This window comes from Scleropages formosus, chromosome 8 (genome assembly GCF_900964775.1).
Source record: "Scleropages formosus chromosome 8, fSclFor1.1, whole genome shotgun sequence".
Taxonomy (NCBI): Eukaryota; Metazoa; Chordata; class Actinopteri; order Osteoglossiformes; family Osteoglossidae; genus Scleropages; species Scleropages formosus.
In genome coordinates this window covers 5314939-5378706 of record NC_041813.1, presented here as the reverse complement: position 1 = coordinate 5378706, position 63768 = coordinate 5314939, and the positions used below count along the sequence as shown (strand labels likewise).

At 41.5% G+C, this 63768-nt stretch overlaps 1 protein-coding gene across 1 annotated transcript; it reads right to left on the bottom strand.

Moving 5' to 3' along the window:
• Positions 1-25230: 25230 nt before the first annotated feature.
• Positions 25231-29560, bottom strand: six2a (SIX homeobox 2a). The gene is made up of 2 exons (XM_029253938.1): positions 28642-29560; positions 25231-26657 (listed from the first exon to the last, which is right to left on the bottom strand). The coding sequence occupies exons 1-2, from the start codon at positions 29199-29201 to the stop codon at positions 26327-26329; spliced, it is 891 nt and encodes a 296-aa protein (XP_029109771.1). The 5' UTR covers positions 29202-29560; the 3' UTR covers positions 25231-26326.
• Between the last annotated feature and the right edge of the window lie 34208 nt (positions 29561-63768).

Here is a 63768-nt window from a genome sequence, read left to right as displayed (position 1 = left end):
TATCTGCTCTAAATTTAGTTAACAATCCACAAAGACGATATATAAAGTTAAAATAATTCTATTAGTTAAGCCTGGTTTATTTTGCTGTATACGTTTGATAGCCCGGTTTGCTAACATAAAACACATGTGCACAGCTGTGCTTGTTTTTGTGCAATATATATGTCTTTAAAGAAGGACACTGCACGGTAGCATTTATGTGTCACTGCAGCGAGCAGAACTTGTGCCAACTTCCAGCGAGCGCCCGACCGGGCATCAGGGCGCATGCGCGGCGCGGCGCGGCTTCGCGGCGTCTTTATCAAACTTTTGACTCAGAAACATTGCTTTCGCAGTACATTTACCAATATTTTTAACGATAACTGTACTGATGGCATATTGAAGAAATGAGAAATCAAACATAAAGACATTATGCGGCACGTAAACAACAACAGCAGAGGATGAGGAGGAGGCCTGCGGAAAACTCGGAGGTTAATTGTGGCTGAAATAAATCTGTATTTAAGCCCTTTTACCTCCTAGTTCCGTCTGTAGGAGGAAGATAGGCCCTATCAGGAGCCCAGAGCCCGGAGATCCCGCTGACCCGCCGTGGCTGATCCTTATCACAGCCTCCTCTCGGTCCCCGGACTTCATCTGGACACAGCAATCCGCACTTTGATTAAGATTAAATTAATCGGAAACCGAAAGGCTATCCCCTTTTATGGATAAAATGGACACCGCAAGAAGTTTAAACTAAACACATGGGTGTAAACGAATAGTAATTTTTAAGGTTTTGACGACGGGATTCTCTTGTAATTATGGTCTCCTTGTACATGGCTGCATGCATTGAAGAAAAACAGTGGACAACAAGCCGAAAACTAAATATAGCAACAGAGAGAAATAAAGGGGGATTTATTTAAAAGTTCTTAAAGTTTACCTGAAACATCATATAGTCATAAATTCAAACATCAGCCGTTATAAATAAGAAATTAGATAGCTCTTGGCTATCTAAATGTGTTTTATAGATAGTGTTTATAATGAAAGCAGCTGTGTTTAGCACTGATTTTAACTTGAACGCTATGCATGGAGGTACAAGGACCGTGCGGCTGCAATATATTCATCAAACAAAGAAAGTTTCTGCGGGCCGTGCGCTGTGTGCCACACTGGCGTTTGAAAAGGGACACAACGTAAACGTGAATGTGAGACAAGTGCAAGAACAATGGACCGACATGTTGTTTTTTTTTTTTTTTTTCTTTTTTCTTTTTCTTTATCTCTATGCGTGTCCTCCATGGTGCGTGTGTCCAAAAAAAAAAAAAAAAAAACGGCAGAATGGATTATTTGTCCTATTCCCATAACCTCACGCGCAGGCAGACGGGAGTTATGTGGCTGCGGCCTGCGCCGAGACAGCCTCGCGCTGGCCCTGTTTTTTCTCCTCTGATTTCATCGGTTAACTGAACACAACTTTCCTATTCGTGTGTATTCATGCAGCTCTCAAAGAGCGCCGGCTCCCCCTGACCTGGATTTCAGCGCGCGGCAGAGCGGCGGCGGCGGCGGCGCGCGGCCTCACTTCGCAGCCGCTCTGCGCGAGACCGGGGTCCTTCTCACTTTAGCTTTTAGTTACATTCACGCGCGGCCATTGAAAGGTAAGGTGTCGCACTTAAAAAGAAAAGAGAAAAAAGAAGTAGGCTTATTATTGTCTCGGGACGAGATGTTACAATCCTGTCGAATAATTAATAATACATTTTCTCACTAATAATAATTACTAGCTGTATTTAAATCGTAAAGTTTACTACATGCACCAGCAGTAGAAACAATATTTAAATTTATCAGGTGCAAAGTGCATATTAATTTAAATACTGCTCATTTATCCATAACACTAAATTTTACATCACTAAGTTAAAGTGAACTCCCGCAGCCATTGTATACGTTGTCATTGATGACGCATAGTATGGCAGCAGTTAAGAAAAATAAACACGCCGATTAACTGCATTATTAACAAACCAGTGGATTAATGATTCCATGATTTCAGCGTTGGGTTCAAGCAGCTAAACAGGGACGACTGGGAAATGGAATTATGTAAAATTATATAATAATTAGTATTAGCGTAGCCTTTCCGCCACTTTTACCCGTGTTTACCTACACGAGTTTCGGTTGTTTACACTATGATTCAGTATGAAGTAGAAGTGCGTTACCTGGAAATACTTTGAAACAACGAAGATCATTTATGAAACTTGAGCAGCTCCCTCGTGGTAATGATGACCTCTAATTTTAATGCCACTGTCCGCCGCTCTCATGTTGTTATTCTCTGCCATACCGGGTCTGTGATAAAACATTCTTTAAGACTGGTGGGATTTAAAACTGTAATTCTATTAAACAGTAATTGAGGGGTCACGGGAGGCTATGATACAGGATCAACGCTGCATAAGCCGCCCGTTTGAACTTCAATTTGGAACTGAAGGCAGATGGGATCATAGCGTTTCTCCAGTGCTGCCCCATTCGCAACTGGTCAGCAGAAGGAAAACGCTTTAATGCACATTGATGCACTTTTGAACAACAAACTGTACAAATATGCTCAAGGCAGAGACATCAGACTTCCTTCCCCGTATCCCAAACACCTGTGTGTTCAATGGCCATCTTTCAAAATGCGGACACACGTAGTGCGCGCAAAAGGCACGAAAAGCCCTGCTCAGCAAATATGTTAAATTATGTTTCCAAATATTAATCCAGGAGAAAAGTTGAGGAATTAAGCCAGCATCCATGTACTAACCCCGAGACATGTCGCCGGAGGAAGGAGGACGAAAGTTGTCTGGGTCGCTGTCATACTGTTTCCAGTGGTATGTTCAACATAAAAGGGTCATTTGCGAATTGAATGTGTAATATACGCTTTGCCTTTGTCTTATTTCTTGGCAATAATTTTTCAATGCTGCTGTCAGTATTTCAGGATTACAAGTGGTCCGCATCGCAAGGAGCACAGAGTAACCCCGAGTCTTAGTTCAAGTTGAAAAACTAGCGGATGTGAGGAATGAAGTGCACGAAATGTGCTCAGTTTGTGACATCATCAATGCAATTCACCTGTGCGTGGGAACTGCATGCGTGGCATGAAAGCCACCGGCTTCTTCTCCATTCGGAGACACTGATTTCCGGAGCCCATCACCTATATATAATATAGAAGCCACTTTCACACTCTGCAAACCCTCCAATATGTGGCTATAAGTAGGGAAAAATCACCATTTACATGCCACGAAATAACTATCATTATTTTTGTCTAGAAGAAATATTTAGACTGTAAAAATATTTAAGGAACTTCGTCTAAAATAACATGCCCGAACCAGTGTTTTTTTAAAACTTAATCACTTTCTTAATCACAGATTCCAAAACGACGGTTAGAGCATTTAATTTTCCTTAAATTTTCATACTGATAATCTGTTCATATGTACTGTTATCACTGGACACCCAGTAAACTGGTAGATTACCTAAATAATGTGTTTTTTTTATTATGTTATTAATGACGAATATGGAGCAAACTGTCTATAGCTGACACCTATAATCTGTATCGGGTTTACTGTACTTATATACATTTGTGGAAACAATATTTTACAATCAATTGTCAGTCAGCATAAACGTAAACCATAGGGAACAGAATCACTTCCAACAATGGAAAAGTCGTATTTTTGGAAACAGAGCAAATGTGCTGTAAGTGCGTGCTCAAGAAGTGTTTCCTTGCAGGAACATACTTTGTTCTTGCGTTTAAACTATTGCAACACATAACAGTTTGTGGAACAGTGAAAGTGCGCACTGTGTGCCTTTGCACACTACAAATGTGTAGCATGTCGAGCCCCAGACGTGAAAATTAGGTGACTTTTTGGTGACCCAGCGTCAAAAAAACCCAAGGACGAAAATCCTCACTCCCGCGTGGAAGTGTCAGTCAATCTGTGCTTTATTGTAAAATCATGACAGTCCTGGTCGGAAATAGCTAAGCAGCAAAACAGCTGTTCTTCTAACCAGGCTCTAAATGGCAGAGTTATTACTTTAAACTATTTTTTTTTGAATACTGAAATTAAAAAAACCACAAGTGGAACGCCAGAGTCGATATTATATTGGTTACCAAAATGTATAAGTACTACATGGCAACAGTTCGGAAAATGAAGAAATTGCCATAATCAAAGCAGGTCTAATGATGTATTCAGTTTGTACGCCGCATTTCTGGAGGAAATATTATATGCGAAAAGGTGGAAGGAAGCAGGCAAACGTGTTAAAGACACGTTGTTTGTTGTGTTGATGTTAGTGGAGGGTAAAAAACACACACCAAGTGACCCCTTTTACCTACAGCGGAGAGTGTCAATGCCAAAAAAGAGGAGGGAGACGGAGAGCCGGAGAATGTGTGTCTTAGAAAGAAAGGAGAGGGAGGGAGAGAGAGAGAGAGAGAGAGGATGCGGGTCCGGGTCGCAGAGCGGGGAGAGAGAAGAGACGAGCACCAAGTTCCAGTGTGTTTGAAACCTGTCCTGTCCCGCTTTCCCCGCCTCAATTAGCGGGCGCGCTCCCGCATGAGTCCCGCCGGAGTCCCGCAAGAGCCGCGCGGCGCGAGAGGGGTCGCCCCCCGCACCACCTACAGCGCCCCTGTCCGGCAATCAGCAAAGCATGTCGGGGCAGACTCATTCCGTAAATAATCTTTGACGTCCCAACAAAGACGCCATTCGAGGAGAGTTTCTTGGCAGGAAACCATTTAAACAGATGTCATGTTAGCTTTTCTGCCGCGTTTTGGTGACACATCTCCCGCATGAATCGCCGATTGTTCCGCACTCCATTGTCCGAGCTGGGGGTGGGGTTGGGGGGGGGGGAGCTGCGGCCCAAATGAGTCCCCTTTGCAAGCATTGAGAAGGAAAGGGCTTAGCTGGACCTGCCACGCAGCCCAAAGCCACTGAGCCGAGGCCCGATTTCTGGAGACGGACTGGCAGCGCACCGAAGGCACTGATTTACTTCTTCATTTCCCTCCAGCGCCGGAAAGTTGAGACGTGTCGTTTGCGTGACGCTCCAATAAACTGCTTTCCAGCCAAGAGACCATCATGTGCAACTGTTCGGGAGCACCAGTTTTTTTTTTTTTTTTTTCTTTTTTTTTTATTCCCTTTTGTTTTGTTTTCCCCATTACTGTCACATGAGGGATCGCAGGAATGGCTTTGTGAGTATATGTTGCATATGACAGGTGGGACACACTTGTCACCCTTTACCTCCCTAGACCACTGTTTTCACCCATTTCAGACACCAGCTGAACACAGCTTTCAGCGCGCGCGCGCGCACACACACACACACACACACACACACACACACACACACACACACACACACACACACACACACACACACACACAGCCACCCTTCTGGCGGACCTGTAACACCTTTGAGTGAAATAGTACAAAATCATATAAGTGACAATTTTCTGATGGTGTACTTGGCGCGCTTTATCATATGCACTATTTGCATTTCAGTTCATATAGCAACTATAATGGCGTAGGGGTGGTGATTAAAATTCCAAAATACAAAAAAAAAAAAAGGATCATGTTGACTCAGTTTTATTATATGTGTCGTGTACTCAATTCATTTAATTTTTTGACCAGGCTCTAAACATGCTTTCAGTGAAGTAGACCAGCTATAGTTATTTATTTATCCACCCATGCAAGCGAATCTATACCATTATGTGCAACTTCTCCACTCTTGGGGCGAGTTTCCCATCCACCTTCAACAATCCCGGCGGTGGTGGGGGGGGTATCCTTTACACACTACATACGACTACTAGCTTTCATGTCTAAGAACAAGAAAGAAGAAAAAGAAGAAAAAAAAACATTAAAAACAAGACAAAATAGCGCCAGCTATAGTATACATAAACTACATGTAGGTGATTTACTATGAAAATGGAAATTATGTAACAAATTAAAAAGCATCCGTTGAATAATTGTTATTCTCCCTGGACTGCTGTAAACAGTTGCAAAAGTTAAATTAATCTCCACTCTGTCTGCTCCAGTGACAAACCTCCGTTTTGAGTTTTGATAAAGGTTTTATTTTTTTTTTGTTTTTTTTTTTTAAAACCCATGAGCGATCTGGGCTGTACACACGACCTCTGAATGGGCAGGAGAGGACAGAAGCGGGCGGAACAGGACTGCACACGATTACTGGAAAAGGACGGAGGATCATTCGTTTGTTTGCTTCTGCTGCCATCTAGTGGCAACGTTTCCGAGGAACAGCACCGTAAAACGAACAGTCGCAGCTCAGGAGTCCGAGGACAAGTCTGAGAGAACTTGAAGTTCTGTTACATATCGGGACATGTGCTCCTACATTGCACCATGCACGACTGGAAAAGTTTATTCTAAATGGGTGAAATACCAGGAATGGCTGTGTTTCTATCTGGCAGCAGCAGAACGGAGAAAGGGTCTTAGTAATGGAAAGGGCATCATATTGTTCAGTGCAGGAAATGAATATTGTGTGGGTCTCTCTGTTTCAGGATACACCAGGTAGTGCTCTTCTTAGGGCTGTCGCCTGCAGTCTGAAATCCCACCCTACACCTTCGATCGGCACACTTACCCCGAATCAATACAATAAGAATGTTGCGCTGTATTTTAATGTTAATGGGCTTTATTGTTAATTTCATAGCGTTGTAAGTAGCCTCGGACAAAGAACAGTTAACGACAAGCGTGATAGGTTGCTCAAGTGAATCCTGGTTTGAAATGTGAATTTAGAAAGCAGTGTTCGTAATAAAGAGTTAGGACTCACTGTCTGGGCTGTTTCATTGCAATTCTCACGCTCCAGTTCACGTGCAGCACCACGGGACCGGTGCAGAACAAGTATGGATATAAATGTTTCAGCACATGAAAGTCCAATGATGTCGAAACACTGAACTGTATTTCCATTTGCACAAGATCAAGGAGTAAGACTGTACCAAGTGTAATGGAATACCGGTTCCCTTGTTAATTTTTCACCACTGATACCCCGAGTTGGAGGAAATCTAATGGTGTCCATTGGAGCGAGGCCTTTCAGAGTTAAATTCCAGGGTAAGAGCCGGAGCTCCACACAGCGCACTGTAAATGGACAGTAAAACACACTTATAGGTACAGAAAAACCATTAATCCATGTCTCGGAAGGCCTCTGGAGCACCATGCCAATTTTTTACATTTCCACTCACTGCTCAAATTTCCAAACAATTCCTGACCCCCCCTTTCACCCAAAAGAGCAGGACAGAAATAGACAGTGCTTCTCCAATAAGTGCAACTTCGGGTCTTTGCGGATTTCAGCCCAAACGAAGCGAACGGCAGTATGTAAGTGTTTTTGTGAGGGTTTTTGTTTTAACCAGCATTTGTTCAGAAAATTAAATAATTTGGTCAGGTTGAGTTCTATCCTTTAGGTTTTGTGCTAAGCAGCGGTTTTAAGTTACAATATATATGTTGCTCCTACACTCTTACGCTGCAAGACATCATATGGGACATTGACCAAAGGAGATGACTGTAGATTTGAAGAAGCATAGCTTATGAAAATGTATGGCAAAATCTTGACAAAGAGTTACTAAATCAGCCCTCAACTATAATAAAAAAAAATTTAACATTAAAATCGCAGGCATTTAATAAACACTTGAGACCAAAATATTCTGCTAGTATTTAGAAAACTAGATAAAATGTAATCACATTTTTCATATTGTTTCAGTTGTCACTATTAGTACTACATGCATGCCTATTTAATTTTTATGAGAAATATAAATGTTGATGTTAAGATATGGTTTTATATTCCTTTTCCATACACCCTCATTTCGAGTGTTTGTTACATTTTTTTTTGTCCAGTGGCTTATCAGTTGGACGAAGAGGCAACAAGTCCTTTCCTTCATATTATTATTGCTTTTTTTCATGTGAAGTTATTCAGCAGTTATTCTGTGAGCAATCGTTTGTTATCTCATGCAATAATGGTCTCCCTGCTGATTTTAGACTGCTGTACAAAAACCATACTTTAAAATGTGCTCTTTTTTTTAAATAAATAAAAAAAAAAAAGCCTCACATAAGACCAACCTGTTTCAAAACGAATGCTTCAGACAGACATTCTGCTTTCGTTTGGATATGACCGTATGAAATGAAGAAGCAGGTAACACATTTTTGACGCTTCGCACATACATTTGCTTGACTGTTAACCCTACTCAGCAAAATCATTTACTCTGGCTTTCCCTTTCAAATGCATTTTTAATTTCTGCCCTGTTCCACGGCGCTGTTCTCCAGCTTGCTCTTCAGCTGCACTCTCAGCATTCCAAGCGGAATTAACCAGTGAAACCAGTGAAAGCACTAATACGCAGCATGGCAATGTGTGTGCATTTCAGACACACTAATTATACCACTGTACATTTTATGGTATTCCCCAGGCATCAAACACAACAGCTTATACTGCATAGCAAAAAAAGTGTGAAATCAACACCTTCTTCCCACTACAACAAAGAAAGTAGGGTATTTAAGTTTCTCAGTGAAATTTTTGTAGAAACAGAGCAAATTTGCCTTTTAATGACGACAACGCGTTTCTTTCCGAGCATGTTTTACCCCAGAGAAGGACAATACTGCAAAAGAGGAAGAATGAACATAATGTGGGTCAAGAAGTTGATTCATTTTTCAAAATTAACATAGATATCAACTATAAACTTCTGAAGGTTCCTCATCCTAACAAGCACAGGACAGGAACGCTCTGAAAGAATATAAAACCTATGCATAACATGACTAAAAGGGAAGGATGTGATGCCAGTGTCACCATCATCACTGTCACTGTTTTACCAGTGTCTCTCCTCCTCTTCTGTGCCGTATCCCAAAGCATTGTTTGGATATTGATCCAGCTCAGATGATCAGGAGACAGGTTAACAAACCAAATGCTAGCAACTCTAACATATACTGTATAAGACTCATCTGTTCACTTTGACATATCCATCATAATTGAAATGATTCCTGTTTGCTGCATCTCTCTGGATTATCTTTTAGTACAAAAGTCTCAGGTCTGTTGTTGGTTCCTAACCCTCTCTTTGTTGAGCATTGTTTCCCCTCTGAAAAGACTGGCTGAGATACCAGGACTTGATGTTAACAGAAGCTGACGACATTGTCATGGGGAACAAGACTAGGATATATGAACCTGAGCATCAACTCATAAACTTAAGAGCAACTAATAATCTAGTGACTATGCTGTTTTAGATACATAGTTGTATAATTGCATTAGTAATAATCAGTAAGTAGCTGTATGTTTAAGTTTCTTTTATCAAGAATTCCCCGTTGAACCCCCCAGAGTTTTTCTCCCTTTACATTTATTTAGCAGATGCTTTTCTCCAAAGAACCTTCCAATGAACTCTATGCAGTGTTATGAGCCCACACACCTTATTCACCGCGGTGACTTACACTGCTAGATACACTACTTACAATGGGTCACGCATTCATACATCAGTGGAACACACCCTCTCTGTCACTCACACACTATGGGGGAACCTGAACACCATGTCTTTGGACTGTGGGAGGAAACCCATGCAGACATGGGAGAACATGCAAACTCCATTGCTTTTCAGTCAGGAATCCCTTCCTCTGTTTCCAGTTGGCTTACTTATAGCTTTAATACCTAATATAGTTCAAGTAATTTAATGTATAGCTAAACATGTCTCAGGTCCTTTGTTTCATGTTCTGTGTCATTGTGTTGGAGAAGTGCTCTATGAATTGAACTCAGCTGACTTAAAACTCATTTAGCAGACATCTTTATCCAAGGGAATACTACATACAATACCTCACTTACAAATATGATATCCATGTACACAACATGCAGTTTCTCTTTTAAAATAGTATTCAAAGTATGGCAGTCTAGTCCTTTGCTTGTTGGTACTCACTGTCTTTTCATAATTTGTGGATTAAAAGACAGTTTAAAACTGTTTGAGGACTTGGACCTTTAAACCCAGGTGCTGTGACCTGAATGTGTGGTTTTTAGAAACCACATCTTTTTTTTTAGGTTAATGTCAGCTGCTATAAACCCCCAAAAGGACTTGTGCTCTTAAGGAACAAAACCATTCCATCATCATATCTTGATATCTTATGATAATATCATTGACAAGTCTATAGGTACTTTTAACCAAATATGCTTTTCTGTGTTTATATAGAAAGGTTGTAGAGGTATATTCTTTGTTATAATTCAAATGCTTGAGGGCAATTCAAGCTAAAAGTTTATGCATGATATGAGGGTTTACTTTTAACTTGCTTCTCATTCAGCAAGATGCTTGTCCTGCTGCTTCAGAACTCATCACCTATAGAAACTGATAAATTGTACATTGCTTAAGACAAAGTGTTAAGCAGGAAAATTACATAAAAAAATCCTGGACTAACCCACACAGTTACACACACACACACACACATTTTCAGAACCGCTTGTCCCGTACGGGGTCACGGGGAACCGGAGCCTACCCGGCAACACAGGGCGTAAGGCCAGAGGGGGAAGGGGACACACCCAGGACGGGACGCCAGTCCGTCACAAGGCACCCCAAGCGGGACTCGAACCCCAGACCCACCGGAGAGCAGGACTGCGGTCCAACCCACCGCGCCACCGCGCCACCGCCCACACAGTTACATTCATAGTCATTTTCCCTTTTATTGAAACATTTATGGATATGAAGACATGTGTACATTTGTGTGTGTTCTTATATGAACACACAAAGAATCACATGATGTATAGGGAAATCTTAAAAGCTAGAATGGGTCACAAATTAGAAATCCATCTCAGTAATAATGCAGCTGGTAGCATAGCAATTAGAGCTGCTGTCTTTGGACCCAAAGGTTACAGGTTTAAGCCCCACCTCCACTTGGAGTACCATTGAACAAGGTACTTACCCTAAATTGCTCCAGTAAGATCTCCCAGCTGTATAAATATGTAAATACTTATAGGTAGTTCAACACTAAGCTGCTTTGGAGAAGAGTGTCTGCAAAATAAATGAACATTACATGTTTGGCCCTGTGCTTAACTGTTTGGCTGCACATCTTCTGTTCTGGAGCAGAACATTCTGTGGGACAGCAACTGAAGTGTTTGTTCATCATCGCAAACACACAAATGCATTTACCCGCCGGCAGCTCTGAAGCAAGAAAAGCTAGTTGAACGCGTGCATAACCTGGAGATCTTAATGTCAGCCAACTTTATGCCAGTGACTCCAAACAGGGGAATTGAATTCCAGTGTCCTCTCAGACAAACAAGATGTCAGTAATGACACATCAGCATGAAAACTGGGAAGAAAATGCACAATGTGATAAACATGGAGCTCCTACTTTAATGCTGTTTGTGGGACCCAGAGTTTTAAGTGGTAGGGATCAAGGAGAAGGGGACTAAAATGTGGTAAGCAGGCAATTCAGACATTAATATGCCAATCCACTGTCAGCTCTGAGCTGTTAAATCCTTTATGAACTCAAAATGCTACCATACAAAAGTGTTAAAACATTTCTTCAGGAGCACCAGACAGACAAGGAAGAGACCCAACTCAATTTTCCATGACACCCTTGCTGATGTGGTGTACCATGGTACAGCTGACGGGACAACTCAACCTACAACACAGAAAAATCACAGCCAGGACTGAAAGAAGCTGTCAGGGACATGTGCTAACAATGGAGTTTCCAAACATTTCACTGCAAACATGCCAACTGACTTGTAAAAAAGGATTCATTTAAATGCAGAGGCAAAACACTGGACATACTCCTGAAGTTGTTGGAATGAGACGGTTGAATTGTGTATGTGTAAGACATTTCTGTAAGTACAACTAATTTTAAATGCTCTCAGTACCACCACTCACCAGTAGAGGGAAATCATGAATTAAATGTCAACTAACATTGCCCATCCAGCCATCTACTGTCAAACTGCTTGTCCCAAGCAGGGTCCCAGCAAGCCAGAGCCTACCTGGCAACACAGGGCAGAATGCTGAAGGGGGGGACACACCCAGGATGAGATGAACACCCCAAGCAGGGCTTGAAACCAAGACCCACCACACAGCTGATGTAACATTGTCAATCAACATTAAAAACTAAAAATTTATTGATTTGTTCCATTTTCACCAAAATCTCATCTACTGCAGTGTCTCCATGTTTCAGAGTCTGTGCTGAAAACACAGGGCTTGAAGGTAGGAATACCAACAGGGAAAAAAAAAGTTGTGGAATCTGTATTAGCTTGAAGCAACATTAAATTCAGCTGCTTTAAAATTATTGATAAGAATGTTATGTTCATAACCTCCTGCTGTATTTTGCTCCAATTTATACATTTTGTTCTTCCTTCAGTGAAAGGAGGGACTACAAAAAGGAGTGTAAGTTTAGGTGTAGTGGAGGATCACTTAGGGAGAATGTATTAAGTGTTTGACCTGAAATGCACTTACATTTGCAACTGTGGACATAAAAAGTGATGACAATGCTCACATTCCATTTGTTGTGATATCTATAGATTGTACTAAATAAATTTTTGATCACTGACATAACCAGGTGGCCCTTGGCCCGCTGTAAAATGTCACACCCCTTCTCTTTTTGGGTACATTTTACAGCAAAAAAAAAAAAAAAAAAAAAAAAAAATGGCTTGAGAAAACAGAGGTGAAGATTGCTTTAGAATATTTTTTCTGAAAATACACAGAAGTAAAAAACCACCTTTGTCTTACTAAACTTAAATGTGAGTAATGAGTCCCAGCCTACATATAAAACTGGAAGGCAATGACAATTCTGAATTTTAATACTTAGAACCAATAACCACATCACTAGGTGGAATTTTGCTCACATTTCGCAGATTTCTGTTAACGAAGAATTGTTACGGTCATGGGCGACCGAGAGAAACAGGACGGCAGGACCCAAGTGCGGAGTCGTTCATTTCTGGGGGGGGGGGGGGGAGAGGAGAAAAAAAAAAAAAAAAAAAAAATCAGGCACGTTCTCGGAGTCGGGGACAGGCGGATGGTCGGTCGAGCGGCGTTGAAACGAAGATCCGCGTGGACGTGGTCGGGAGACGAAAGAACCAGAAGACGAGAAATGAGCCCACCGCTTAGATGCGCACCAGCCGCCACAAAGGACAGTGGTTGTCTCTGACTCTCTGAGAAGATGCCGCAGGCATGGAGCTGAGAAGGGTCTTTTGAAGGGTGAACAGTTAATCAGTTGCTGCTGGAGCACAGAGTCAGGTGCTGTCGGTTGAGTTGTGGGCGTGGACGTGACAGCGATAGAATTTAAAGAGTGTTTTCTAGGACAATGTAATGGCTCTGTTATAATTAGACCGACATAGTACAGTTGTCTTATGTACAAGGAACTGTAAGTAAATAAGTAAATGTTGCTTTTTAGTAAGCGAGCAAGACAAAATTAAAGTAGCAATAATAAATAATGAGAAAAAATCAGTTTGTCTGAATTGCAAATGATCGTGTATATTTTGTAGAAATAGGCTGTTGAGATTACATTTTTACTTACAACGGTATACATTTTAAGCATCAGTACTTTTCATTTTTTTGAAACGAGAAACAACATATTGCATAACATAGATTAAAAAAATTAAGGCTCGTTGTAATTACATTGTACAACCACTAGATGGCAGACAATAAACACACACACACACACACACACACACACACACACACACACACACACACACACACACATCATCTGAAACCGCTTCTCTCATGGGGTCGCGGGGAGCCAGAGCCTAACCCGGCAACACAGCGTGAAGGGCTGGAGGGGGAGGGGACATACCAAGGATGGGACGCCAGTCCATTGCAAGGCACCCCAAGCAGGACTCGAACTCCAGACCTACCCACCAGAGCAGGACCTGGTCCAACCCCCTGTGCCACCGCGCCCCTGGCGCAGACAATAAATCAAACCACAAAACAGTGTTAAATGTCTTTTGTCTCTGTTAATTATGTAGAATTTTGTGTCTTTTAGCTTCTCTAGACTATGCAATACATTGTTTATTCAATAATCACCTGACAGGATTACATCAAAATAATGGAGAAATCATAGAACTTTTTTTATTCACTTCTCTTTAACTTGATAGAAATGTGATGAGTATTATGAGCCACAGTACAGTTACACTAGCATATATATTTATTTTATGGGTAAGCTTAAAAGTCACAAATACTGTGGTTCCTGTCATTTGTAAACAATGTTTATTAAAATAGTGCTCAAAATTAATGAATAAGTATTTGGACACTACATTGCTGGAAACCACTGCTCTGCGTTTCAGATTTGGCTTTGGGATGACAGTTGCTGGGATGCTCTCCCAGTCTCTGATGTGAAATTGCCCATCTCTTATGGACCATGCAATGATGGCGCCTGACCAATCGTGCATATGATGGCACAGATGCTGTCGAGCGAGCTCTTGCTGTCATTTCTTTGGATACCCCCCCTTTATAAAGTGCATTGAACCCATGGCATGTCTTCCACGTCTATTGCTGCATGATTGTTCCTCTTACTGCTGGTGGTAAGATGCAATAGGTGCACTGCACAGAACTCAAGTCAAGCAGGAGAATGCTCATAAAGCAAGAAATACCTTGGCTAGTGTTTGGCAGGAGAAGAAAAAAGGCCTTCAGCTCAGCAGCCCCTGACATTTTCTGTGTAAGAGATCTATCAAGAGGGGGAAGAAAGAGCACAGGCAACGAGTGTAGCTAGGAGCCACCATGCAGGCTGAAAAGTCATGGAAAGTCAGGCATAAAAGAAGCGTTTGTGTGTGTGTGTGTGTGTGTGTGTACAGATGTGTGCTTTTTCTGCCTTTGCTGTTATAGATTTTTCAGGTTTTAAAAAAAAACACAAAAAAAATCTTTTTTTTTTTCTCTTATGTTTTGTCTATCTCCAAAATTAAGAGCTGGGATTAGCAAACTAAATTTCCTCAGTGACAAGTAAACATATATACATGCAGCATGTACATGTATGACTGTAAAGGAAAAAGTGTACGGTGTGATATAATCTCTTCTTCCATAACCCATTGTTCTACCCATTTCGACAAAAGGCTGGTACTTCTGCTAAAATCGGATGTAATCTCACCACAGTCCTTACATTGGGGTACCTAGAGCAGGTCTTGGTCTTGCCTCCTACTCCCTTTCCATGAAAATATTTTGTGTACAAACAGAAATCACTGAATATTCAGTGTACAGCATTTACTTGCCTTAAAAGTCTTTTGAAGTGTTTCACCACAGACTTGAAGGTGGAGAGTAATCCTTTCCATTTTCACCCTATATTAGACCAACCGGCTATTGATAAAGAATGTGCAAGAACACAATAACAAGCAAAAACAGCAACTGTGTGAAATCCATTTTGGAGAACACTTTGAAGCACATAACAATTTCAGAGTTGTAATAATCACAATCCATCCATCCATTCTGTAGCTGCTCGTCCTGGTCAGGGTTTTAGGAATTTGTATCTTATCCCAGAATCACTGTGTCAAGGCAGAGGGTGGTGTACCCTGGATGGGATGCCAGTCCATTGCACTGAAGCCCCACACACTCAGTAACTCACCTATATTCACACACTGCAAACAATTTTGCCTCCTCAATCCACCTGAACTGCATGTATTTGGGCTGTGATTTATGAAGTATGAACCTTTTCCTTCCACGAGAGGGCGCTGCTGTGGCACTTTTCAGCATGGAACACGGTGTCAAATCAGCCACATAGGGTTGGAAGTGGAAACTTCAAGATTCCAAGCCAAATACATTTGTTTTTAGGGTTACAGCGTGTTTTACTTGTTGCTTACACCACATTTAAAACAACCATTGATGAAGGACTACAGTGAAGGAATGCAGTGACATCATTGTAAGGCGATTGCAATAACACATTTCTTTTGATTCTGTCTCCCAGACCACTGGGCCGAAGTGTCATAAACTATGACAGTGGAGATGTGAGGGTGAATGAGTTTTGCTCTTGTTCTGACAGTGTCTAGTATGACATTTGCACTTCCTTGTACTGCTTAAAATAGAGGAATCTGCCCAGTCATCCCACGTCTCTTTTCGTCTGCTGGCTGTGATGGAGCAGCAGTCACACAGTGATAAGGAAATACTGAAACAGCAAAATACTGACTCACCAAGACACTGGGGCATTGAAGACAAGCTGAGAAAACTGATGCTTTATGACGCAAAGCAATTTACTGAAATATGAAAACTGGTTTTGGGACAAAAGACACTCAGTTGACAGTGTAAAGAAACCAGGTCATGCGTGATTGTCACTGACTCTCACTTGCAGCTTCAGTCCTTGGTGCTGTGCTTCCAAGTGCCATTTCCTCCACACTGTCTACTTTGTGACACTTTGATTGTCATGTCCCTTGCTGCGTCGACAGCAGTGATGGGCTGCGAGTGTATATCTACACACGTGCAGTTAATCTCACCACCAGGCTGTGTTGCTGGAAGAAAGAAGGAACTGAGGGTCCCCCAACATGCACAGGATTCTTCTGTTTTCACTCAGGTGGTTTCTCCTTATAAACTCTTGTATTGCCACAGAAAGATGGGAAAGCACTTTCTCCAGCACTGATTGGAAACTTTATTTTTCTTCTTCAATCTGGATACAGTTCATTTGCTAAGGATTTTTTAAAATTATATATGACAGATATAGAATAGAGCAGAATTGACTCACATTTTGTATACAGAGGACAAAGCTTGATGTTTCAAAGAAAGGCTTTGTGACTGCTGATTAACTGGAAAAATTGTGGTGGCTTTAGGCCAATCCATATTACTCAGGAAGGACTAAAATGACTTAATTCATTGTGAGTGGCTCAATGCTATATATAAAACACATGAATAAACATCTGCCATTTAAATCCCTTTGGATAATTTAAAGAATGGCAAGTAATATATTACATTTAATTGAAAAATCTACTATGTTTGCATGTAATGGGCTTGGCCCTAATGCCAGGCACTGAGTCAGAGGACCTTCCTCTCCCACAGGTTGTGAAGCTACACTAAAGCAAGTAAATTTGAAAAAGGTTGAGGCTGGCCTACCAGCACTGGGATATGCAACTACAAGGCAAGCAGATCAATGGCGGCAAGCAAAAATGAAGTTCTGATCCCCCAAAAAGGTGAGGTCAAAATACTTAGGAAGAAAACAAGAAAAACACAGATGTATGAAACCAAAAAAACAACCAGCCAGTATTATAAGGTCCCTAAATTGGGGAAATGTCACTGGTTCCTGTAATGTCCCTCAAAATTTGTGGGTGAGTAGACAAATCAATAATACATAATCTAAAGAGGCGTTAAATGGCCTTGTAATTAAAGTACATTTCTACTGACTGTCTATTTTGATGCTTAAAATTGTTTTTACGGCATGAAATGTATTACAACAATATCCATGTGAAATATTTAATCAGCCACTATTTAGGTTTATCCAAAAAAAAAAAAAAAATCACATGGTTGCCCATTTAAAGGCCATTGTGAACTATTCTTTGACAAACACTTGAATTTAGAATTTCTTGCTCTCTGACGAATCAAGATTTTCAGGAAATTGGTTATTGATTATTAAAGCACAAAAACAGACTTTGACTCAGAAACAAATTACTGCTCAAGCACAACTAAATGGACATCATTTTTACAGGTGCCTAAATAATATAATGTCACACCAGAGTAAATGAAGGCAAGCAAATTCAGTTGTTACAGTATTAGTTTTATTTGCATCAGTTTCACAGGACAAGTGGTTTATTATAAGAAATTCTTTTATGAGTATATTTTTATGAAGGTTTTTAAGCAGGCTGGTAGATGCAATGATGTGGTGACTTGCCCATAGTCACCACCATCATGAACAATGGGAACACTACCTGGAGCAGGGTGGCAGCGCTGGAGACGTGGTCAACAGTTCATAAGAAGGTCCTTGTGGCTTTGGTTAATTGGGGTCAAAAGGTACACCAAGGGTTAGAGCACAAGGAACTCATGAAATACCACATGGTCTATTGTACTCCAGCGAAATACCTTGGCAAAGTCACTCAGCCAGAATTCCAACAGCATCTAGCTAATCAAGGGATCTAGCTGGCAAAAAAAAAAAAAAATGTCGATATTTGTATAGCGCTCATTCGTTTTCTACTTGATCTTGCAGAAATTTTTCAGGCAAGTATCCAGAAAATATTTATGTAATTTATCAAATATATATTTCTAACAAATATTTCTGGAATTTCACTTCTATCCCACTTACAGTGGCACAGCCTTCAAAATACAGTTCAATAAAGTTTGCAACAAGAACTGTATTTCTAAGGGTAAAAAGGCAAAAATAATTTCTTTTATAATTTGCAGTTGTGCAACAGATATGAACTGAAAAAAAACGGACGAATAATTGAGATTAGTTTTACAAATACCAAAAGAACACTTGATAATTTAAAAATATCTCATCAAAACACAAGACTTACAAATACATTGTCTGTATATAACAGAAATGTGATCTGCAGAACAAAAAAAAAATCAAAAGTAACACTAAATTCTTTGAAATTTTAGATAAAAAAATTACACTGTTTTGAAATAACTGAGAATCATCCTCCCTCCCCCAAAAAAGTTCTTAAAATCTTCATATAAAGATGCTTTAAGATAACCCATGATTTAGCTTTTTGTTATAATTCCTGTCTCAAATCAGAGATTTTAATTAATACGTTTGACCTACACTTTTACACAGACACCCACACACACATATTAGTATTCACAGTAACGCGGTGAGAAATGCACCGTACATTTTGAGATGCGGAATCTGAAAAAGTAAATACCTGCAGTTAAGTAAAGACTGAAACATTAAAACAGTTGAGTTTAAAAAGCAAAGGCACAGCATTACTTTTAATGCTTATTTTATTTATTTATTTATTTATTCATTTATTGATGCATGCTTGCTTGCTTATTGTATCTATATATTTATTTTTGCATTCATTTCAAGGAGCCACATAATGCAGGTTCCAATATTTATTAATATTTCCGTGCGAGTCAGTCAGCTCTGTCGTTGGACTTTGTATGTACATTGAGCTGTGCGAGTGCTTCAAAAGCCTGTGTGAAAGACAATAATCATTTATTAGGACCTACAAGCCTAGATCTGACCTAACGTGTTTCACCGAGCCTGTGTCATTTCACTGGACAAATACAGAGGGAGATTTTTTAAATCTGGCAGTGTGAAACTGGTGCTACGTTTTCCATCCTCCCGCAGCGGTAACTGGTGACTGCAGGTCTACTTTACCAGATCTGCGATATTTAGTATTTTATGAAATGCAGTGACCCCCCTGAACGATAAATAACATAAGATACTTGCAAACCTTCACCTTAACATCTTTAACCCTTTAACCAATATAAAACACTTTTACTCTGTAAGCGGTATCAATTCCCTCTGCCTCCAGTGACTGAAAACTTCAATTTATGTGTGATCACACTGCAGGCCAAAACCTCAGTAGTAGGTAAAAGGTAAAACCTCTCCATTTTCGTAACCAGGGTTCGCCAGTAGGTCAGCGATATGTACCAGGGGTGTCTATCCCAAACAGAATTTACAAAAAAAATCACAGCGCACTTCAGAAAGTCCGATTTGTGTCGAGAGTGTGTGAACTGAATTTTTAACATTTAAAAGATATTGTTTTCTGGCCAGTCTTTGCTCAGCTTCATAATTCAAACTGCAGAAATAATTGAACATTGACCTACAGAACTGAACTGAGCTACATTAAACTGCAGAACTGAACTATGACCTACAGCTGCAGCAAAACGCAAGGGGTGTTTTGAAGAAACCGTGTCATACATGTTTCCTGAAGTCCTGGAGAAAATGAGTCTAAAGTGATGGTGATGGTGCGTACAACCGACCCGTGTAACCCGATGTCATTCCAAAAAAACAACCTTACCTGTCTTTGCTCCTGTCATTATTGCTCATATACGTAGCTGAGGCCTTTACTTTGCCTTTTAGCACCTTATAGTTCCCTGCATTATCACAAGAGCTCAATGTTTATTTTGACCAAACGTAGAAGTGTTTCTCAAGGTGTGGAGGTACAAGCAGGACGAAAGAAAAACTTCGGCAAGTGCTGAAACAGTGGAGAAAAAGTGACTCAGAACTGTTTACTATGTTTTAAACACTTGCAGTGGCTGTGTTCTGGAGCAACCGCCATCACATGGATTTAATGCTGGACATCATCATTTAACCCTTCAGGTTAAATGATGATGTCCAGCATTAAATCCATGTGAGACTCCATCTGAAAATTGCATTCCTTTCAAGGAGCCACATGTGGAGGTTACAAGTTAAGTTCACATACGGGCGCCTTTACCATGACTTTATCTAAAGATGTGCAAACACTCTTTTTCTCCTGAAAAAACCCAAACATTAATACTACCCTGTCAACACAAATGTACAGTGCGAGGAACTCCTCCGCGTGCCTTTTACAGCGGTCCTGTAACCGAACAAATGATTTCACGGTGATGCTCAGAAATGTTCCGAACAGCTCAGCCCGACGACACGTGATGGAGAATAAGTTGGGTGGGCCGTAGAATAACAGTCATTCCACTCAACAAAGTAATTAATAAACTAAATTAATAAGTTTATTGAAATCTCCTGACTCGAGGTCATCTGACCTGCAGTGACCTGTGTAAGTCACCTGTGTCCAGTATGTATCCTGTTGACTGAATGTGGACGTATATCATTAATAATAATAATAATAATAATAATAATAGTGCCCTTTTCGTGACCACTGAAATCATTCCTGAGTTGTGTTTTTAACATCCTATGATACACTGATCAGGTGTATCTTAAATACCTGTAAAAACTGTTCATTGTGATTAAAAATAAACATCCTAACTTGTAATTGTTTCCCGAACCGTTTTGCCCTTTAAAGTGTTACAGTTTTATTACCAGGGGCATCTTGAAATTGTGAAACTTCCATTAAGGAGCGACTTGGTATCATTTAAGGCCGATTAAGTGTCCGGAATCCTATGAATATTAGGTGCGCTGACAAATATCTTCAGATACTGTATGTTCACACTGACCGTGTTGTTTTCCTCTTCGGTATAATTATTTACTGCCCTGTTCGTCTTATTCAAATCCAACCTACACAATTTTACAATGTTAGAGTTCAGTCATACATGCATTACTCGATTAACACCCTTTTTGAGCTTTTTTTCTAACCTGTAGCTTGGCAAAAAAATAGAAAAATTAAATAAATATATAAAATGCTTATGATCCTTCCTCTGTTGACTCTTTTGCTGTTCTAATCATGAGAATTTAGTTGGAGATATATGTTATAAAACTGGCATGATGTGTTTTTGCAGCGCAATAAAAACAACAATAATAATTTGTGACACCTGTAATTTTGTAGCCACTCGTATTGAGCGCTACGAATAACAAACAATTATCCATTGGTGTCTTTATTACCTGCCTCTCTTTTTTCTAAAGGTACATTATGAGAATTATTATAAAAACTACAGCAAACACTGAGTCTGTGTCGTGGTAACAAAAGGTGGCAAATCAAACACACTTTAAAGTTCTGAGCCAGATATTCTATAATTTTATTAGTATTAATACTATTAATTGCGTAATAATAAACACATTTCATATATTTGTTTCAAATAGTTCTAATATTCCAAAGCAGATATGAAACATTTAGCTACGCCGATTGTTAGACGACGCGTATATAAAAATTTCTATAAAAATTAATCATTAGATTAGCTCTTATCTTTGCAAATGCATTATTCTTAGCGGATTTATCATTAGCTCTTATTTTGCGTTTTATTATCCGACCAATAAAATATGCACTAAATCAGTGGGACTTGCATTGATTGATCTCCGAATGTTACAGTGGGTTGGGTTACAAATGTAAAAATAATAAAAATAAGAAAGTGCAACCAGAATCCAGGCAAAGAATTTTCTGCATAAGTTATACCAGTCCAAGTTGTCAATTAAATGAAATAATAATTTTTAAAAAATCTATTAACCATTACTCAGCAACGCGATTATCAGTAACTTCTGTCGGAACAGTTTCCTGCTTCTTCAAGCTTCGCTTCCCTTTTTAAAACTGTGTTTTAAAACATTGTGTCATTTGTATGAACTTATAAATTGACGTGGAAATGGGACATTTATACGGGGTGGCAACAACTTGTTAGGTACTTTGGGACCAGAAATATTAGCATTAGTACTCAATGGTGTTAATAACAAATATTGGATGGGACTTTTTAGAGCTGCTTGGACAGTATCAGGAAGAGGAGTTTCAGGAAAGCCATCCCTTGTTTTACACCGAGATATAATTCTAATGATGAAGGTTTGTGTGATTTCTACTCTTCTACCTCCAGCCAAAAGTTATGGTGTCATTTTTCCCTCCATCAAAAAATTGCTCCACATTTAACTAATAGTTTTCGTAGAGCTCTTACCCATGTAGTCTGTTTTTGTGCCTTTTTTAAAAGTTTAAACTTTCCGTAAAGTACTTACTAATGCATATTCAGATATTAAAGTGTATCTGCCACCTTTATCCTTCATTACATTGATACTGTAGTTTTCTCATCCATTAGGGTCACAGTGACAGCCCCTAATTCCACTCGGTAACATTGTAAATATAAAAGTGTAAACGTGTAAAACATGGTCTAAAGACAAAAATCGGGTTAAGGAAAAAATACCCAAGAGAAGTGGCAGCATGCAGTAATATTATGGTGACCCCTAGAGATAAAATTCTTTGTTATTAATGGATCCAGAAAACAAATTCACCTGCGCTGATACCATTTAAAGGAAGTCAGATATAAGTTAATACTAATAGGAGTATTAAAAAAAATCAAAGTGGCACTCTTGACTCTTGAGCAGCTCAGCTAAATAAGGCGAGGCGATGGGAGCGAAGAAGTGAGAGAAAAAGCGAGAAGGAGAGAGAGAGAGAACGCGTGGGGAACGACCGAGGCGATCGGGGGCGCGCGGGAAGCGCGAGACCCGCCTTTGTTTAGTCTGTTTCCATTCATTGCCATTGTTTCACTTTGCGTCCTTTTCTAATAAACACGGTTTCCAAAGGTAAATTAGCATAACGCGCCGGGCTGCGAGAGCGTCTTACGGTCAAAGGTTCAAGTACAGACGCGCAGCACGCGCTTCGCGTGGACTTGGTCCGCCGGCGTCGTGCGCGCGCGTCCCACGCGTGTACACCGCCTGCAATCCGTGCTCGTGATACCTTGGAAATACGCGTTTCCACGACGGCACACGCTGTTGCAGCGCCTGCTCAGTCCCGCCACTCCATGTGACAGAGAACTGTTTTCGATGTGCATTTTTTTTTTTTTTTTTACAAATGCAAAAAGGCAGCCTTATTATTATTAATAAAAGTAAACGGCATTGAATATAAGCGCACAGAAAAATATCCCATTGATGACACCGATCATTTTTAAAATTCCAAAGGAAATGACCGCGGCTTCTAGGGCAACAAGAGCAACAAGTAGAGGAATTTCTCTTTACCAAACCATTGTTTGTGGCGCTTATATCGCCCGATACACTGACTGCTAGCAGTAAAATGTTATTGCAGCTTCGCAAGAAAGGAAGCATAGAGCGCGGACGGTCCTTGCCGGCAACAGGTTAAGGGAAGGACGGGGCGCAGGGGCGCGTCCACGGCGCTGCTTTTGGCCCTGCGCGCGTGTGGAGCCCCACTTGTGCTCTGAACACAGACAAAGCACCGTCAGTCAAACTCTGAAAGCTTTCATCCGATCTCAGATTTCACAGCCTTATCACCTCAGCCCTCATAGCTCCCAAAGTAGTATTTATGTGTTGGGCCTTTTCATTAAGGCTATTTGTAGGTTTGCTGCGCGTTAGAAGAAACAGCCGAAATCTGCCTGCCCACCAGGGACCCGAGAAGCACCCTGGCTCTTTTTATTTCAAATTTCTTCCCAGTTGATGCCCTCCTTTCCCAGTGCGCTATTTATTAAGTTCAGCGCATTTTGCACAGTTCGCGGTGTCATCAAACAAAGCGTGGAACTATTTTGCAACGTTTTAAATGACTCATCCAACTTCCAAATAAAAAAAATAAAAAATAAATAATTACAAAGAAGATCAACAAGGAAGTTCTTTCGCACATATTGCAGATCAACTCTCTGACAATTGAATTAAATTAATTACCCTTTGATTTTCTGTAATGTTACTTATTTATTTGGAAACGAGATTAAATGCCAGCGGGCCTTATATTAAAACTGCACCGCGAGGACTGTAGGGCAATAATTATTAATTGTAATTCTTTCACCAGAACAAATCCCGAGCCTCTGAATGGTGACTCCAGACGGTAACATACATCTTTAATGACTTCCGAGGGAACACGCACAATTTAACCCGGGTTATCTCCACTCCAGAGTAGCGCCTCGGTGAACAACCCGATCTGGCCTGACAGGGACCATTCACTAACAGCGCTTACATAATAGACAAAGCCTCTCTTTCTGTTGGGTCAAGAATGAGAAAATAGCAGCACCCCTTCGTAATATTACCGAATGTTTCGGTCGATTTGTCGCTGTATTTTAGAACTGCTTTTACCCTCATGATCCCTAGGGCAGAGAGACAGAAAGGCAGACAGTGCTATATAATATATGATTGTGCTTTTTCTTCACACACGGTGTGACACTTGGTAGCCATGAAAGATGGACTTTTTTGTAGAATTACAGAAATGAGCAGAAAAGAAATAAACTAGTCAAAAATGTATAAGCATCTTAATTTTCAAGCCAGTTCTCCGAGGACAAACCAGATAACTAGATTATGTGCAACAGGCTACCCTGGGCTGACCAAACCATGCCGTATTATGTATCCTGTTTTTGCTGTGACTGAAATGGTAGGGAAAAAGTAATTAAACACTTACGCAGCACATGGTGTTCCTCGTTTTGAAAACACCGACTTGTTAAACATTTTTATAAATACGGAAACTGTTCGATTCTCTCCAGTTTTCACACTTCATTTACGCCAAAATCCATTTAAGATCCACGTTTTGTCTAACTGCGAAACGACTTTGCGCTGAATTAAATTGTACAGAACTGTTAAAAGAACAGTATCGTGCAAGTAAACTTTCACTTTTAGTACACTAGCAGAGTACACTTTACCACTAACCCTGAGAACACTGTAAAACGTGAAGGTATAGTGAAAACGGCCTAAAAATTTTTAAGAAAAAAAGTAAAATATCGGTAGTTGACTATTTTTAAATGTTTGTTTGTTTTTTTTTTTTTCTGCGAGGTTAGGTTCGGAATGGAGGGAAGGGGGAAGAAACAGGCTAGATAGAGTGAACTCATTAATGGTTATAAAAGGTGCAGCTCTATTGGTGGAGTGAGTAGAGCACCCAGGCAGCAAACGGTTCCAAGAGCTCAGCTACTTCCTCCATTGAGCCTGCCAGTTTTTTTTTTTTTTTTTTTGTGTGATCATATTCATTTTCTTGCAAGTTTGTTACTACTAACCTTTATTTAGTTGACTCCTTTGTCCATGGCGATTTAAACAATCAGCTTTCCCATGATTTATCCATTTTACACGGCTGAATTTTGTTACTGTATCTATTTTGGGTAAGTTCCTCGATCAAGGCTTCTACATCGGTTTGGGATTCGAACCATAGACCTTTCAGCTGCAACGAAACAGCCCTAAACACCACACTACCTGCTAGCTCCTCATGCTGTTCTGATTATACATGGCTCTTTTTGGATACGAATGCATAGTTCTGCGCACAGTTCAGTGAGAATGAGATATAATTTTTGTCTCTGCAGCAGAGCGAACGTGATTTCATACAACTTCAGAGCAATCGAGCGCTTTACAAACAGAACGACTAAAGTCCTTTTCGAGAAAAACTTTATGATGACAGAGCAGAACTGCGCCGAAGTCGTACAAGATAAATGAAACACGCTCCCTTTTTATAGATTCAATGTTTAATTTTATTGTAAAGGGTATATGAAACTATGTTGGTATCGATTTTTTTTTTCATATTTTATTATTCGCAAGTTTACATGCAGTCGCTCTCCAAAATAAAATACAAATGAAAAGAAGACATTATAATCTTTTTTTGTTTCAGACTGCTGCTATTATAACAACATCTCCATCTCCATTATGACACCCCGTTAGAAATAAAAATGAATGCGGCCTTTCTGCAAACAGATGAAGAGGATTTTGGGGGGTATACACAGGATTCGGTGTACACGGATCTGTTGTAAGTCTGTCCTCTAAAATAATAATTACGATGATAATAAGAATTAAGACGTTTTATCTTTCGCGCGACACAACCCGTTGTTACATTCTAAGAAAATATCTTTTCACCTCCTACCATGCCGGCTTCTCGCCATCTCACCTCTCTCTCCCCGTGTGTCGCACACATCATGTCCTCTAGATTCTCTCCTTGACTTCGCTTTTTTACATCACTTCAAAGTGTCTGAAGTTTCTCATTAAATGTCTTTAAAAATAAAAAATAAAATTAAAAAAAAAAAAAAAATCAGAATAAGTCACTGTGCTTAAGAGCCCAGATCGACCAGGTTGGACGACATAGGGTTCAGTATGGTGTCGTGTAAGGAGTGGTGGTGGTGCACGGGGTCCGCGCTGGGCACGGGCACCGACACGGGCACCGGGATGGCGCTCGGGCCCGGCGGCGGCGGCGGCGCGAGGCCGTGCAGCGGCGGCAGCCCCGAGCTCGAGGTCAGCAACAAAGCCGGGCTCGACGAGCTGTGGTCCGGGGTCCCCGACGGCGTTTTGTCGTCGTCCGAGCTCCCCAAGATCGTTTTATTCCCATTGATGGAGGAAGTCAGCGGGTTGTGGCTGTTCGTGTTGGAGTTCTCGCTGTTCTCCCTACGGAACACACAGGTACGATGGTTCATCACAAGTGACGGGATTGACCGCGAGCACGAGCCAGAGCAACCCTCCTCCTCGCTCACGTGCCGGTGAAGCAAAACTTACAATTCCTGCCGAAATGGGTGCGTGCATCATCATGTACAAGCCAAGGGTTCGGGTGACCTGCTTTCCCGTTACATCTGCACCAGGCTCAAATAAGCCGAGTTTTACTGAAAGGTTGCGGGACATTTAATTCCCACCAACTCTGTGTCCACGGATAAAACACGGGGTTTATCTATTTACCGCAACACGTGCTTCGCAAATAGATATTATTACGCGCGCATGTATGATATGTGCTGTGCATATTTTTGTGTACACGATGCCACAACTTTTTACAACTTATTCGGGAGCTAGGAGGAGATTAATTGAAACATACATTGTATTTCACTCCTACACCAGGATTTATAATTTCTTTTCAACACACACAACCCTAACCCTATACTTCAGAAACAGAAGGAAAACATAGAGTTTGTAAAATTATACGCGACAGTTTATATCATATATAACACATATGTTAATCTTAGCGACATGATGCATTTCGGTGTTATTTTTATGTTTGGCAAGTTCTCTACAATATACGAGACAGCAAAAGCCTATTGACACACTGTGAATTGTGAGGCCTACTTAATTCCCAACACGCGCGTACAAGACAAGAAAAACACTTCTTTGGAAGAAAATGATCTGTGAGTAATAATTTGTGTTCTGCAAGTAAATAAGGCCCGCTTAATTTCAGCGTGCGTGTTTTTACTGTAACGTGTAAAAATAAAAATGTACCCGCAGTCAAAACTAATTCCACAGGGAAAAGAAAGTGTTTATTTAGGTCGTAAATCTTAAATCGAGGCGAGTAGAAGTGTCCTACCAAAACGGTCTCGCATGTTAAAACTACCGAACTGCATTAAATATATTATATAACTATCAAAAACGAAAATGCAGTTCCTTCACAGCGATTTGAAAATAAAGCTAGAAGTGAAGAGGTCAAGCAAGAACCAAAACACTTTATCGCATTACGCGCTCATTTAATTATGATAAGTGAAAAATAACATACAACGTGGGACGTGGGCCACACGAGCGCCAAATGTGCTTTTATAGAAATGTCTCTCGCTCTCTTTGGCAAACTTTTATGGCCTAAAGTGAGAATGACACTCCGCGTGTGCTTGTTAAAAAAGACAAACTCCCCAAACGTGGCCGAGATCAATTATAAAATGGGTGCGTGTATTTCCCTGAGTATAAACTTGTGTGACTCAGAGCCTTAAAGTAGAAAAGCAGTGATTTACCGCTGTCCTTTCAGCCGGAATTAGTGTCTGCCTGGTGAAAGGGGACACCTTCTAGCAGCACCAGGGCGACCACCTGACTGACCAGCACCGCGCAGCTACCAAAATACAACTCGCAACTTTTACTAAACGATCCCTCGAGTGATTTCCTCGCGACGGCCCCTGTCTGTCCGTCGGAAAGGCGCGTGAGAGGGTTATTATAGTCGGGCGCAGTTGTCCTGTTTAAAACGTCACTTTGATTCCGAACTTTTATACCTACATGTGTGTGTGTGAGTGAGCGAAACGAAAGGCAAGAAGAAGCATTTTACCGCCCGCTCCGCGAGAAAAAGCCGAACCCATGATCATGTGTGTAAATGTACCCCACAAACACCGCAGACTAAGTTCACGAACGCAACGCCGCATAGATGTTCGTTTCCTTTCGCCGCTTTCCTGCCATATCGGCTCCGTTAAAGCTGACACTTCGAGCGCAGCCCGCCGTTTACGCGACAAAAGTCGACGCCGTTCGTTCATTGTTTATGCGTTGCTGCCTTTTCTCTCGCGTCTCTTATTCCGGGTTCCTGGAGGATCACGATGGTGATGCGTGTCGCGTTTTTGCCGCCGCCGCCGCCGCCGCCGCCGTGTTTCCAGCGCAAGAAAAAGACGCGCTTCACGGCCGTTCGGGAAACTCGTACCTTTCTTTGGCTTCGGCCGCCCGGTCCCTCTGCCGCCTGTTTTTGAACCAGTTGCTGACCTGGGTGGTGGTCAGTCCCGTGGCCTCGGCCAGCTCCCTCTTCTCCCGCGGGGACGGGTACGGATTGTGGGTGTACCACTCCCTCAGGACGCTCCGGCTCTTCTCCTTGAAGCAGTAGCTCGTCTCCTCTCCGTCCCAGATGGAGCGCGGCAGGGGGAACTTTCTGCGGACGCGGTACTTGCCCACGGCCCCGAGGGGGCGACCCCGCAGCTTCTCCGCCTCGATGTAGTGCGCCTTGAGCCACAGCTGCTGCAGCTTCGGGTGGTTGTGCGGGGAGAACTGGTGGCTCTCCAGGATTTTGTACAGTTCTCTGAAGTTGCCCCGGTGGAAGGCCACCACGGCCTTGGCTTTGAGCACACTCTCGTTCTTGTGGAGGTGTTCGCAGGCGGGCAGCGACCAGAGGAAGCGGCCCAGGCGCTCGATGTTCCCTCCTTGCTGGAGCACCTCGCACACACACGCAACTTGCTCCTGCGTGAAACCAAACGTCGGAAGCATGGACATGATGATGATCGCTAGTTAAATCGGAACAAGTGATGATACTCTCCACTATCTCTGCTCTTAGACTAAGACATCAAAAGCCCGAATCCTGTAGGTCCTGCGCAGCAGCAGCAGCACAAAAGTGTCTCAAAATTAGAACGATAAAATCCAGCCTTGGTGTGAAAAAAAGGGGAAAAAAAAAACAGTTTTAGTCCGGCTCAGAAATCACGTATCGCGCACGGCAATCCCATAAAACGTCAAAGAAACAAAGTTTTTACTCCTTCCAGAGTCGATCTCCACCTTTTCTATGGAGTTTCCACATAACGTACTCTTAAAACCCGGAGTCGTTCGCGTGTTTTAATAATATTATTCTAAGCTGGCGAGAAGAGCGATTATGTGGACTGTGATTGGTCGGTTATCTGACCCGGGGATGGGGGGATAAGACAATAGTTTTAGTCAAATTATTTGCCATGGTTACGCTGTCATTCAAGGTAACCCGATCTGCTTTGAGGTGGCTCCCCGGCCCCGCTCACAGATTGTACCCCCCAACCCCGACCCGCCCACCCATTGAAATATTGCTTACATTTTTTCCTTCTATATTACATTTTTTTTCGCTGTTCTTTGACAGACACTTGCAGCAGCCAAACAGCGCGGAGCTGCATCGCACCGATCTTTCTATTCAGGGGAGGATGGCGCCAGAGCTCGCGCGCGTGTGCTCCCATCCGCGTGCGCTCCCGAGAGCGCGCCGCGCGCTCTCGGCACTCTCCGGTGTCAGCGTCCAAAAATATCAGTTAGCGATCCACACTCCGTCCGTGTCGTGGCACATTCACTGAGATAATACTGAGTGCTCAAAACCCAAATATATAGATTGCATTGATCAAAAAACGAAAATATTTCAATTAACCGAGGATGACAGAAGTTCTCCCGTACATCATCAGCCAAAAACGTTGGTAATTATTTTTATTTAGATTCATACCGTGTCTGTTTCTGTTACGTTGATATTAACTTAAGATTAGCTTTAACTAATGTGACAAATAACAAGAATAGTTGCTATGGGTGCTTATTATATTGATTAAAAAAATGCAGGCAAGGCTTTGCTGCTTAGAGGAGCCCGAATTGAACTGAACACAGAACGCGTTCTTATCAATGAATTAATGCGCCTTGAATGGAAGCGTTACCGCTCCCCCCCCCCCCCCCCCCCCCCCCAATACATTATTTAAAGCATATGACTTATGCACAGAAAAATACACAGTTAAACTGAAGGCAGAAGTCTCAAGCAAGCCCAAGGAAAGAGGTTAGAAAAGGGAACTCAAGAGTCCCGCACAAGTGCATTTTAAATTAAGAAATTGATACTGTGATGCCCACAGTGAAAGGAAAACGGCGCGGTGAAGTGCGGCCGCTGAGCCCCGAGCAGGACTATAGGAGAGGGGCTGCTTCACCGGTACTGTCACCTCTCTGAAGAACCCGCAATCGAACCAGCACCTGGTAAGACAAACCTGTTCACAAACGATGAACAGATTAGAGGCTGCGGAATATCTCTTAGGAGTTATTTTTAATCATTCAGTGGGGTCGGTGTCTGCAAATGTACACTATTGTGTTGAATAGAATACTGGTGCTGGCAAAGTATTTCTCGACTGATTCCTTTGGCACCGTTCTTTCCGAAAGCTTTTCATTACAACAGTTAATAAATAGCATTACTGCAAATATTGAGCAGCAAAACAATTCTGCACACCTCTAACACCGGTGGTTTAAAGTAAGAATAAAATCAGAAGAAATCTCACGAAAGCGCTATTTTGTGTGGTATTATTAGCCTCTCGAGGCAGTCGTGTTACATTGTAGTAATCATGCATTAGAAAGGGATGTAGTTGTGTGCTTCTACTTTAGAGCAGCTCCTCCATTGGTGTTTGGTCCTCATTGCATATTATCAGCGGTCCTGAAAGGTATATTGTGTTTACAGACACCGTAGTTTAGTATCTTACATATTTTAGCACTTCACAAATATGTAAAGAGCAGCTAGCGCAAATATTTCTCCCTCTTATAGCCATTATATACTGTATGTTAGAATATCATAATCACAGTAAATCAGTTACCTACATTTTAATGATAAAAGACATTCAAAAGCATAATCACCCAGAATATCTCTGACAGAATGCAGGAATATGAACAGAAATATTTTTACTATTTGGTTTGTTCTTGTGCCTCCACAAATTGACCAGTTTGACAGTAGAAACATTTCTACATATAAAATCAAAAGTAACATACAGTCTTATTCCGCTTTATTTATGACACACGGTAAATGGTACAAAGAACATTTGTGCAAATGCGATACAGTATTTTCTAGATTAAGTGCCAGTTAATGGTTAAATTCAGTCCAGCTATTTAAAATTTCTGTTTATTGATGAGTAATAATAAAATGATCTCAATCATTCTGGCACAGCGGGCTCAACTCAAGAGTACCTGAAGGGCCTGGAACATCATGAAACAGAGTTTTCTGTCTTCTTATAATACGGTATATAAGTAATAGTGCATTTAGACACATATGTATGAGTGCGCGCTTAATGAGCGCAATAAAGCTATTCAATCTATTCAATCACAGCCTATCAGACAGAGTTTCAATGCCTGGGTCCTCTTTCATCAATAAAACATATAATCCTGTAAGGGGACCCTAATCCGTTTCCATGTTTTGATATAACGAGGAGAGAAAAACGGGTGTTTACAATTTAATAAAAAAGACTTGGGTTTCGCCTTAAGCCAAGTTCAGAGAATGCTATTTGGTATTATCTTATCTCCTGAGAATCATCCAGGGACCAGAGCAGAGAAATTGATATTCATAGAAAACAACTGTTCGATTTAATCTCATAAAGGAATGCGAATATATGAAAAAAATTTACAATTCAGCGATATTAAATTAAGCTTAATGAATTATGGACTTCAAAACATCCAGGCGTTTATTAAATTTAGACGCATTATGATAATTTATTCAAGTTATTAATTATTATTTGGAGTTTATGATATTTGTCGCTGAATGTATACGCTTTCTCAATTTTCTGTGAGAGCAAAAGCAATAAGCAGGCATTTTTCAGCAGGAGCGCTTGAACACTGTTTGACAGACTGATCACTCGGGGCACCTTTTAAATTCGCTTATCTGCTTCAGCAATCATAAAGAAACAGAAAATCGAGTTCCTGCTGAACACACACGGAGCCTCTAAAATCCATACCATAAATATTGCTCAGTCAGTAACGATATTCTTGTACAGGGCACGAATTAATAGAGTCTTTATTAGATTTATCTTACATACACACGCATTCTCCCACGTTTATTTTCACATAGTGACGTTAGGGATGCGCTCATCCTCTAAATGCACTTTTTACATTACACCAGGGTGTTTTGTTGCCTGGAAATTTCTTTGCTTTATTCCAGCTGTCAAGTTGTGTAATCTTATTTTCCCTGTATTTAACTCGAAATTGATAGATGCGTTATCTCTTACATGACGGAAGTTGGATTTTTTTACATCATGGCATATTAAAGGAATATATTTGGTTTGACACTAGGCTATTAAACAGCATAATAAGGGTACTGATATAGCAATAAAACACAATCAATCAGTCAATCAATCAATCAATCAATCAATCAGGTACGAGGAAACGCTCCATGCCATCTTTTTATGCTTTACTTATAACGTCTGTGCGTTGATTAAAGTGTTATTGTAAAGCACGGCAGCCCAGCAAAGAACAAAATTAGAAGGGAAGGGCTTCCCAACACTGTGGGCCATCAAACTCCATCGAACTCCTTGCAGCGCGAGCTCCGCGGCAGAAGGCAGCGGGCAGTGACAGGGCGAATCAAGGTCCCCGATATGCCTTGACAATGTTTGTAAACCTCTTGTTTCCACGGATCATTTTGATCAGAGGTGCGCGGGCCCCGCGTGGCTCTCTTCGACGATGATTATTACGATGCTGATGAATGGGGATCGCCTTACGTCTAATAGCCGCCCCCCTGTTTTCACAACCTCCCGCCGCTCACCCGAGCTGCTCGCTGCCACGACCTCCACTAATTGGACTGATTACTGCAAGATGTCCATGGAGCTCGGAGAGGCAGCGTGCGGATGGGAGCTCTCCTCCGGCCAGGCCAGGGCTTCGTCCCATAGACCCATGATGCCCCTCATGATCGTGTGGGATGGAGTCAACACACTGGTGCAGCGATGACTGCTCGCGAGAACCTGAATGAGCTATGGCATTCAGTTCAATAATTGCTCATCTTTTACCATTCTGCTGTCATATAAACCACAACCTTACAACGCAAGGAAGTGAAAAGGTAGCCCGTCATATTCGATCTGTTTACATGGAAATAAGAGCTGACCGAATCAAAGCAATATATACATGCGAAAAATGTAGGTTTATTGGTGTCGGCTACTATAAGTGGCAAATTGTGGAAAATAAATATGAACATAATGAAATGTAAGGTGAAAGCGTGCGGCTCACTTGAGTCTGTAGGTAAGAAAGAAAGCTGAAAGGTAGAGCTGAATTATTTTTTGAAAAATGCAAAGGGTGTTATCCCAAGAACGAATACTTGCAATTATTATTTGACAATTCTTTGGGATTTTTTGGCGCCCGAGGAAAAACGTCGTGTCGTATAATCGGTTTATGAATTAGTTTATTAAAATTGACTTCATAAACCACCCCAATAGTACCGCGCTACAACGGGCCGTTGTCTGAAGCCACCAGTCGGTAGTTAATTTTATTCCCCGAATTTCCGCTGCTCATTGACTTGTTTTTGCAGTCCTGAATCATTTAGTCTAATTTAAAGGTGTGTGCTTCCTCACCATGTTTGATGTTTTGCGCTTATGATTCGGCGAGTCTTACCGTCCCGCGAGACCGAGTCGGCGCGTGACACGGCGCGACTCTGTCTCTCGTCAAAGCGGCGCGCGGGCGCCTCGCGGCAGCGGGCAGCGCACGTGGGGCAATTACAAAAATTGCGCGCATTTGCTGCAATTTCAGTGCTCTGCAGCGCGACACCAAATATACTATGGATTTATGTATATGGCAAAGAGTCCGTGAAAAAAAGCGCAGAAAGCGGCGGTAAAACTCGAACCTGTGACTGATGCCTGGAAATAAACTGAGCCATAAGGAGCAAGAAAGTCGCAACACACATCAAACACTGAAAGGCAAACCACTGTGTTTAAAACTACTAGTACGAAATGAACTTTGCAATCTAAAATATTTTACCAAACATGATTACTACAGTAATGTGTAGATCGTTTCAGCTGCGGCGCTTAAACTTGTCTTCAGCATAATAATAACATTTAAATGCAGAACCAACGTCAAAAATGATACGCAAAAGTTTCCCCCGCTTATCTCCTCAGACACGTACATACATGCGACTCTGCACACCAAGACACACTAGAGTAACACCCTTGTGCCACAATTTTACATCACAGAATAATTTGTTTATTCATTAGTTCCTGTAATGAAAATGTTATTTACGGAATATGTTAATTTCTTGTAAAAAGTTAACCACTGTACTCCACTGAAATATTAAGTTAAAAATTGCATGTGTACAGTTCATGATATACAATAATTTCAATATTGACTGTGACAGACTCGCCATTTTACGAAAGAAATTCATAAAACGTACATAAATATTTATAAATATATATCTATTGATATATATCTATAACAACAAAAAATGTAATATGGCGAACTGGAAATGAAGGAACTGGAACACAGATTTAAAATGTTACTCTGTTTCCCATAAAAGAACGTATTTTTCCTGTAACCCATTTCCTGGAAATTCAAACCGTCACCGCAAAACATTTTTTTAAAAAATTAAAACTTCTTTCACATTATTGCTTTACGCCAGCAAAAAGGAGACTGGATCATAAAGTATTACATTTTTCATGCCTTATAAATAACAGTAAATACCGAAGAGGCTAATTAAACAATTGTTTTAATTTAAATAGCATGAATTATAACCTTTTTTGTTCTGGGATGAATGCTGATACAACAGTAATATACATATACAAGTGAAAATATGGTATATTAATACACGCTCGTCACCAAAATGTGTCTTGAAAAGAAATCTGAGAAAACTGCAGAGACTTCGAGGTCGCATGCATGGACGTCTCGTATCAACATCTTGGCTTTTGGACACTGCCCCAAAACCAATTAAAATTAAATCACGAAAGCAATGTTGGTAAAGAACAAAAGTGAAAGCAAAACGTGTTATTTCGTGAGGTGGGGGGGGGGGTTACCCCATGCGCATCAGAGGAACTGCAGGGTTTCCACAGAACAAGGCGAAGTGTGACACCAACACGCGGATGGATCCTCCCTCTCCGGACCCAGCGCTGGCGCGCGCGCAGCGACGCTCCGCCGTGGACCGAGCGGCTCCCCGCTAACACGGATGGGCTGTCGCTCGGAGCAAAGCAAACACGAAAGGGTTCCAACACAATGCCCAGCGGGTGGGCACTTGACAAAGGTCGCCCCCGGGGGAGGCTGTAAATGAAGATTTATAAGCGCCGGGGCAAATTGCGCATTAAGGGGCCGTTTCGCGAGACTAAATTATGTCATGTGAATGTATGTATTTTCGCAGTCCGTCTGTTATTTGTCATCCCGCCCCGTCGTTTATTCAGTGAGTTAGCAAAATGTTTAACTCCATCAAATGGACGAGCAGGAACCATAATTACTACAAGTAAACACACCTTATTGCCGTTTGAGGAGCTGCGCTGTACATACAGAACTTTGTGTCCTCGGGACCCGAACTGGGTTTCAACGGAGCCCTTTGACAGCTGCGCTGCTGAACCTGTCAATCGTTGTTATTCATTTCTGTATTTAATCAAAGCAGTTTCGGTTAAGCACATGTTTGTGTTGCAGAAGATCCTTATGTATGTATACACACACACACACACACACACACACTCACACACTGTGCTTGGATTCATATCTACAGTTACATGTAGTCCTGAATACTTTGATTCTATTGGCCACAAATGAAATATTTTACAGAAACACCTTCACAAGGTGGAAGACAGCAGTTAGAGCTGCACATCTGAATGTCTGAGATGAAAAAGGACATGTTCGACTTCCATGTGAGTCGCAGAGTAACTGGTTTCATATTTCAATGCGCAAGACATGTTTGACTCCTCCAAAAGTTGAACTAAAGCATAATTATATTGCACTATATAACACTACCCACCACATAGACAGTTACAATGGCATATCTCAAAATGCCTAAACCAATAATAAAAATCATCTCAACATTATTTTTGTTCATTTATTTTGAATGGCAAAATACGCTCCTGGTCTAGGTGTAATATTTCGACTCAGTTGAGGTCCCTGGTGAAGCCTTCGTTAATAAAGCTTTTTGTTGATCAAAAAATTAATTATGCCTGTTTATAAAGGAGCATCATTAATTTCGCAGTTACAATTTATTTATCAGGTAGATGAATCTGTATGCAGTTATTTACTGGACGTGTACAGAATGATTCAACACACATCCGAAAATTTACCATATTTTGAAAACATGCTCCATGGGTTAAACAGTAACCGCAGAAAATGCCATGCCTCTTTGACACTGTAGTTTGCATGGCCATCTGGCCCATTTCACCTAGTCACATACGATTCAGCTATGTAATGCTTCATTCATTCATTCATTCATTCATTCATTCATTCATTCATCCCATCAGTATACATTGGCAAACAGACAGCTCGGGAATGTGGTCATAAAGGTGTCCTAAGGTATTCGATCTGACTCAGTGCTGTTCACTTCCGGTATGACAGTTCAGATTTTAGTCAGACTCCAATCCTTCCGTAAGACAGAACTGAACAGTGCAGTGTGAGCTGTGCGGTAATCATTATGACTGCTAACATCCTGAATATCTGCCTCGCTTGTGCCATGGACTGCACGTCAGAGCATTTTGTGAGGACTAGATTAAGTGAAAACTGAGCCAGGCCCCCACTTTCTCCCCAGAATGTCGAAACTTATATACTGTAGATAAGAAAAATGATTAGAAAGAATAACCCACATTTTGTTTGGGGTTTCAATGAGTTCTGCATGAATTTCTTGTTCACAGAACCGCTGAGAAACACGTCAGTTGCAAAAGACTTTGCTGCCAATAAATTGTGTCACGGAATAGCACGTACTACGTAGGTTGAGCTTGCATGATTGTTTGGGGGCCTCTGCCGCAGCCCGTGCGCTCTGCTTGCGGGACGTGGGTTTGGGTTGCGCAGGGCACACAGGTGTGGCTTCTTGTGGCCCTTCAAGTCAGAGCATTCTTGTGCTTGCAAGATAATGACCATCTGGAAACCTGTCAGCTGCCTGAACGTTTACTGCCAACGTGTCCCCTTCGAAAGTCTTGAAGTTCCAACAACCTATTATGCAACTTAGAAGGCTCATTTTAATCTCAGAGGGTATCTCTTTACTTATGTCAAATCATTTTGTATGGAAGCAGGGCACTGCTTAATGCATTTGTCTTACGAAACATCCTTCTATAGTTTTGGGATGATGTCAGATGAGGTTTTATTAAACTGACCCAAGAATGAGCAGTGTGCTAGCACGCAATTTGTGTCCCTTCCTGCAGCCAGATTTTTACGTTTAGGTCATGGCGTGTCACAACATGATCTGTAAATATTTACTTGATACAGGCAGATATTCCAGTTTGCTTTAAAAACAGACCAAAACTCTATGTAGCATATTCATAGTGACCTAAATGTCTTTTTTTAGGACAACTTGGCTGAATATCATGGAGGGGCTTACTTTATCATGATGTTATAACAGTTATTATAACAAAAATATATATGCGCCTTTATTGTAATACATACTTATTTTGTGCCTGCATAGATTTTTAAAAAGCCAGCTATGTTGATATGGTGTTTGAATTACAAATAAAGGACACACACACACATTTTCAGAACCACTTGTCCCTTATGGGGTCACAGGGAACCGGAGCCTACCCGGCAACACAGGGCATAAGGCCAGAGGGGGAAGGGGACACACCCAGGACAGGACACCAGTCTGCCGCAAGGCACCCCAAGCGGGACTTGAACCCCAGACCCACCGGAGAGCAGGACTGCGGTCCAACCCACTGCGCCACCGCATCCCCGTAAATAAAGGACAATTTTTCCTTAATATTCCCTGTTCAGACCACTGACAAGTTCATCATTTACAATACGGTCAACTTACGACATTCATGTTTTGAAAAATTGTTCTAATGGATACTTTGCAATTCCTAATGAGTTTATCAACATAAACAAAATAACAATGTATGCTCATAATTTCATGCATGATATAAACGAGACAGTGTAATATTGACATATCATAATGAAACCAAAAAAAAACACGCATTCTCAAGACACCATCAGATATGATCACTGGATAATTTAAACTCCATCTTTACTTATTCAGGAAACCTAATATTGTAACGCCTAATGTAATTTTAAAAAAATTAAAAGGGATAATAATATCAGGTGGTCCATCAAGTATTTAAAAACGTTGATATACTAATATGAGAGACATGAAACCACCGACTGTTAAGATTAAGTAAGAGACACTACCCTAGTAAATGAAGACATCAATTTCTCTGAATACCAGGATTGTGTTACGTGATTGTTTTTAATATGGCAAGCCAGCCTAATTAAGTGCTTGGGAAATTTTAACTTTTTTCCTCTAGGAGGCTACCAATTACAATCAATTTGGATGTGCAACCACATTAATTTACTTTGGGGAGAACGGGAGTGAGGCTTAGGCAGGAGAAATGGATATAAGCACTGAACATGTGTGGGTAAAACACTGCTATTATTGTCATTTAATAGGCACACATACATAAAAACACACACACAACTTAAACATTACGTTCTTTGTGGTTCTTAGCAGAGTGACTTTATCGTTATCCAAATTAGAGATTTCCATAACAGCGAAGATAATCTGTAATTTTTTCATTGTTAAATTACCCACTAGAATGCTACATTGTCAGTTACTGGCAAGCAAGGAAGGATTCATTTATTTTCTCTTCAGTGACATGTCTCCCACACAGTAAAATAAAAGCAGTAATGTTCTGGATCTTCCACAACTCACCACAACTCTCTTTTAAATCATGATATTTAGACTCGAGTAATACATTGTCTGATCTGGCAGATATTTCATAGACTGTGTCTTTGCAGACTTACAACAGATGTTAGGTTGTCTTTTAATCAGATTTAGTAGCACCAAGTTCACACGCATATGAGTATCAGAAATATTCCTTTGGCAAGGGATTACTGTGATCTCTACAAATTCCCATTATATCCAGAAATTAGACTTCCCACATACCTACTGACTGATGCACTGGTAATAACCGACTATGTGTCTATTCCACAGTGGCAGTATTATAAAACTGAATATGACTGTCTATTGAATTTTCTTACCTACACCCCCAAAACAACTTTAATAATAACAGTTCCAAGTGCACCCAATTTGGCTTCGTTTTGAAGTTCTTTCAAAACAAGCACCGTTGATTGTTGAGCCCATGAATTTAGTGAACGTGCATATGGGTCACCTTTTCTGATTGTGAACCGTTTTCTTTGTGGAAAAATACATCCGGTCTCTTATGCTCTTGCTGCAGTCAACCAAATATTGAGTAACAAGAGCTATTAAGAACTCAGCTTGAAATAATGCGTGTCTGTTTTGCACGGAACTTTGGCTTCTAAAAATTTCCAGAAGGTGAAAATGAATTCACTCCTTTTCCTTTTATAGTCTTTCTGTATTTCGCTTTCATTACTATGACTACTGTTACTATAAATAGCAGTGTTTGTCCCCGGAGTCAGTGAGATATGGGGAAGAAGGCCAGAGCAGCTGTGGGTTGTGGAGGGCTACATCTGGCTATCAGTTGGTACACAGTAGTCCCATACAGTAGTGGGGAATCAACACTCAGGCATTAAAAGAGACTTTGCACTGAGGGGTCAGGGGATATTACTGGCTTGATCAGTGGGGGCTGACAGCCACAGGCTTCAGCTGCAGACAGTGGAGGCGCAGCAAGGGGCCGCGCAACTTTTGATCAAGCGGCGACCTCTCCGAGGATAATGAGCACCGTCCTGCTTCCGAGCGCAGCAAACCCTGCAAAGAAACCGCATTTTCCACTTACAGTTTAAGGATGCTTCTGGTGTTACGGAGTTCCATTTATTAATTAGTTTGGGCAAAATGCTGCCAAACTGTAAATTAAAAAAACTGAAAAATACACACACACACATTTTCAGAACCGCTTATCCCATATGGGGTCACGGGGAACCGGAGCCTACCCGGCAACACAGGGCGTAAGGCCAGAGGGGGAGGGGACACACCCAGGACGGGACGCCAGTCTATCTCAAGGCACCCCAAGCGGGACTCGAACCCCAGACCCACTAGAGAGCAGGACTGTGGGCTAACCCACTGCGCCACTGCGCCACCCCAACTGAAAAATAAATCAGTCAAAATACTTTCAAAAACTGCATTTATGATGCATTTTGCAGATATTCCCTACAATCTCTTCAGTTTCCTATGCTGGGGGAAAGCCTGCCATTCAAGGCCCTATGTGGCACACCAGCCTATGACTACAAACGCCCAGATGTGCAGAAGTTCTGAAACAGCTCCCCCGGCCAGAGGTAAAATCGAAGGAGGACAGAGGAGCACGTGCTTCCACAACAGGACTCTCGGGTGAAGAGCAGTGGTCCCCCTCTTGTTTATTTTCTCTTCACAGTATAAAAAATTTCCACACAGGACAATAAAGAAGAAGTTTCTACAATCGACAAGCACAGCGTAAAGCCTTCGGCCGAGGCCTGTAGACTCACATCTATATGACATACTGAAAAAATAAAATTGCCTCTACAGCGCACTAAAAGCACATGTTGCTAGTAAAACAATTATTGAGACACTTTTCCAGCACTAAGATAATTTAAAACATGTATAATTTCAGGATATGGCAACATTTCCCATGTTTTTCTTAAAAATAATAACTTTATCCCGAGGTTTCTGAATACTTTTGGAAAACTTTATTGGCCTTTAACCTTGGGTTCTGCAACATGTTTTCCAAAGCCAGTACAGTACATGGGTAACAGAAATATTAAGTTCCCTGAATGGGTTTTTTAAGTAAAGCAACCGTACCAAACAATATTTTGCTTTTGCTGCAGTGCTTTACTCAGTATTATAAACTCATTATGCATTAAAAAGAAAAAATCATTGGAAGCACATACATATGTCCAGCCTGCCATTAAAACTTAGAAGGATAAGTTTACTCCCATATGAATCAACAGATGTATAGAAATTGAAAGTCTCCACATTATTTTTCTCTGGTCCAACTTGACTCTATGAATCAGGTTTTTTTTTTTTGTTGAGTAATTCTGATAAAGTTCTCAAATTCTAGAACTTGGCGGAGCTGAGATTTGCACTCACTGCGTCCACAAAATGTAGATCTGTTAGTCAGGTAAAAAAAATATATATTTTCTTTTCATATACACATATACACAATGCAAACACACAGAACAAACACTACACACGTATGAGTAGACGCATACATGTAAACTGTGATTTTTATACATACAAATGCTGCATACATAAAAATGAAGTCCCCTGCAAAGTAGACGAATGTTTTACTCTATAAAAAAGCCGCACCTCTATTGAGAAGTGAGGTGGGAGTGGGGTCAGAAACAATTCTTCAGCCCCACCGAAAGGGAAGTGACATGAAATACTCAGAGATGAAAATTAGCCCTCTTACGCAAACAAACTGTGCCGTCCTAACCTAGTCTCTCTAATGGCCAATAAAACCTGGATGCACATTTCACTTAAGACCTGAGAACAGGGACAAATGAGTGATACGCACAGTCCTGTAGCTGTGCTTAATTATCGTTCATTTCTGTACATTTCGTGGAGGCCATCAAGGTCTTCGGTAGATGCGATGTACATAAATACCCTTTACATGGCTTTTATAAGCCATTTGCTCTTTGCAACCTAAAACCACCTGGACAGAATACAGACCCTCGTATAAAAACACAGCAAATTCCCCACTTCTACTTTGATGTTCCTCGTGACCTTTGCAACACGCGACTCTTCCATCTATAATTTTTCCTCTCCTTTTCCATTTTGTTCAGGCTATAATCTAAGCCACCCAATAAAGTGACTTACTACAACGAGTGCAAATGGAAAAACTGAACATTTTGTCAAGATGCACAGATTTCTCCTATTCTAACTTGAGAAATACTTGGTTTTTATTAGGGTGGAGGCAGGGGCTGGAGGGTGCAGTCTCTCTAATGGTTTCTTTGGGAACCATATGTCCTTCATGTCAGCTAAAATTCTACAGTTACAGTTTAGGTTAGTGTGAAAGACAGACAAGTTGTATAATAGGAGGCCTTGGGGCTTTTTAAAAAGATCTCACAGTATTACGTTACCATCAATAAATTCAACTCTGCGATAGTGCTGACATAAATTAGGGGCCCAAGTTTTCCTGCAACTGCACATCCAAAAGGTGTCATTGTGCTAGGGTGCAGTCTGAGTTCTGCATATACTCACCAGCTGTTAATTAGAAAGCCAGTTTTTGTAAAAACAGGCATTAATCTTTGGTTCAGTAATAGTTCAAATGTTCTTGAACTTTATATTCCCAGATGGATTAGAAAGGTAGGATAACATTTAGGTTTTGTGCTGTGGAAAAAAAAAAAAAAAAAAGTGCTTATTAATGCTTTTCTCTTCGGGGCTGAAAGTATCGAACTTAAGTGGCACACATAACAACTGGAGTGCCGTTTCCATTCGCTTTCCGAGCCCGAGGGCTTGTAAATGGTTACAGATACTGCAAACCCAATTTAAATTTAATATTAAATCTCAGCATATAAGGATGGAAAAGGTTGTCTCTGTCTTTTCTCCCTTTTCAAGCTGTGAGTTACATTCAAAGTAATTTAATACAGTGGGACTCTACTGGGGCTACAAAACAGAGGAAGTCCAAGAAAAATATTTCAAAATCCATGCATTGTGTACTTGTGTGAAGTAATAATTAAAGAAAGCATCTACTGCACTATAAATGTGTCGATGAAGACTCAAATCACATTGCAGCACCACTGCACTGGAAAAAATACATTTTTTTTTTCTTTATCACTACTGTCAGTAACAGTAAATGCCACAATCATAAATCATAGTTTGATCATAACATTGACATAATCAATGGCGTCAGTTTTTTGAATATAGAAGCAACCGGTAAATCACCAGTACTGACTGTGCCTGAAGATAAACCAAATGGGCACTTATTTTCACTTTTGAGATGGGAATAAAAAGGGTTATAACTTTCCTGATAGTTATCCATTGTTTTGTAAGTGTTCATCCTGTAAAATTCATTCACCAGTAGATGAAAAGAAACAAGAACTTTGGAATTCAGATTTTTTTGAATTACAGGACAAATAGTCTCACAGGAGAGGAAAGAAACATATGGGAAAGTCACTAAAGGATAGGAAAGTCCAGTGTGTCCACCCTTACCTCCTCATGGGAAAAATATAAAAATGATTACACACATTCTTTAGGTTTATAGACAGATTGCGGTTCATCGTTTGCTTGTCATCAAAAGTAATTTAGTCACTTGTTGCTCCCACGTCTGGATTTGAGGGTCAACAATTTGGCAAAAAGATAGCAGCGCAAAAGGCACCTCCTCACTCCTTTAAAAAAGTCTCAAAAGTGACCATCGCCTACAGGGCAGCAGCTCTAGCATGTTTGTGGAAAGGGCATCTGCTATAGACGAAACGTTAAGCTATCAATATGTCACCCGGCAGCACAACTATCACAAGCTTGATCTTGTTATCGGTAGCAAGTTCTGGTTTTAATTTATTCTTACAAGGAAACAGATTTTCAGATTTTTCAAATTCTCTAAAAATCCATTTAAGTTCCTAAAACAATTAATATTACAGATTTGATTGTGATTATTGTGTAACAAAATTGTAAATGACATTTAATTATAATGTATAAGCTAAACGTTTTTAATATTTTGTATTACTTTCAGTATTGTCCTTTTTAACATGACAAGGTTTTCAGTGTTTATATATATATATATATATATTATATATAGTAATATCTTGCCAGATGGATAACAGAACTGCTGTTTGCACTTTTTCCCCGTTGTGTATTATACTCCAGCAGAAATTATGTTCACTCTGCTGGAGTTAAGTTGAGCTCAAATCATCCTCACAAATCAATTTTTATAGTTTCATAATATTTTATTATGTGTGTTAAGCAGGGAGATTGTTATAGATTATAGAGTTCAAATTGTCCATGTGGCGGGAAAAAAGGCTTTGAGAGTTTAATGTGGTAGATAAAACTTACCATTGAAAGCTTATCTTGCTCATCTCAGCATGTTTGCAGATGTTAACTTTTTCTTCATGCAGTCTTGTATGTAATTTGATGAATTCGGGCAGCTTCATGTGGGCTCAGAAGACTGACTCACTAGGCAAAGGCTTTTACTGTAGTACAGAGTCAATGGTAATTTAATTGGAAGCATTTACCTGTGTTTCACCTTTCTTGTTTATACTTGCGCTTCAAACAGCATTTATGACATGGCAGGTTTGAGTTTACTTCAGTCATTTGTCAACATGGACGTGTTGCTGCCTGTTCCTCATAATGTTAGTGCAGAAATTGTGATGATGGTTGGAAAAGGATTAAGCTGTTCAACGGCTGAGGAACCAAGGGAAGAGAGTATCCAATAGGTCAAAACAACCTCCTTTTTTCCACCGTGGTCAGATGTGGGCGGTCAGTGTTGGTGTGCCGCTGGGCACGGTCCAACAGCCTTCCCTACAGAGCTGAGCCGCTGTCCTAGGCTGTTGGACCTAGAGGGCAGGGGAAGAAACAGACAGACGGGAAGTTGAAACGCTACCGTCGGATGGTAAACAAGGTCAAGGAGACAACAGCGGAAGAGCAAATGATACAGGATCTATTTTTTCCCACTCTTTCATGAGTTGCCACGAGGCAGTGAATCTTTGTAGCGTGCAATAAATGTGTGTAGAGGAGGGACTTTTCAGGTACAACAGTCCAAGCATAAACACGATCTCGTTTTGTCATTACGTAAGAGAATAGGTGCAAAATAAAAATATTACTTAAAGTGCAGAAAAGGGACAAGTTAGTATTAATGCTAGCAGTGGAAAAAAAAATGGTTTTGTATAAAAACAGGAAATTCTGTGCAATAGCAGGAACGAATCGGTATGAGGGCTACAGAGAGGCATTGTCTGTAAGACACATACACACACCTGAGCCAAAGTGTCCTCTGTCTCATCTTGATCCCAAGCCTTAGGGACCATCTTTTGAATTCAGTGCTCCAGGAAAAACCTGGCAGGAGTATTGTGACTCCTCGTGATGAATGAGTGAAACAAAACCTACGGGATAATGAAAGGAAACTATGCAACAGGGATGGCATTTTATAATTCTCCTTCAATATATTAGTATGGATCCTTTTGAGGACAGCAGTGACCTGAGAAAGAAGAGAAAAGGAGAAAGGGAAAATCATTCCCCATGAAACACAAAGGGCCTGTGCAAACATTTGGTCCGGTCATCTGGCAAATATATGACAGAAGGTAGAACTGAACTACTGAACTAAAGAACAATTTTTTAGCACTGTAAAAAAAAAAGAAAAAAAAAACCTGGATCCAGTTTGAGACGACAACGCTTAAACTAACCTCGTGCTACTTAACGGCCTTTGAGATTACATGTTCAGTTGTTTTATCTCTTGCGTGATGGTACATTTCTCCCTGTTGTACCTGCTACCAAGCTCTTTACCAGAGAGCCAAAACATTACTGCTGTAATAAATAGTGAAACGGGTGTTATTTCCTTGCCCTGGTTTCCCAGGAGACAGCTGACATTGAGCAGTCTCACTCTCCACTTGGCTTTCATCTGATTTCAAAATCAGAGGCACTTTCTGTGCGTTGCTTTGCTGCTTTACTTAAGATTTTGAATTATGCCTCAGCTCAATAGTCCTACAAGTGCAACGCCACCTCTGAGAGGCAGAAAAAAAAAATCCATATTGAATGACCATGAAGAGTTTGAATTGATCAAGCAGACTTACTCCTGGCTGAAGGTTTGACCACATTCTTTAAAACAAATGTCTCATTGTTTTTGATCAATTCTGTGCACTTAATTAAGAGGTAAATTATGGGATGCCCAGATGTTGAATGCCTGGAAGCCTAGTGCTGTGTTCAGTAGGTCAGGGGTCTGTCTGCAAAGGCCTTGACTCTGTTTTTTATCAACTTGTTCAGGAAATAAGCAGCACCCACCCCCATCCCCCAAACATATACATACAGACACAACCTAATTTAGGTAAATTGATCATGCATGTCAGTTATCTGCCCTACCTAGCCTGCCAGCTAAGTTCACCTTCAAAATGTCTTTGAAAAATTTCTCTTGCATGAAGCAGGATGGGAGGTCGAGAACTGTGGTGGCAGGCTGGATTTAAAAAGTGATCCTTCACGCACCCCTCCTGGGCTGTTGAGTCACATTACACCCGTATGTGGGTGTGTTAGTTGATGTGGGGTTACCCTCAGCTGGAGGGAGCCACTCCAGGATGCAGGGGTGACCTTGGTGATGGAGTCCAGGGACTACGAGAGAGCAAAGGGGCCATTGAGCAAACCAGAAACCTCTTTCAGAGCTATCTGCCATACATGTCTAAAGGGGGCAGGCATTTAGTATTGCCATGAAACCCCTGTATCAGTGGTAGTGTGGAGCTCAGAAGGCTGGTGGAGGACTCAGAATAGGACATGGACAGCAAATACAGCATAGACATTGGCTCGGAGAGCTCCGCGACACACCTGTGACATGGAAGGGGTGTCAAGCAGGCTAGATGTTTCTTAGTCTTTTCCACCTAGATCACTGTCCCTCAATGAAAATCTTGCCAGCACTTAAAGGAACCAAAGGTCCTGATCTTTGCTGGCAATGCTGAACCCTTGAACTAGTCAATTCGAAAGAAGGCACACCCTGCTATTGTCTGTTCCTGAAATGTAAGGTCATCTAAGGGAAGGGTTCCTGCAAGAAGAACATCTTGGCTTAGATGTGTTGACAGTTTAAATGCAATACTGAAAGTGCAATAATAAGAAGCGGTGATGACTTCCAAAAAAGTAAAACAGAAACCTGAAGGAGCTTTGTCAATAGCTGGTGTGACTGAACTTCTATTTTTTCACTGATGGAGGAAGACTTTTCGCTTATCATAATACTCATGAAAAGGTCTTAATTCCTAATGATTGAAAGATCAGAAAACGCAAAGCATAAGCGTTTTCATCCTTGTGTCGCTTTCCATGCTTGTTGGTGGCAGCTCTCTTTTCAGAATGGACTGCTTTCTCCACTCTGTTTGACACTGGATTCACAAGAAGAATGAGAAAAAAACCATACAGATGAAGCTGTAGCCGGAAAGCAGCTGAAAAATGAAAGAGGAGCAAGATCTGTGATGTTTTCAACAGGAAACAGAAAAATAAACACAAAGGAAAACCCATGATCCGTGTCAGTTATTAATTATAATCACCAATTTCTCAGAAGCATTCCGGTGTTTTCTCTTTTTTGTTCGTTTAGATCGAGGGAAGTTGGTAAACAGTCGCTGTAACAGTTCAGGCAAAATTCACCTTTTCGCCTATAAAATCAGGTGCTGTTTGCGACCGCAGTCACACGTACGCCACACGCTCTTCGCCAGGGGAAATAAAAGGCGTTGATGAACCGGTTCGTCCATTCATCAGAAAGCCATTGTATTTGATTACACAAATGAATTCAAACAATTCTCATACCACAGACCTAGTCTGAGACCTGAAGGGTGAAGTTACCTGATCAGTTTTGCTGAACGTGAAATGAAACAAAAATATTTTTAACAGCGAGAGAAAAGAACTCTGTTTGTCCTAAGGAGGGAACAGAATTCCAGGTCCAGCCTCTGCCCCGCACTTTAGCCTGCCGCTGTGTGGCTACTGGACAGTTATTAAACTGAACATTAACAAGGACGGGTAACAGCAAAAGCCTTGTAACTCAGAGGAGCAAGGTGTCGAGATCATTAATTTTAACAAGGAAAGTCGATATAATCGCTGCAGAACGGTTATTTCGCAGATGTCTGTCAGTGTCGCCGGGGTGCCGTGGACCAGGACCTGAGCAAATGACTGAAGCCCCAAGATGACACAGCTTGGATTCATTATCCATCAGTATTAGTTTAAGCTCCATTACAGAGAGCGATCGCTTAAAGCAAAGAGTCCGTAACTCTCCGGACCGCCGTGTTTGAGGCCGCGGCCATCGGAATTTTAATTGTCTGAGACAAAGAGGGTTTTAATTTTTCCCCCCAGTCCATCTATCTTTCCCCTTCGTTTTTCTTACTTCCATGAAACAATAAAGTAGTCTGGCCTAAGTTACAGACCTTCTTTGAAGTGCTGGAGGATCCCATAAATAAAGTGGGCACCTTTGGGAGCTCGTTCTGTGGTGTATGCAAACCGCTATTTCATAGTCATCTTGATTTGTGGCTGTCTGCATCCCGCTTCTCCAGGCACTGTAAATCTTTACCCCCAAGGCCGTCATTAAGCCGGCGGGGGAGGGCTACAGGCAGTCACTGTTGGTCATTTTGTGCTCAGCTGTGTTTCATTGCTACGGTCCTCAAAACCCCAACCCCTACACCAGGACTAAATCTACCCTCACCATGCTCTCGTCCGGGGGTCTCCAAGCGTTCCGTCCGATGCCTCTTGTCCTACGAGCTCATAAAAGAGTATTCCTATTAAGTCATAAAGGTTTTCTTTTTTTTTTTTTTAACAAATGCACCATTTCATTGCTTGAAAGAGCAGAAAATGTCAGAGGAGAAATAAACCTAAGTTACTGCTTCCAGGTTAAAAAAATGGCAACAAGTAATAGAAATAGTAGTAAGGAAAGAGGTTGAGAAAAAAAACTTGCATAGTGCCATGCGTGATCTTTGTCCCCCTCCTCCTGTAGACACCTGCACACATCTAATGTTTCACCGAGTCCTGGAAAACAAATGCATAGCTCCAATCTCTTAATCCATGCGGCTCCAGAGAGCGCAGTTACATGAGAAGCCAAGCTGATGATGCTGGGCGTCGGTGGGGCAGCTTAATCTTTTTTAATTCAAATCAAGGAGGTCCCATGTGGCGTGCGGATGATACCCTATATGCTGCAATCAGACTGACCTCCACTCTGGGCGCTCTAAATGATTAATGAAGCTGCCTCCCAAGTTTGTTTCCATGGTGACGGGAAACATGATAGCCCTCAAGAATCTGGTGCTTGCCTGAGAGTGCAGGGAGAAAGGAGGGAGGTGGATGGGAGTGAAGGGTGGTAGGGAGGTACAGGGTACGGGAAGGGATGTTTAGGGGTTTGAAGGGGGCGCCCCCCCTCCCCCCCCCCTTCCCTTTTCTGCACACATATAATCACAAACACAGGTTGGTAGGTCAGTCCAATATTGAGGGCAGGTGACTTGGCAATAGTCTACCGAAGATGTGTCAGGCTTTTTAGGGAGGTGGGGTCAAGTGGGAAGTTCTCTTTTTTGAGAGGAAAGGAATGTAGAAGAGATACGTTTGTAGTGGGAACCTGACCAGGTTACATAGACGAGGGGTAAAGGGACAGTAGAACTCAGGAAGGGGACACATCCAAGACATGAGGGAGATGGAGACACAGAAGGTCACCTGGAAGTGGTGTGTAGGGGTTAGTCAAACATTACAACAGACACAATTTTACACCTAATAATTACATTCTGTCTGGAAAAATTTCCTGTTTACAACTGCAGCTTTTGACAATAAACACCCTTCGGGTTTTCACAGCAACTGTCACTGTGCTGCACGAGTGTCGTTTTTAAGGGTCGTGTGGCGTGCTGGTTCATTGCAATAGCGATTCTGCATACTTACTTCGATAGTACCTCACCTCACATGGTGTCTGCGGTGTAAATGGGAAAGAAGTAAGTTCTACATCCTACAGTGTGGAGCTCTGAATCCCCCGGGGAATGCGGAGTTGTCCTGGATTAAAGATAACATGTTCAACATGTTTTTTGCACAACAGGGTGAGAAGATGAGAGTCTAGCTGATGTAACAGCAGTAATAAATACTTCTACAAAGTTCAGTGATGAAAAAGTGACAAAAAATTCAATGCAACAGCCAGACTGTGTACATTCCCAAGGTGACAAAAAGGCAAAAAACACAGACGCTCTGAAACCACTGGCCCGGCAAACCTGAGCCTAACCTAGCAACACAGGGTGCAAGGCTGGAGGGGAAACACCCAGGGCAGGACATCAGTCCAGCACAAGGCACCCCAAGCAGGACTCGGACCCCAGACCCCCCAGAGAGTAGGGCTCAGCCAAACCCACTGTGCCACCGAACTTCCCAGGTAAAAACACTGAGAAACTAAATGAAGCATGTCAATATTTCAGCGTGTCTAAGCCAGGTCTGCATTTTGCAGGATCCTCTTGCTCCAAACCTGTCACTGTGTTGGGAGAAAGTTCTAGGAACAAGATATGTTATTGTTTCTGATGGATCTAGATTTGTGCTTATTGCCCTTCTCAGTGGTGGACCTTGGTGAACTGCTTGAAAACCTCTTCCGTAATGAAAACACAGCAATGAGATGTGTTTTTAATGAATGAATTTACATATTAGTTTTGTACACATTTTTAAATAAATCACTGACCTTATTATTGTACATATTTGTTTCCTTAATACGAGGCTATGCATCAAGCCTGTCTTCTTTATCTGAGTTGACCTTGTGTTCATCCTTGCAATGGCGGGGGTGCAGAAAGCATATTTTTAAAACTGCAAATTAATCAATGAATGACTTTTGCAGGAGACAAAGTTCTCATGTTGCCGACTTCCTCCCCCTTTTCCAAAATGTCATAAAATGTGGACACGGAGGCTATTTCTGTGTCTGCAGACAACCAGCGGAAAACACTATATCCGTTACTCCCGGCCCGGGCGCTTGGGTTCAAAGGCACCAGGTACGAAGGCCACAGAGAGGGCCCTAGAAAGGTGACTGGCTTATCACCTTAGCCATTGTCTACTGAAGGATGGACAGAGAATCCAGTCTAAGGAGATGGGTCCTCTTCTACTAAAGTGATCAGAATCAATTAAACGGCGGGCTTGGGTTTGAGGCCCAGATCTACACTGGCTGTCTTTTTTTTTAGTGTTTGGATGATACTTATGACACTTGTGTGGAGATGTGAGGACTGAGCTTCAATCCCTCACTTGATGCGGTGACCAATTAATCTAAAACTGTAAGAGCCAAGCACAAACTGTTGGGTTTAAGTTAAGCCCAAGGTCCAGGGATTAGTACATATTTGTGGATTTGAGATATGAACGCCTGACCACAATAAGCATGGAGGAATACGATGCTATTGACAGTACCGTCCCCAACTCTTTGTGCTTATGCCTTAAAGCTATACACTGAAGTGCTTCAAAATCACTTTTAGACCCTCGAGAAGACAAGGTAGCCGGCCAGATGCTGATGATGATGCATGTTTCTTCCTCTGTGTTTTGCCTTACTGAAATGTTGGTGAGCAAGTATCTCATCACCGGCGTAACGCAATGGCAGATGGCTGATGAAACCGCTTGGCTTTCACGGGAAACCACACAGACAAATCAGAAGCGACCCCCTCCACAACTGTATCAAAATACCATCCACGCTGTCGTTTAACATGTCCCCTTTTGGTAACTGTATATATGTTCCCCCTCCCTCAAACATAGCGTAAGCCACCATCACAGCCACAGCACGGGTTTAACGTTTTCAGGAAGGGTTTGCACCACGGGAAACATAAGACAGCCCTCAACTGGATCATGACTGAAGATCCTTGTTCCTGTCCATGTGGAAAGACAAGGAAACTCTAAACCTGTAAAGAGGTGTGTCATCAAAAAGTCTCGCTATATTTAACAGCTTGTTTACATACAACCTGAGGTTTGACACAGGGAAGTTGCGTCACCCATTTGGGATTTTTTAAAAGGATGCTAAGAGGGTGTGGTGGTGCAGTGGGTTTGGTCGGGTCCTGTTCGGTGGCGGGTCTGAGGTTTGAGTCCTGCTTGGGGTGCCTTGCGACAGACTGGTGTCCCATCCTGGGTGTGTCCCCTTCCCCCTCCAGCCTTGCGCCCTGTGTTGCTGGGTTAGGCTCCTGTTCGCTGCGACCCCGCTTGGGACAAGCTGTTTCAGACAGTGTGTGTAAACTGTTGCTTTAAAGGTATGACCTGAAAAGAAAGTGTAGCCGTTGATTACAGCGTGAACAGACGAACTGACACAGTGAGAGTGAACATACCTTCGAACCCTCAGGGCTGTCCAATACAGCTGGGCAGCACAAGGCGAAGGCACTGTTTCCCACATGTCACTGGATGGCACTTATAGCCCTGTATGAAAAACAGATGTTAGATCTAGTGACTTCTTATTCGCTAATAATGTCGATTACATTTATTCACTTAGACACTTTTCTCCAACACAACTTACAATGGATACTATGTAGCGTTATGAGCCCACACACCTTATTCACCGTGGTGACTTACACTGCTAGATACACTACTTACACTGGGTCACTCATCCATACATCAGTGGAACACACACACACACACACTCTCTCTCTGTCACTCACACACGAGGGGTGAACCTGAACAGCTCGGCTATGGAGTGTGGGAGGAAACCAGAGCACCCAGAGTAAATCCGCACAGACACGGAGAGAACATGCAAACTCCACACAGACTGAGCGGGGATCAAACCCACGTCCTCACTCACCGTGCCACCGTGCCACCCTAATTAAACAATTAAAGAGCTGTCACTGAAGTACAGCATGCAAGTTTGGGCAGTCATCGGTGGGATGGAAATTTCTCTCCCGGGTAAGCGAAGTCACAGGCCGTGTCTTTGGGAGATGGGGAAGCGGAAGAAGATGCTGCTGATGGTCAAGGCGGTAAGGGCGGTAAAGGCAGTAAACGCACCCTGCGGTATTGCTGTTTTAGTTGCATTTTTCCTCTATTACTCTGAGTTGTTCAGTGATGGGAAGTGCAGGATTGATGTTGGGGTGTCACTGTGTAGGAGATGTGATGTCTGAGGAAGGGGGGGAATGGGAGTTTACATGACTCTGCTCTTACACATGACTCTCCTCCTATGGCCAGAGAACTGTACTGAGTGAGCGGTGCTTGGGGGGTATCAGTGACACAGATGTGGGGCCTGACCCGGTCCGTCCACCCGCTCTATGACAAGCCAAGGCGTCGGGGGAGTGTTGCACGGACCTGCTTCCCGACCCACTCCCGACTCCGGTTTCCACATTTCCTGCCGACTGACAGCGGCAATTACAGATGTTTGTTGTGCCCTGCCCCCCTCCTCACAAATATGTGAAACTGAAGAGGGTTCCGGGCTCGCCCTGGCCGTCGAAAGCCCGTCCGCTGCGGTTCCCACATGACCGGCTCCATGGCATCGCCTGGACATGTGGACGACATGTGGCATAAGCTCTGCTGGAATGGGTACAGTCACGAACGTAAATGTAAGCAAAGAAAATAAACCAAAATTATTTTAACGGCATTTCATCTAGGCAGGCGGCAAAAGGCCGAGAATTCGGAAAATGTGGAAACACCCCGTTCGGAAGGATGCTGAGCGTTTGATTCCGGCGCTGCTCGCAAGACTCTACCCAGCATGGGTCTGGATAGAAAGCAGCTCAGAGGAAGAGAGTGCGGCACCTGTGCACCCTCCAGGGTTGCAGTCCTGTCGAGAAGAGTTCGTGCCCATAAATAAGCGCACGCGTGTGTGTGTGAGCGAATGAGTGTGTGTGGTTCACTATCATAATATATTTGAAAAATTTCAGTCTGGTTTCAGCACTGGTCACAGCACTCACACATGTTGTTAATGATATTCTCATCTCTTCTGATGCTGGTCAGATCTCTGTTGTTACAGTATGTTACCGGACTTGAGTTCGATACTCCAGACCATAGTTGGGAGTTTTTGTTCCTTTCCTCCGTGGCCAGCGGGAAACTTATAGCTCCGTAAAAGTACTATATTATGATAGTCGGCAGTCAGCTGCCTTCTTTGTTTCTTTATTTCGTGTATTTATTTTTCTTGCCGTATGCCTGTGTTAAAGCGCTCTGTGTCGCCTCGTGGGAAGAGCGCTCCATAAAAATTAATTGAATTGAACTGAATCGAATTGACCGAGGCCATCGCAAGCGTGGCTAAGAGTGGTTCACAGGGCGAAGCACATGCGTATGTATTGCAGGTAATGTGTCTACGCACAGTTATGTCAAAAGCCATGCTGCTACGAGCAAGTAAACCCTGGCACGACCTTCCGTTATTCGAACGGAACACACCGCTGACATCAGGTTCAAACGAGATTTATGCATTTCGCCATCATCAGCGGGGGCGTGGTGGTGCTCTCCGGTGGGTCTGGGGTTCGAGTCCCGCTTGGGGTGCCTCGCGATGGACTGGCGTCCCGTCCCGGGCGCGTCCCCTCCCCCTCCGGCCTTGCGCCCTCTGTTGCTGGGTTGGGCTCGGGCTCCGGATCCCCGCGACCCCCGTACGGGACAAGCGGTTTCAGACGATGTGCTGCCATCAGCATGCGTGTTTACACCCATAAAACAGATCACGATGAAAAATGAAGCGCAATTTCAAGAGCGCAGCCTTGACAACGGGGTTATTCACTCACAGCGAAACTTTTGAAAAATGTTGCTTTAAAGAAAACGGGCGGCGGCGGGGGAAGGAGAACACGCGAACAGTGAGCAGAAAACACTAAGCCAATTAGCCGGCGAGAGCAAAGCTGGCCGATTTATTAGGGGTAAACAGAGCGAGGAATGTTTAGAGTGCGCGGTCTCAGGAGAGGCAGGATGGAAAGCGGCCTCATGTCGTGTCGGGATTCACGGTTTTTCAACAAATGGCAGCAACTGCAAACCTCGGTCATAGCTCACCGGCAGGCGTGACAGTGTTTGTAAATGTCCAATCAATCCATCTGCATTAAAACAGCACGACCCCTCGCACGGAACTCACAGACCTGTGTTCACGCAAGGGTTCTCGAGCAAACACCGTGTACGTACATCAACCGTGTTTTTAACACGCTTTATGTCTTACATACCACGTGCTGATGACCCGAAGGTCGGTACCATCATTAGTGGCGACAAGCTTCCATAAAAGTAGACTAATGAATGAAATCGCTGACATACATGCATGTATGTATATGCACAGTGGCACACACACACACACACATATTCAAAAAATGCAACAGTCATGTTACATGATTTATGAGGCGGGGAAATGGGGTCGTGTTGAATTAAGAAAATGTGTGTTTAAACCCAAAACCAGTAGGTATCAGTAGACTAATGCATCAGCTATTGACTGGATACTTGAGCCTGGGAGGCTGAATCCCAGCAGCGGCCCATCGATCCTGTAGGGAAGCAGTCTTTTTGAATGCTGTAATCTGCTTGCGCACAGACTCTGTAGAAATGCTCATTTTTGATTCTGTGTCTCCGCAAATCGATCAACACAAACCATTTTACCTATAGCGTCATTGAAGAATGTAGCATTTCCTACAAAAGTCCATTAAAAAAAACCTGTACCCGTTTATGCTTTTATATTTTACTGTGAAATAATTTATTTAGTCGAACCCTTTGTTAAAAGTGACATAAAATGTAAGGTTTGTACACTAAGCCGCTTATAACATTTATCCACTTGTACAGCAGGGTAACAAATGTTGTGTATTTACATATGCGCAATGTTTTATTTTTTAATATTTTACCTGTTTACATAGAATAAATAGAATTATTTCAGCATGGCGAAGGAGAACTATATAAACACAGCAGATGTTAATTCCCATATACTTTTCGCTTGTTAATAATATCTGATGGGAACACACGTCTGGAATATAATTACTGAAGGTGAGAAATTTCATTTTTAGCCTGGCTTCGGGTCCAAGTTCATTGTTGTCAACTTATGTAATACTTCACTCTTGGTGCGCTGACGATTTCTCCTGCTAAAATAAGGCTCCGATCCAAACCTGGACTGCGCCTCTGAGTCAGGAAGACGATGCCAACGATGCCACAGTGTTTCATCATCCTTTGGCCGATCAAACTAAATACAAACCATTAAAACTGTTTATGCTGAGATGTTTAAGTAAAAAAGTCTGAAAAAATTAAATAAGCAGTCTGCATTCTCCAGTTATGAAAATAAACCAGTGTTATATAGGTTCCAAGATACTTTGGCAAACCTAAAGAAAACAAACTCCTCTAGGTCTTGCTAAGAATGAATGGAAGGAAGAATGCAATTTTCTCCAGCAGAAAAACCCGAAAGGTATTGGACATAAAGTACCATTGACCTCGAAGCCCAGTTGGAAATGTTCAGCTGAGAAATACTATACATGGATTATATGATCTTCTATTACTCTGACGTCTGCATGTGATCAGTGGCAACCAAATTTCTTGTGAACCGAGCAAACCCATTTCAGGGCAGACTTATCATCAGAAACACTCAAACTCAATAAGAGACTGATCTCTTTGGTAGCATCATGTTCTAACAAAATGCTTTGAAATGTTCAGCTTCACCCCCCAGCCCTCCCATCTGAATTGATTTTTAAAAAATGTGCCCATTAACTTGTACAGAAACAAGACAAATGGTGTCTTATGCATCATGGTCTTTGTAAAGAACTCTTTATAACCGTTTAAAATACGTAGTACCAATAAATGCAAGGAAATTACTTATATCCAAGAACCGCACAACACAGCCTACAAACGAGGGGAAACTATAAACCTAGAAACCACAGCGTTTTGCCGAATGCTACGCTGAAGCACGTTAGTTACATACGCTGCTGGTTACTACTACTCATCATTGACATCATTTATTGCTGTGCATTTGCAAAATGCTAAAACGTGTCCTGATTTAATAGTTCAGCGGCGCAAAACGAAGCTGTCGGATCTTCTTTGGTTTACACGAACAGTTGATCACCCTTGGAATTTTTGAACGTTTCACCCATTTTTTACATTCAAGGAAAATAAATATCATGAAACGTTAATGGAAATGTTGGGGAGAGTAACAGGACAGAGGTCAGATTTTCCAAATGAAGCACACGCAAAAAAAACTGTTTGTTTACAATTTTTGAGATGTGAAATTGTAGAGAATTTAGTTTGCGTGCTGACATTGGCACATAATGACAGCGATGTTTGTCAGAAAAGAGGAAACAAATAACGGACGATACTAAACAGAGTAGACTTTCAGAAGGGAGACAATTGCAGGAACTGTTGGACAGTGTGTGTGTGTGTGTGTGTGTGTGTGTGTGTGTGTGTGTGTATACCATTTATCAGAGCAACACTGCACTGCCATAGGATATAAGACATCAGACATACAAACACATACTTTAAACCCTACATACAAACACAAACGACTGATATAAGTTCACAAAGTATAACAATTTACATCACATTATATATAAAACTGAGCATCAACCAAGTCGACAGCTTCTACGAAGGCAACAGTGAGAAACAAGTCCCTATGGTTCTGCTCGCAACCTGTTTATTGAAACATCAGTCTGCATATGCAGGATGCAGGTGGACATGAATCACTGAACAGCAGACTTGCCCAGAAATCATTTAGTCCCAGTGGATAAATTACCCGCATAATACTGTCAAATCAGATATGTGATTCGCTAAACAGGGGATGATCCGTACGCTCTGCTGAAAAGCCAGATACGGGACGGAGTCGCACTGCAGTTAATTTGTGGTGAGAGCAGTTCTGTGTAAATAAGTTTTGTATTTATGGTTTTCAGTTCGATTTCAGTGGGGCACGTGGTGGTGCTCCGTGGTGGGTCTGGGGTTCGAGTCCTGCTGGGGGCGCCTTGCGATGGACTGGTGTCCCATCCTGGGCGTGTCCCCTCCCCCTCCAGCCCCATGCCCTGTGTTGCCAGGTTAGGCTCTGGTTCACCATGACCCCACTTGGGACAAGTGGTGTGTGTGTGAGTGTAAGTTCTACTTTGACTACTGGACAATGCATATTATCTGCTCCCATTAATGAATGTTCCCACCTGGATTTTATTAGTCTTTAAAAATGGTAAAATAAACTGCATAACCTCAGGCCTTCATAATGTAGGATGGCGTTCAGCAAATATATATTTTTAGAGTAAGGAAATATGAGGTACCTGTCGCCCAGACAATGAAGGATTTTGCATCATTTTGCATCATTGTGCATCATTCTTACAGACTAGCTTTTCTTCACCGGTCAATTGCTGTTGCATTTCACTTCATCACGGGACACTGTCAGATTAAGAGCAGGAACATAGATAACAATAAAACCAAATATGACGGCATATTTGAGTAAGGATAAAAAAAACAGACGAAAACTTGAACTGATAAACATGCAGCATCGTACTACTTACAGTATAAGGCCCTGATTTATTCACCTCTACCACAGAGTTACACGTGGGCTACTGTGTAAAACACACATTCACTTCCTGCAGGGCCCATATACTTGTATAAAATAACAAATTGATTTTTCTCAGTGCTTTTCACTCTAGGTCAAATTGTGATGTTTTCTTGAATTCTTTTTTTTTTCCTCCCTTAAAAGCACACAAGCATTACAGTGCATTAGCGCTGGGTCAGGATTAAAAATAAACACCGCAGAAGGTTAATTCAATTTCAAAAAGCCTACTGAAATGTTTTCTCACAAAAGTGTAACAAGATCAGCAGTGGTTCTTCCCAAAGACTGCTGGTAGAAGAAGAAAAATGTTGTCATACTCTTATGTAATGGTCAACATGGGTACATCTAGATATGAGCTTCATTAAACATTGATTTTTCAATGATTGGTGCAACTTTACATAGTTGCCGCTTAAAAAATAAAGCTGAAATTATTTTTAAAAAATCTGACATCAGCTAGCTTGAAGCTGTGCAATGAAGTCAGTTTGTATATTTAATAAGTGATTATGAACTTCTAAAAGTAACTGTGGCTCTTTATCACTGATATTACATGTATCTACTGAACAACATTTGATTTCTTTAAATGAGAGAAAACATTAGTATTCCAGGACTAATTTACCATGTGTATATTTGAAATAAATATGCTTTTTGTATTTATTTAAGAAATCAGTGATGAAGGTCTTTGGAAACGCTTGATTAAGGTTAAAAGTGTAATTTTAAATGTCTTACTGGTGCATATCAATACACTATAAACACAATAAGTACACTTAAAAAAATATATGAACCATAATAAAATACCATATTATAAATTATTTCTGAGAACTGAAAAAGGCAAAAATGTAATAAATATGAGATTTTTCATAAATTGAAAAAGTAGCTTTTCTGACTGATTTCTACCTTCTGATTTAAAGGTATGTCTTAACATGACATACATCTAAGAATGTAATTTAAACATTCTTAAACTTCAGAAATATCTATGAAAAAATTTGGAACGTTGCTAAATTGTCTTGTTCCTTCAATATCCTGAAAACTGTGACATAAAATAATTTGCATTTAAAAATTCTCTTCAGTCCCACTTTTACTTTTAATCTTAAGTATAAATTCTACTAAACACCTTTTGTCATTAATACTTTATTTTATTATTATTTGATTTTTTAATGACTCATAATGCTAAAATTAAATAGAAAATATTATTTTTAAATATCAGTAGAAGGAAAAATTTTGTGGAAACGATTAATTATTTAGCATTAAAATAGTCAAGAAAAAAACAGCTGATCTTCTAAAAACAATTTAATTCAATAAGTTAATACAATTAGAATAAATTGATAATATTTTGTGATGAATCATAAAATATTAAACACCAGTGTATGTAGCGTTCTGTTTTTTGAACCTATTGTTTCATTTCTGTTTTTATTATCTGTAGTGTTTTTCTTGTTACTATTGCCAGTTGTCATTAATAATAATACTTGTTGCATGCTAACAACTGAATTATTTACATTTACTATTAAGCCAGTAATACTTGCAAGTTTTTTCAAAGGTTGCAGTTTTGAAATACGTTGGTGTTTAATTTGTTATCTATTAACCGTCTGTAAAGTGCCGTCAGCCCTACCTGTTCTGCCCTTTTATACTGAGGGATGAATCATCATATTTATGTTATGGGGATTATGCATCAAGGCCACATTTTTCTCTATATTATCATTCATGGTTGGGGTCAAAGGTTTTGCGATTAATCAAAATTGTTTTTGTTGAGTGAGATACACAGCGAGTCTCTTTGGTTTACAGTGGGCTGAAGATGGCTGCACTTGTTTATATCACCAACCACAATGTTACATTAAACTTCCATGTCAGGGGATAGTGTGAACTAATCAGCCATTCCATTTGTGTCGCGTCGTCCTGGTCACCAATTTGTTTTCATTGCCTCGCCGAAGGCAGTCTACGCCACCGCCGGTTACATTAGCCCCGTCTATGTTTGTGCGTATAACATGTAATAACGCATTTAACCTCATGTTTATATTTGGCTGAGGGAGCAGAGCTGTCATTACAGCTTTTAAAAAATTGAAAAATCTTGGGAACTTGTCAGGCATACAGCAATAATACGTATTACCCAGAATGCACTGCTGCAGGACTGCATTAGCCCTAAAAGTCTTGACAAGTAAATAGACATCAAAGCAGTTAAAGTGATCTTCACTTGTAATTAATGCCACGCTCATGTCTTTTTCTGGTTAAGCCGTGCAATACTAATTCCTTCCCATATTCATATGTTTCTGAGTCACGTGGAGAAATTATGTCTTGGTACAATAAAAAGGATTGCAGTTTTATTTATTATTACAAAATTAAAAATCATACTTGTATATAAACTGCGGCAAACAGCAAAAATGACCACAGACTTTTTTGTTTTTTTTTTTTTCTTTTTTAAATTTCAGGTTTTCCTTTTTCTTTTTTTCCTTTTTTCGGCTAAATTAAGTAAATGTAGATCGATAGCATGGGGTGAGGTGGTGTGGTGGGTTTGGCTGGGTCCTGCTCTTTGGTGGGTCTAGGGTTCGAGTTCTGCTTGAGGCGCCTTGAGAGGGACTGGTGTCCCGTCCTGGGTGCGTCCCTCCCCCTCCAGCCTTACGCCCTGTGTTGCCGGGTTAGGCTCCAGCTCACCACGACCCTGTACGAGACAAGTGGTTTCAGCCAGCGTGTGTATTAATACCCATTTTTCTCACACCTGAAACTCGACGTGGCTGGGCTGCCGCATTGGAAAAACATCCCTTTGCTAAATGACAGATCAAACATTTTTCTTCACTTACAAACTAATTTTTAATAAAATGCATGATTAAAAGTATTATTTCCTCATAAATTACATTTATTTATTTTTTTTTAAATAATTTTTTAAAATATGCATTATTTTTTTGTTAGGAAAGCAAACTGTATGCACATGTTAACCAAGATGCTCAACTAAGAGCTTTAGAGCAGTGACCGTGCCTGTATTTGATGCATATCAATGTTTTTTCTTGAGTGGCCACTAAAGGGTCCAGTCCTTCACACATCCTGAGTGCCCCACTGAGGCTTTCGCAAACACGGGAAGCGGAGCCGTCGCACTCCTAAACCTGGCCGTCCCACCGTTTTAAAAGCCACAGATGAGTGCTCCGACTGTGTGGGCTGCTTCTCTTAAATGCGTCAAGAAAAATTGAATGGCCTGCACTCTTAGCGCTCGGCCGCCGTTTCTCTCCCCCCCTGCCGCCTTGGGCTAAGTTTGGGCGAACGAGAAGTGGAAGTGCTCGTGCGCAGATCTCCCATGACAAATGAGATGGTGGTGCCCTCTTGCTCGCTGCAGAGGTATTTTGGGCTGACTTGTGTACAGCTTGCCAACGGTGGTCTCCCTCTATTAAAATATGAATCACCCCTTAATAAGTGTTTACTCGAGTGTGACAGCCCTTCCATGTACACAGCTGAGAAACCTACCGGAGGGCCCCGCTTTCTTCACTAGGGCTTCCGAATCCAGCGGCAGCCCGAGAACGGATCTGTAGAGGATGGGGAACGATGTGAAAAGAATTCCATAATTATCATTAGAAGATATTGCTCCTTCCATTATATTGATCGGTTTCGCTGATGCTTTTCTCCATAGCGACTTACATTGTGATGGGACTCATAATTATTCATTCATTTATTCGTTCCTTCATCACTTGTCTCAGTCAAGAGCCCATCCTGAAAGCACAGCATGGCTAAGTAGGGTACACCCTGGACGGGATGCCAATGTACTGCAGCACTACCAACTATTTACCCTTCTATACAGATTTTTACTGGAGCTATTTAGTTTAAGGGCCTTGCTGAAGACCATCACAGCTGGAGCGATTGAAACCTAGGAGCCCCAACTCCAGAGGCAGCGACTCTAACCACAACACCAATTTTCACTCTTACTGCCCCCTTACAGTCAAATCCCTCTACAATATTATACTCCAATGAAAAAATGCATAATTTCTGTTTATCCCTTGACTTACTTTGCAGGCCTTGCCCCTCTCAAGACTTACCTTAAACAGATTTTTTTTTTTTTTTTTTGGTCTGCGGAAAGAGTCAGTGCAGTCACAAAACACCAGTACCAATTTTATGGCATGGAGAAAACTCAGTGTTTCCAGTTCCTGTGTTGTGTAACATTAAACGTGGTTGCAACACTTGCAAAGGGAAATGATGCTGTTATTAAATATGGCCACATTAGAAGAACTACCCCTAAACATTGTAGGAGGGGCAGGATTACGTTCCCTGGAGGAATCATTTGTAGACTAAATTTACAGACTTTCACTATGATCATTTTAATCGTCCAAATATAGCCAGGTAACTGTAAAAGTAGTTTATTCAATTTGCTTTTAGAATTTTCTGGATTGAAAGAACTGTTGGGTCGAAACAGGACTGAACACATTGTAGGTTACAATTTATCTGAGCTTGCTAGGTTATAGATGCCCAACATCAGTAAATTACTGTACATGATCAGGAATAAATATAGACTTTATAGCGACTTCCATTATCCAGCACAGGAAAACAACTAAGCACACGTAACAACGGGATGAAACCCAGTAAGATGGGCTGAAATAAGACTGAATGTGATCTGACACATTTTACATTTATTCAATTTGCTGACTCTTTTTCTCCAAAGTGGTTTACAGTGTTAAAGATATTTACTCACTTATACAGCTAGGTCATTTTTACTGGAGCACTTTTAGGGTAAATACGTTGCTCAAGGGTACTACAGCTGGAGATCGAGCCTGTAACCTTGGGGTCCAAAGGCAGTAGCTCTAACCAGTTTTAAAGCTCTCACCATTTACATTCATTCATCAGACGCTTTTCTCCAACGCGACTCCCAATGAACTCTATGTAGTGTTACCAGCCCACACACCTTATTCACCACGGTGACTTACACTGCTTGATACACTACTTACAATGGGTCACTCATCCATACATCAGTGGAACACGCTCTCTCTCTGTCACTCACACACTATGGGTCAACCTGAACAGTATGTCTTTGGAGTGTGGGAGGAAACCAGAGCACCCGGAGGAAACCCACGCAGACATGGGGAGAACATGCAAACGCCACACAGACTGAGCGGAGATCGAACCCACGTTCGCTTGCACCTCCCAGGCGCTGTGAGACAGCAGCAAGTGACCACCTAGTTGTGTTCCACCGAGGAGCTCATTCGGCACATGAACGCTCCTCTGTTTGGTTGCGAAGCCCATGCCATAAGCGCTTGCTCTGCTGCCACACATTCATGCTAACAATAGTGCGTTACACCGCGCTGCGTGAT

Bases quoted from the DNA above. Each gene is read 5' to 3' on its own strand.
- six2a (XM_029253938.1), bottom strand. From the start codon at position 29,201: ATGTCCATGCTTCCGACGTTTGGTTTCACGCAGGAGCAAGTTGCGTGT. The intron at 26,658-28,641 runs GTACGAGTTTCC...TGTGTTCCGTAG, and splicing joins GCGGCCGAAGCCAAAGAAAG to GGAGAACAGCGAGAACTCCA.